Source organism: Mobula birostris, chromosome 30 (genome assembly GCF_030028105.1).
Source record: "Mobula birostris isolate sMobBir1 chromosome 30, sMobBir1.hap1, whole genome shotgun sequence".
Lineage (NCBI taxonomy): Eukaryota > Metazoa > Chordata > Chondrichthyes > Myliobatiformes > Myliobatidae > Mobula > Mobula birostris.
In genome coordinates, this window is record NC_092399.1 from 24507500 (window position 1) to 24579588 (window position 72089).

At 42.4% G+C, this 72089-nt stretch overlaps 1 protein-coding gene across 1 annotated transcript; it reads right to left on the bottom strand.

Annotated features, from left to right (window-relative positions):
• Positions 1 to 4789: 4789 nt before the first annotated feature.
• zc3h12aa (zinc finger CCCH-type containing 12Aa) lies at positions 4790 to 30748 on the bottom strand. The gene is made up of 6 exons (XM_072247301.1): positions 30641 to 30748; positions 21660 to 22261; positions 13600 to 13739; positions 11064 to 11298; positions 8396 to 8502; positions 4790 to 6888 (listed from the first exon to the last, which is right to left on the bottom strand). Exons 1-6 carry the CDS (start codon positions 30686 to 30688, stop codon positions 5873 to 5875), a joined length of 2148 nt encoding a protein of 715 aa, XP_072103402.1. The 5' UTR covers positions 30689 to 30748; the 3' UTR covers positions 4790 to 5872.
• Positions 30749 to 72089: the final 41341 nt, after the last annotated feature.

A 72089-nucleotide genomic window follows, 5' to 3' on the forward strand; every position in this document is an offset into this window, starting at 1 on the left:
CCAGACCATTGACATATAGCGTAAAAAAATTCAACATTGACCCCTGTGGAACACCACTAGTCACCCTCAGCCAACCAGAAGTGGCCTCTTTTATTCCCACTCTTTGCCTCCCGCCATCAGCCAATCCTTTATCAATGCTATTATCTTTCCTGTAATACCATGGGCTGTTATCTTGTTAAGCAGCCTCATATGCAGTACCTTGTCAAAGGTCCTTTGAAAATCCAAGTAAGTAACATTCACTGACTCTCCTTTGTCTATCCTGCTTGTTATTTCCTCAAAGAATTCCAATAGATTTGTCGGGCAAGATTTCCCCTTAAGGAAACCATGATGACTGGCTTATTTTATTATATGTCACCAAGTACCCCAAAACCTTATCCTTAATAATGGATTCCAACACCTTCCCTACAAATGAAGTCAGGCTAACTGGCCAATAATTTCCTTTCTTCTGTTTCCCTTTCTTCTTGAAGACAGGAATGGCACATGCAATTTTCTCGTCCTCCAGAACTTAGATTTCCAGTCTTCCAGCATCTAGGGATTCTTGAAGGATTATTACGATGATGCTTCCATAATGGCTTCAACTACATCTTTCAGCTCCCTGGGGTGCAGTCCACCTAGTCCACCTTCATACTTCTCAGCTTCACAAGCACCTTCTCCTTAGTAATAACAACTACACTCCTGCCTCCCACCACTCTCAAGTGTCTAGCATACTACCAGTGACTTCCACAGTGAAAACTGAAGCAATATACTTACTAAGTTTGCCTGTCATTTCTTTGTCCCCAATTACTAGCTCTTCAATGTCATTTTCCAGTGGTCCGATATCCACTCTCACTTCTCTTCTACTCTTTATATATCTGAAAAACTTTTGGTATCCTGTTTTATATTATTGGCTAACTTCCCTTCATATTTTATCTTTTCTCTCCTTGTGGCTTTTTAGTTGCCTTCTGACGGCTTCCCAATCATCTAGATTTCTACTTATCTTTGCTATATTATATGCCTTCTCATTTCTTTTTATGCTGTTTTTCACTTCCCTTGTCAGCCATGGCTGCTTCATCCTCCTTTTAGAATACTTATTCATCCTTGGGTGTATCCATTCTGCACCTTCCAAATGGCCCCTAAATGCTGTTCTGCCATCATTCCTGATGGATTCCCTTTCTAATCAACTTTGGCCAGCTTCTCTCTCATGTCTCTGTAATTCCCTTTACTCCACTGCACTCCTGATATATCTGACTTTACCTTCCCCCTCTCAAACTGCAGGGTGAATTTGATTATATCATCATCACTGGCTCCCAAGTTTTCATTTATCTTATGCTCCCTAATCAAATTTGGCTCATTTCACAATGCTCAATCCAGGATTACCTGCTCTAAAAAGCCATCTCATAGGCATTCTACAAATTCCACCTCTTGGGATCCAGCACCAACTTTATTTTTTCTAGTCCACCGGCTCATTGGAATCCCCCATGACAATTGCAACATTGCCCTTATCCCATCTTGTGGGTCGTAATTTGTATCTCACAACCTGGCTACTGTTCAGGGTCCTGTATATAACTCCCATCAGGGTCTTTTCACCCTCGCAGTTTCTTAACTCTATCCGTAAGGATTCTACATTTTCTGATCCTATGTTACCTCTTTCTAAGGAATTGATTTCTTTTTTTTTACCAACAGAGCTACCCCACCCCACCTGCCTAACTGCTTGTCCTTTCGATACAATGTGTATTCTTGGATATTATGTTCCTAACTATGATCTTCATTCAAATACAACTCAGTGATGCCCACAAAGTTATACCTGCCAATCTCTAATGCACTACAAGATCACCTACCTTATTCCATATACTACGTGCATTCAAATATAACACCATCAGTCTTGTATTCATCCCATTTTCGAATTTGCCTGCATGTTACACTTCAACTCATTCAACTGACTGCAAATATGCTCTATCATCTGCCTTTCCTTCTTCCCAGTATACCAACTGCCATATCACTCTTATTCTCATCCCCCTCAACGTAGTTTAAACACTCCCCAACAGCTCTAGCAAACCTACCCACAAGGATATTGGTCTCCCTTGGGTTCAGGTGTCACCTGTCCTTTTTGTACAGGTCAGACCTTTTCCAATCTCTGACATGGATGGCCCCAGCCCCAGCCGCAAAAGATGCAGGGTTTGGCATCCCATAAAATCCCAGCGCTACAGAAACGCCAGTAGAAGCTGCAGAGACGTCATCTTTCGAAGAGGGGCTATCATAGATAAGCGGCGGGCTTCAGTATGCAAGTGATACATCCCCAGAAAAGATCCCAATGATCCAGAAATCTGAAACCCTGCCCCCTGCACCAATTCCTCTGCCATGTATTCATCTGTGAAGTCATTCTATTCTTACCCTCACTGGCACGTGGTACAGGCTACCCTGGAGGCCCTACTTTTCAACTTTCAAATTAACCCCCCTATATTTTCTCTTCAGGACCTCCTCTAGGTTTTGCTATCTATGCCATTGCTACCAATATGTACCATGACTCTTGGCTGCTCACTCTTCCCCTTTAGAATGCTGTGGACCTGATGCAAGACATCTCTGATCCTAGCTGCTGGGAACCATCTGGGTGTCTCTTTCATGCCCACAGAATCTCCTACCTGCTCCTCTTACTATGGAATCTCCTATCACTACAGTACTACTTTCCCTCCCACTCCCTTTCGATTCAGACTCAGTGCCAGAAACTTGTTGAGGGGAACAGCCACACGGGTGCTGTGCACTGACTGCCTGTTCCCGTTCCTTCTCCTGACAGTCACCCAGCTCCCTGACTCCTGCAGCTTAGGGGTGACTACCTCCCTGTGGCTCCTATCTCCTCCTCATTCTTCCATCTGAGCCAAAGGTCATCAATAGACAGTTCCAGTTTCTTAACACAGCCCATTACTAGCTGCAGCTCGGTGCACTTTGTGCAAATGCAAAAGGCACATATATATAGCTAGGGTGCACAGTACTGTATACATCAATGTGGTGTGGAGAGAGAGTTTGTATATCAGATTTAGAATCAGGTTTATTATGTGTTGTGAAATTTGTTAACGTAGCAGCAGTTCAATGCAATACATAATATAGGAGGAGGAGGAAATAAATAAATAACAGTATACCTATATTGAATAGATTAAAATCATGCAAAAGAACAGAAATAATATATATTAAAAAAGTGAGGTAGTTTTCATGGATTCAATGTCCATTTAGGAATTGGATGGCAGAAGGGAAGAAGCTGTTCCTGAATTGCTGAGTGTGTGCCTTCAAGCTTCTGTACCTCCTACCTGATGGTACCAATGAGAGAAGGGGATGCTGTGGGTGCTGGAGGATCTTAATAACTGGTGCTGCCTTTCTGAGACACAGCTCCTTGAAGATGTTCTGGGTACCTTGTAGTCTAGTACCCAAGATGGAGCTGACTAAATTTACAACCTTTTGCAGCTTCTTTTGGTCCTGTGCAGTAGCCCTCTTCCCCCATATCAGGCAGTGATACAGCCTGTCAGAATGCTCTCCACAGTACATCTATAGAGGTTTTTGAGTGTATTTGTTGACATACCAAATTTATTCAAACTCCTAATGAAGTGTAGTCACTGTCTTGCTTTCTTTATAACTGCATCAATATGTTGGGACTAGGTAAGGCCTTCAGAGATCTTGACACCCAGGAACTTGAAACTGCTCACTCTCTCCACTTCTGATCCCTCTATGAGGATTGGTATGTGTTCCTTTGTCTTACCTTTCCTCAAGTCCACAATCATCTCTTTTGTCTTACTGACATTGAGTGCCAGGTTGTTGCTGCAGCACCATTCCACTAGTTGGCATATCTCACTCCTGTACACCCTCTGGTCACCACCTGAGATTCTCCCACCAATGGTTGTTTCATTAGCAAATTTATAGATGGTGTTTGAGCTATGCCTAGCCACTCAGTCATGGGTGTAGAGAGAGTAGAGCAGTGAGCTAAGCACACACCCGAGGTGCACCAGCGTTGATCATCAGTGAGGAGGAGGTATTATCACCAATCCGCAGAGATTGTGGCTTTCTAGTTGGGAAGTCCAGGATCCAATTGCAGAAGGAGGTACAGAGGCTCAGGTTCTGTAACTTCTCAATTAGGATTGTGGGAATGACGGTGTTGAATGCTGAGCTATAGTCAATGAACCAGCATCCTGACATAGCTGTTTGTATTGTCTGGGTTGGAGCAAAATACGTTGGGAATGGAGAGGGTGGAGTGTCACGGGAGTGGGTCATGTGACAGTAAAAGATTGCCAGGGTAGGGAAAGGGGGTTGTGCAGGTTCACCTAGCCATGAGACACCAGGAAAGGTAATTTGATTCCAAACAATTAGTTTATTGATCACTACAGAATGTCTCTCAGATGTTTCCCACTCCCTTCCCTTTTTCCTCCAACCACGATTAGGAAATGCTCAGGTCCAGGAGCAGAAAATTCACTAACTGCCATCTCAAGTGCTACCAGAAAAAATTACAATGATCAGCAATGTGATTGCAGCAGACATACAGCAAAGAAATTTACATAGTTTGTCATTAGATCTCATAATATCATCATCTCATGAAAGGTAAATTGGGGAGATTTTGTTGGTTTGCTATATGCATGTAGGTAAAACCTATCTACACCTCATTGTTCTCTCTACAATTAAAGCCTAATAATCTTGAAACATCATTCATCAGCTAGCATTGTTCAATTTAGGACTAGGCAATTTTGGCACGAACCCTTCATGCATCTTGACTTCAAAAACACACTCATGAAAAGAGCAAATCGCTTATGTAAAAAAGACAAATTACGATGTCTTATATTACAATTTCTTTAATGTAAGCAGTTTGCTTAACTAGAACAAAACCATTACATATGATTTTGTAGTTCTGAATTCTTTAGATAACAATTTAACCAAATCAATATCCCTTACAACAGTCAGACTGGCACATGGTGCCAACACAGCCAATTTTAATTGCTATTCAGCATTGACTGCAGCGTTGACTTCAAGAACAACTCTTCATTCACTTGATAAGGTTAATTGGGAATCAGTAAAGATACAATATGTACCAACACATTCAGCTCACAGGTCAATAGTTACACATTGCCAACTTAAGCTGCAACTTTACAGTGTATCACTAAGACCTGCAAGTCAATTCTTTTTCAAACATTGGTTACAAACAATTCACATTGTGTGTAGAAACATTACAAGTTCTGTCTGGACTCAAATGGAATCAACAACATTCTTGAGTTTCCAGAAGTAAATAAGTACACAAAAAAGTGAAAGGTGTGAATTACATAAAGGAGAAGTTAACACTGACCTGAAATGGATGGGTTACAGTATGTACAGTATAAACAAATTACAGTATTTATCACATTGCATACACAATTATAGCACATTTCTGTTTTCACCACAGTATATACCAATCACACCATGTAATAATGTATATTTTAAGTACATCCTGTAAAGGACAAACTTAATATGTACAGAGTAGATTAAAGCACATATGGATTAAGGCATGTGCCATAACAATTTACAGAGCAGAATTATAGTATACACAGTATATACAAATTACAACATAAATCATTGGTCTTAAATCTACAAACCACCAATCTGACAAAACCTTTTAAATCCTCCATCTGATCTACTTCACCAAATTATAAAACTCAAGGATGTTTCAGAAAATAATGCAACTTTTTAACCATCCATAATGTATGAAAATGAATTGCAAGGTTTGAAAGATAGACAACACTCCAGAAAATAAAAAAGCATTCAGAATGAACTCTTCTCCTGGAATGTTGTAATAATTTTAATTGATTTCAGGAGTGTATTGATTATTACTTATAGCCAGCTACTTGAGCTGATTCATTTGTTTTGATATCTTTGTTGATGCCTCATACTACATATTAGGGTTTCGGTTTTTATATGCCAGGATATTGGCAGCCAACTCTTGGGGATCCAGAAGCTGTGGATATTGCTTCATAACAGCATCTACCAGGTGGTGCTGGAAGATGGCGCACAGTTTCATGCGCACAGTCTTCCGCTCCTCTCCACAGTGGTCGTGAGACGGCCACTGGCTGCTTTTCCAGTAGGATTCCAGAGGCTGTTGGTCACACCTTTTCACTGACCAACCATGAGGGTCAGGAAGACTCTGCGACCGACTGTTGCTTGAAGTGAGGTGCGAGTCGGGCCAGCAACCGTGAGACCTCTGGGAACTCAGCGAGCTGAACTCATTGGACAGACTGAAATGTGGCTGGATTGCCATTCTGTGCATAGGGACGCAGCACCTTGAACCAGTGGATGGATTTTGTGGCGGGTAACTACAGTGACCTAATGATGGCATTGACTCATGGGAATGGTAGCTATATTGGTGATGGTCTAAGCTGGGTGTGTGTAAATAATACGCTTCATTGCTCATGGCATAGAGTTCATTGTGACTATGAGATCTGGAAGGCCACATATCAGAAAATTCTTTCTCAAAAGAAACAAAGCCTTCATCGTAACTTTGATGCAAGCTCGAACATGTTGAATTAGACATGCTGTTGTCAAAGGCCATACGCTGAAACCACTCCGCATTCAAGTTAATGGACTTCTCACTTGACATTGAGGGCCCTTTTAACATTCCACTGCTCTCTGCGGAGATCTCATTCTGCTTCGGATATGGCTTATCTGAGCCATGCTTATGCAAAGACCCGTTCTCACCCGGGTTAAACGCTACCGGGCCAGTGTCAGAATATGGCAACCGTTTTTGCACGCTGGCCTTTTTCTCTTCCTTGTTCACACTTGCAGAGTTGAGGTTTTTTGTTGGTGAAGATCGGGCAGTGGCACGAAGCTCATCGGCCACTGAACGCTGAGGCTGGTTAATTCGCTCAGGATGATAGAATTTACATTTCATTCCGTAAGTGCACTTTTTACCTGTAACGAAAGAAACGAAGGTTATCATTCAGAGCAAATCCCAAGCTTTGAATTTCATTCTTTAATTATTTCTATCTCTCGGTCACTCTTTCCTTCACATCTTATCTTTTGACCAAACTGACCAAACCACTATTACAGCTTCCACTAATTGATGATGCAAAATTTTGTTTGATTTCTGACAAGAGTATTAAAGCCCTATTTAATATGTTAGAGATGGGACACAAATGCAAGTTATTGTTATTGAATCGTTTGACCCTCAGAGTGAATATTGATACCAAAGTAAAATGTTATGGCATATTTATTTTCAGGAGCACAAGGGATTCTGCAGATGCTGGAAGTCTGGAGGAACACACACAAAATGCTGGAGGAACTCAGCAGGTCAGGCAGCATCGATGGAAAGGAATAAACAGATGATATTTTGGGCTGAGACCCTAAGGAATTGACAGATTTTGTGTATGTTACTGTTTATTTTGGGTTTTTGTTCCCTCCTTTCTTGCAGTTTTGCAGATGCCAAGTACTTCATATTAGTAAATCAACATACAATCTTTAAGCAGCAACTTGTGATGGCATTTAAATAGACCAAGACAACCTTAGTCCTCATATTTCAGGATATGCACCTGAAAGTCTGAGATTTTGTTTAACTGAGAAAGGGTAGCACTAATCTTTACAGATTATCCAGTTTGCAGTATTGTCACTAAACAGCACCTACATTAAAACCCAGCTGATATTTTTCTTTAATGTTGGGGGACAGAGGACAAATTCTGGACAATTCAACCAAACGTGCGAAATCTAGCTCACAACAGTTGGCTGAAGGACTTTAGATTCTCAAACTGTACACTCTGTTGGAAAATAAGTAATAGAGTGTGGAAGTTAGACAAACATTGTTGAATAACCATCTGAGAGGAGTAATGGCATGACTAAAGGTTGTTGCTACTCTATCCCTGATTCTCCGATGTAAGATCCGAGGCTTCTGTTAGTCAGAGTTAACCATGGATACTTCGTCCTAGCTGTCTAGATACACAAGTCTGGGCAACACGATATCCCTGATTCCAGGGGCTATTCAAAGGTGCAGCTGCCCAAGATAATAGGCACACTCTTGCAATTAAACCACACTATTGCTACTATAAGCAATCTGGGCATAGGTAGGCAAAATTAATTGTGCACAACTCTGCGGTGGAAGTTTAACAAGTTCATATCATACAGTGCACAGGTAGCACAAAGTCCAACTAAACTGAAGTAAGCTGAATCTGAAACAATGTTTACCACCAATGAGAGGTTGACTTCTGCATGTTTCGTTAGAATGTTAGGTTGGCTGATCAAATTATTGACAGTCCCCTCTCAGATGCTAGACCTAGCTGGATTAGCTTGTAGCTACAGAATCTCTACAGAGTTGAATTAGACCTAAGTGGCATTTCTTGATGCAATCCGAATCAGGAATAAAGCCCACTCCTCCCTCAGGAATCAAATTACTTCAGGAAAAGTCCACAGCACGCCACAGGGTACTCACCATAGGGGCAATGTTGCCGCTTATGCTCTGGAATTACGGGTTTTATTCGGAGAAAGTTATCAAGACTGGGTCCGTGACGCCCAAGAGGATCATCAGGAGGCATAAACCTGTGTAACAGGGAAAAAAAACATCATCAGAAAGGAACTACTTCAGGCAATTGGTCCAAAATCATTAGGTGGTATGAACGCACTGAGAAAGAAAAGCCTTGCAGGACAAGGTCAAAAACTGATGAACAAATATCACTCAGTAGCAAAGGGACACCATTGTGTTTTCATGTAGCTGAAAGGGATGCAGAGTCAAAAGAGCCTTTAACAATATCTAAAGCAAGTTTATGAGTTCAGCCCTTAATGGTAAGAGACAGTTTCTCTCTGCTCACCTCGAGATTCTTGAATTAAATAAACTAGATAGTTTGTATCTACTTCTTAAACAAACTGGAGTCCTTTTAATATAGTAGTATTAGTGCGATCATTTGAGTCAAGTACAATGTTCTCCTAAGGGGTTATATAGAAAACCTACAGCACAATACAGGCCCTTCGGCCCACAATACTGTGCCGAACATGTACATTTTAGAAATTACTTAGGGTTACCCATAGCCCTCAATTTTTCTAAACTCCAAGTACCTATCCAAGAGCCTCTTAAAAGATCCTATCATATCCGCCTCCACCACTGTCGCCAGCAGCCCATTCCACGCTCTCACCGCTCTCTCCTTAAAAAACTTACCCCTGACGTCTCCTCTGTACCTGCTTCCAAGCACCCTAAAACTCTGCCCTCTCGCGTTAGCCATTTCAGCCCTGGGAAAAGGCCTCTGACTATCCACATGATCAGTGCCTCTCATCATCTTATACACCTCTGTCAGGTCACCTCTCATCCTCCGGACCCCAAGATCCTTCTAATCCTCCACACTGCCAAGTGTCTTACCATTTATACCATACTCTGCTATCATATTTGAATCCAAATATACCAAAATGAATCACCTCACACTTATCCGGGTTGTATATTGGTGGATCCTCGAATGGCTGTAGAGGCCAATCCAGGATCCATACATTCTGGTGCATTGTGGGCAAGAGTAAGCAGTGGCTGTGGTCAGTGGTTGGGCCTTTTGGTTGTTCAGCCTCTGCTTTCACATCTCCCACTGGTTCTCTGTGACACAGTGGAGGTGTGCTGCAGAGAACAACATAATTGCTCACTATCTGTTAAGCTGAGAACCCTACTTATTTTGTGGTATCATGTGACACCAAAATGCCTCAGCAATGTCAAAATGCATGCTCTTTTGGGTGAAGACAAAAAACTGATCATTATGCAGAAGCAATACTGAACCTACAGCACATCATATTATCAAGGGCTGCTGGAACTAAAGTACATTCTGCTTTTCAGTTAATTATTTATCACCATTATTAATTCAAGCAAAAAAAAACACATTCAAAAAGGACTGGAATATTTATCAAACTGGTCACTAGGGAATGTCTTTAATAATTGTCTTGTTCAGTTTTCATTATTGACCTGTACAGTTGTATAACCTATGGTACTGGTATTTACTCACTGGATGTTTTCTCCATTAACTGCAGATCACACCCTATTCTGTATATTTTACAAGACTGCCTTCCTTCAGTGATGAGTTCAGTGCCATTTTTTAAGAGCTTGTTAATTATTTAATTTCAATGACAGAAAGAAATGATTGATTTGACAAGCCAAACACTATTAGTTGTCATTCTTGGTTTACTGCAGCAGTTTCTGAGCTAGCAGTTCAGTTTGCTTTAGTATGTGAAGACTGTACGTAACTTAGGACAGGTTCAATGCAAATAAAGAGTCAAATTCACAGTCGTAGTCATACATTAAGCTCCATTAGTTAACTTCAGTAGAAAACTCAGACAAGCTCAAACAGAATAGAATGCATTTGAAACTGCTCCAATCAACGGATTGCCTGTCCACTGCCCAATTCACCATGCATTCAACTTTCCTTTCAGCAACCAACTTATTTCCTGATGCGAACAATTAAAATCAATTGTTTCTTGCAAACATTATTGGTATTCAAAATGACATTCTTCATTTTCAGCCTTCTGTAAATTGAAGGTTAGCTACTGAGGGAGACAAATTGCTTCCAAACAACAAACTCCACTTGACAGGTTTTAATGGGAACCTGAGGGGGAGACGTGAATAGAGAAATTTCATGGGCCAAGAGCACTCGTCCAAATAGGCCAGCATGGGCGAATTGGGCCGAAGGGCCTGTTTCCACTGTCATTATTCTATGACTCCCCTTGCTGTTTTAGAGTGCATTCAACTCCTATAGGTTCCGCTTACGCTTTAAGGCACAGAGAACTGCCTTCTATAGTGCATTGTCATCTGAAATGAGATTCATTTACCTTGTTTTCAAAACGCGGTTTAAAATAGTTCTCATTTTGAAACCTGACACCATTGAGAGTATAGTAGCAAGTCTCACCTTTGCTGATTATAATGTGTTGTCAGATTAGCGATTGCTTGGCACGTAGTGAAATTGTTTTCTAGCTACCTTATGTTCACATCGATTCTACCTACCCAATTCTAATCCTACTAGAGTTCTGGAGTGAGATGCATGATGTAAATTCCAGTTCTATTTTTGCACCCCCCCCCCCCCCCCAACCCCGCTGATCTAATTGTTGTGCTTGGTGGTCTCTGTTAAAGTTCTACTTACTTGTCATTCACAAATGAATACATCAACAAACGTTCTTCAATGAACTTCTTCCACTCAGGTTTTTCATTCTGCAGATCTCGATACGTGTCGTTTGAAACAATGATGCCATTTGTTTCATACGCCAGCTTGACTATGAAGCGGTCATCATAGCAGACGATCCTTTTCCCACCGACACGCCGTGAAGGTGTGAAAACCAGTATTTTTTTCTTTTCAAGCTCCCGGAGGTAATGCTGGTCTAAAAGGAATAACAGAGAGAGATCAGCTCTGAAGAATGCGTCAGAGTACTGAGACACATCTGTATCACAGAGTTAGAGATTATAGTCGTGAAGTATTTCAGAAAACCATCACATTAATCTCTAATTTTAAGGCTCCTTTCAAATTCTTTTTGTTCTTCCGCAGTGGGAGGGGAGATGAATAGCTTGCTTCAGACTGTAACATCGAAACAGCAAGCTATTTGTCTTCCCTTTTGCTGTGGAAGGACTGGTACCTCTCTATCACACCACGGCTGGCTGGTGGCGCAGTGAGATCAGCGCCGGACTCAGGAGCGAAGGTTCCCGAGTTCAAATCCAGGCCGGGCCACCCCCACCCCCCCAGCACACTTTCCATCCTTGCCGGGTTGAGTGTCGAGCTAGCCACTCGGCCTCGTAAAAAAAAATACAAGAGTCAAGTCAGGAACGTTCATAACGTGACCGGGTTAACCCTGACACAAGAATGGCTGAATGTCTGGTATGACACGCTTAAAACACACACACACACACACACACTATAGTTTTTGCTGGACTGCAGATCATGGTCTCTCTTTGGAGACTTGCTAGGTGGGTGGTGGGTGCTGGAATAAATAGGAGGGGAAAGGGGGAGGGTTGATGGTTCTGCTGCTGGGGGGGGCTTTGGGGTTTTTCTTCTGTTTCGTGGATGTCTACAGAGGATAAGAGTTTCAGATTGTACACTGTATACATTCTCTGATATTAAATGGAACTATTGAAAATACAAGTCCAAAATACTGCAGGCAGGTAGCTTGAGGGGTTTATTGTCAGCTCATTTATAGTGAGAATAAACATTTAAGAAACAATATACTTATGGATCTCCTTTTGGGCAATACATCTGCCTATCATACAAGCAGCTGAACTTATGAGGGATTGAGATGAAGTCCACTTAATGTTATAAATGTTGCCTGCTAACCTAACACTACCTATATTGTAGTAACACAATCTTAGTAATTTCCTTTGAGTTTCACTCATTCTCCAGCTGTAGATTAAATTTTCAGTCAGCAATGGAAGAAAACAGTAACTTACTAAGCTATGTTGTGGTTTGACATTGAAAACTGCTTTAAGTTTACTTTTTTTAAAAAAAGAATTTTGTCAAAGACTTTGTCCAATGTACCCACTAATCAGAAGGGCAAAGAAATTGGATGCCGATTTCACTCAAGATAATAGTTTTGCTTTTCTTTCCTGCACTTTATGGTGCATCGGGCAGCAACCTTGCTGTTTCTTTGGCATTTCTGTTTGTTTGCTTTTTTTTTATTTACGAAGCCCAGTTGTTACCTTGACGCTCAACCCAGTATGGATTGAAAGTGTACAAGGAGTTGGCCGGATTTGAACCTGGAACCACCAAGTCCGGTGTGGACGCCACTACACCACCAGCCAGCTTAAGGCATGGTTAGGGTGGTATATTTAAGTAACAGGACTGTTGACCAGCAGTGGAAGCTAAAAGAACATGGGAATACAAAGAGGGCTTGGATTGTATAATGGTTGAAATGGTTGGCAGAACTTTGAAGGCAGTGGGAATTTGGACCACTGTGGTCTAGTGATGGATTGGAAAGAAAAGTAAACCATAGATTAAATTGCATGTGAACAAACACAGGCTTGGCCGTCAAGTACCAGAAAATGCATAGTAGAAAGGGGGACCTCAAACAGGTATTGGATTCCATTTTCATATTTACAAAGAACTTTACTTCAGATGTGGGTCCTAGACAATTACACAGGATTCCTTCCTGATTACGCACATCAGTGTGGAAAATGTATGCCTAAACCATTCACTATAGCAGAAACTTAGATCAAAAAAGTTTGCATTTATGCACATATATCAGGTCTAACCTCAGGACATCACAATACCATTAACACCAATGTACCTGAAATGTAGTCACATACGTAATGCAGAAAATATGGTAGTCCATGTCCCTACAGTAAGCTGCCATTAATAACAATGAGGTGTCTAGAACACCCATAACCAACATTGTGAAATAACTAAGCTCTGTTAATCCACTATATTTTTATAAACATAGCCTAGCAAAGGGTTATACAAACATGACTTCTTTACATGTTACCGTGTGCACAGTGATAGAGAGCAGAAAACTTCCCTAATTTTATCTTCCATCTATGAAGCTGTAGATCAAGGACACAAAATAGATAGGAGCTAGTTTCCTGGTAAATTGCTCCCTTCTTTTGATGTGGTAGAAAAGATTCCTCGCAACATTATTAACCCATCATTTGGAGATTCTATTGCAATGGAATTGGAATACAATCGGAATACTGCATACCTGTGATCGGCACATCTGGTCTTGATTGCTCCTTCCTCCAAGACGGGACAAAGACAGTAATATCTGTGTGATCTCTTTCAAGGAACCAATTGACTGCCAGTTGAATTCCAAGGCAAGAAAAGACTTCTTTATTCCCATGACTGCAATAAAAAAAATCATCCAGAATAAGACTATTTGCCTTACAAGTCTAGAAGTTCTGACAGCTTTTGTAGTCTTCAAGGATATGACACTAGTCCACAATTAATATGACATTTACCTGGTATAAAATAGCGAGGGCTCAGGGATTAGAAGATAGCAACTGACAAAATCTAGTCAACTGGGGCAGTAGCAGTAAGATTGGGGTTTGATTATGACCACTGTCTGCAAGGTCTTTGTACGTTATCCCCATGGGTTTCTTCAGGGTTCATTTGCTTCCTTTTACATTACAAAAGATGGAGGATCAAGGTTAGTGAGTTGTGAGCAAGCTATGTTGTTGCTGGAAGCTTGGCAACACTTGCGCACTATCCGCAAAATCCTCGGAATTAATTTGATGCACGACACATTCCACTGAGAGTTTTGATGTACATGTGACAAATAAAGCTAATTTTTGTCTTTAACTCTTTTTGAATAGATTGCTGGAAGTTAATGGCTTTACTGTTGTTTCAGCTGTATTGATATCCATGAGCCAAATTATTAATAATTTAAATCTAGTCCCATCATGAAAGATCAGAATCAAGAAAGAAGTTCAACATAAATAATCACAAATAACTGAAGAAAAAAAAAATAATGAAAGTTCTAAGCTCTCAGTTTCAGTTGATTTTTTTTGTAACTTAGTTAATTTTATATGCTGGGCAATAGCTTTTCTTGGATCGCCTGGAGCTGTAATCTTGTCAGCTTCCTAGTCCTTCCAAGATGTAAGAACTTTGTGTTTCATTTAATATTGTAATGTACCATGCTCTTGTTGGAATATACTTAAGGTCTCCTGATGGAGGTTTAGTAAGTTTACTCCTGAGAGTTAGGAGAAAGCAATAAGCAATAGCTTGCGTTTTGGATTTCCCCATGCCTCATTCTAATACTTAGTGTGAGATGTACAGCTGGTAGTGGCAGAGTCCACACCAGGTAGCGACAGATGAGCTACTGAATCCATCAGCACTTTGCACTAATGCACCCTCTGCTGTGTTACAGAGTCATACAGATGGAGTGATGAATAACCTCTGCAGTGATGGACTTTGGAAACTAAGTGGGGGATACTTCAGGCTGCAAACTTCAGTAACTTCAGGCATATGGGAGTGAACAAGTTTTAAATTCCAAAGAAAAATTAGACTCGTCATACAAATGGATGACTCAGTTGGTTTCTTGGAAATACACGTATGCTCACTGCGATGTATCTCAACATCAATTATTTCCAGAACAGTATGTGTTCGAGGGAATCAAATCGTGCTGGCATCAAATCATGAGGGCATCAAGTTTGACCAAGACCATCTTTTCATAAATCCATGCTTGTCTGAATGACTTGATTTTCAATCATTGGATATAGACCATGCAAACTTCCCTCTGAGTATTGCCCAGTAATTAGGTCATAATACTATGCACCAATAAATCCCTGCCATTTATGTATCAATCTGATGTATAGGAATTAACCTTCATGGACTATGATACATAATCCTCAGGTATAAAGTATTAGGTGTTTTTTTTTATTCTAAGTTTGGTCACAACTTTTTCTGGCCTAGAAGTCAAGTAATTTTATACTTTTGATCCCACCAGCAATGTAGCTGGAATTGGACTTGCGTTAACCAAATGTTGCTCACTTGAAAGAAATATTTATTTAGGTAACAGAAAATGCGCCATCATATGAACAGAGATTCCTTTGTGGGTTTATGTGACTGTGAAGGCATGTGCTTTTAGAAATAAATTTATGAATGTTATATTGTTTTAAACAGATTTTTAATCAAAGTTCAATTTTCAATTTTATTCGGCAAATACATTTACAGGTATTAGGAACCTGCTGTGGTGTGCGCTGTGGTTTGTGCAATAGTATGCAAAGTCACAAAGTTTCAAGCTTAATTTTTTTTCTCTCTGATTAGACGTGAACACATCAAGGTTCTGGTGTGGTTATGAGCTGGTGAACTCAGCTGATGCCAAAATATTTAGGTAGTCAATGGCAAGGTCCGAGATTCTTCTCTATTTGAACCTGAGGAAAATTATGCTAACCCATCCTCATTAAAAAAAAAATAGGCAAACCCTGATTAAATGCCATTGTCAGCATATGAGCAAGAACTTTTGTTTTGGAGCCAACCTGGAAGATACTCATCCTTTAACATTAAAGCAATGTGTAATTATAATAACACAGAGGTCCCACCCTGCCAACAAATTGAATCTGAAATACAGGAATTACTCAGTGTCTGATGCAGGTCCTCAACCTGAAAAGATAACTTTCTTTCTCCCATCATAGATGCTGCATGACCTGCTCAATCTTTCCAGTATCCTCTGTTTAATTGATGCAAACCAATTCAGTATGTGCAAATTTAAATTTTTCCATGAAGTCCTTCTCCAAGTGAGGAACAGAATGATGATGCAACCTCTCTTTGAAATATATGCCATTATTTATTGTACCATGATGCTCCTTCACTAAAGGAACAACTGTTGCTTTCATACCACACAGATTTTGACAGGGGAAAATAATGCATAATCAAATGATCAGAATATTGCAAATTGCGTGCAATGTGAATTACTGCAAAATTCAAGAACACAAGAAATTCTGCAGATGCTGGAAATCCAGAGTAACAAACCAACAATTTTGGAGGAACTCAGCAGGTCAGGCAGCATCTGAGAGGAATAAAAAGCAGACATTGTGGGCCAAGATTCAGCAGGACTCAAAGGGTCCTGATGAAAGCTCTAGTCCTGAAACATAGACCATTTATTCTTCTCCATAGATTCTGCCTGATCTGCAGAGTTCCTCCAGCATGTTTTGTGTGTTACTATAAAGTTCATGGTTTAACAATAGTGAAAACAGACAAGATTTCATCACTGCCAATTATGTCTACAGCCCTTTACAACAAATAATGTAGTTAGTGCTTTAATGTTAATTACATGGTGATGAATTATCACATAACTATTTTCTACAAATAGGATAATGAAAAATTGACATGTATTTAGTGATTGAGGAAAATAGACCAGCCGTTGCACTGAGGACTCTACTGGTCTTTAAGATTCCTTTACTTTTCCCGGGTGGATAGTTACATTCTACTTTATAGAAGCAACCTTCAAACTGCAGCATTCTGTTAGAACTGCACTGATGTGCCTGTTCAAACTTTGTGCCCAAGCCCCTGGTATGGGAGCTGAACCCATTGTTTTCTGGCATGCTGAGATAAGGGCATTATCGACAGCTGACAACATGACAGCCTGCACCACAGAACCACTTCCCTGAGGTTTTCTGTCACACAGAATACCCACAGCAGGAAGTTGAACGGACTCCATCACTGACATGTTTTCATGAAATTTAACTGTTCCATGACCTCTATCTATTAGCGGTGGCCTGAGTTTCCCGAGTGCAAGATACTTGTGTCCCATCTCAAAGCCAGCACTAATGCTTAGATTTACCCATGTATCACTGCCCATGTGCCAGCTTTTGGGATTGCTGTCAGTAACATCAATTGCCTGAAGGCCTTTGCTGCTACCCCTATGCTGTAATGGTAGGGTTGTCATGGAAACCAGCATGGCAACTTATCTTGCATGGACTTCCCAGCTGATAGGCCACAAAATTTGCCCAGAACCTGTGCATCACTCTCCACTGAGAGAACATCAAACATTGGCTCCAGCAAAAAAGGTATTCAGTTACCATTTTATTATTCTGCTCATTTTAATTAATTGAATTTTACAGTACGCCTATGCTTTAGGTTTATAATTGTCGGAGATGCAGGTCATAAATTACTTCTGATCTTCATTCTGTTGCAGCAAAGGCACTCACAAAGATTCAATGGCTCTGAACACAGTAACCAATCAGCCCAAAAGGCTTGGTCTCACTCATGGTCGAAGCCATTCTCTGAGGGTGTTCAGCTGCCCGGGCTTAAACAATCCATGCTCTGCTGGGCCATGTCAAAGTGCAGAGAGCCAGTACCTGGAGGGATGGTGCCAATGACATCTCTGGTAGCTCGATCTCAATATATTTAAACACAGCTTTTAAACCGGTGACTTAACAGGTTTCCTCAGAGGCAGTGTTTCATTTGGGATAGCCAGTGTCCCAGGTTCACTTCTGGACACCAGTTCTGTCCTTGTGAAGTGTGCACATTCGTCCTGTGGCCATGTGGGCTTTCTTCGGATGCCCCAGTGTCCATCCCATGTTAAAGATTCTGGGTTGGCAGATTAACTGGCCACTGTAAATTGTCCCAATTGTGTAGAAGAGTGGTAGAATCTGGGGAAGGGCTGAGTCTATGGGAACGAGGGAGAACAAAAACGGAATGTGTAGATTTATAGTAAATTGATGCTTAATTTCCCTAGTGCAGATTCAAGAGGCCCAAGGGCCTGTTTTAGTGCTGTATGACATTAATTCAATTACAGGAACATTATACTCAGAACTGAAACAAAACACACTAAACATTTTGTCTGCCCTGCAGGAAAGAAAGGTAATGATCTTTTGATTTTTGGCAGGATAGCAATAAGGAAACAGCTATGATTAAATTGGTTTCTAAATAAGCAGCTGCCACTATCACCAAGATCACCAATTTCCTTATTAAAAGGGAATATCCACTCAAATGAACATTATTTTCATCTGGGACAGAACCCTTTTCAGCTGACTCAAATAATTACTAACCTATAAAAGGCAAGGATTATTTTTCTCTCCTTCCCCACCCTTGCCCCCTCCAGCTTCCTTAGCCACTATCTTGAGGAATTTGCCTTGGATTCATCTAAAGTACCAACGGTCATACTAAATTGCTGTCCAATTGAACAGCTTGCACAATGTGAACCTTTACCCTCCTAACAGGGCAAAGCGATCCTAAGTATTGACAGAACAGGGCAGAATGTGGACCCATTTTAATGTGGAGTCAAGGGTGAGCAATAGCAGACTGTAGGCAGATTATGGTTATAGCTCAAAGGGACCATAAGGTCAGAAATTGTTGTTGTTTCCTCCAGTGCTAAGAGTTCAGATGTGCTCATCCAGATATATACTATTTTGGTGTGTTGGGTTTCCCCTTCATAACTTCACATCTGTCTATTTCTCCCTTTGTACGTGCTCCTGCATCCTGGGTAATCCACTTTCCTTCAAACCAAGAGCAATTTTCTTCCATCCATGACTGTTGACTTTCAAATTTAGCCAACTGAGAATCTGAAAGTCCCCCTCCACTTTCCTTCCTACCTTGAAACCTTTTGCTTCAACGTTTGGTCAGCTACCCTACCATCTCCAGGTGTCTCACTTCAACAGAACTCGTGAGCCACTGCCACAGGCCCATTACTGCTGACTTGGTTTGTCAGATAATATCAATGGATTTGTGCCCCACCAATGACAAAAATCCAACATAGAAAAAAAAAAGGTTCGAGACTAAAGATTGGCTGTGGGATATTTTTGCTCATGGCCTTGGGGACTTTATGCCAGATATAAGAAAATACTGACTTTCACTGCTGATTCTTATCCAGTCATAAGATCACATTAGCTTGCCAATTGCCCCTGGTAGTCCGAGGCACTGACATTTACAGTGGTCTTGGGCAGCACAGCAATTAATCTAAGTGAATAACTGAACCAACAATCTACAGACTGGAATTAAATTTCCCAGCCTTGAAACTTAAATTCAATTGATCGTCTGGAATCATAATCAAAAGGAACATGAATCAGTGATTATAGAGCAGTGTTACCCAACCTTGTTTATGGCAGAGACCCTTACCATTAACCAAGCCGTTTGTGGGCTCCTGGTTGCGAACCCATTATAGAGCTGTTCAGCATGACAGCAGCCTCTTCAGCCCAATTTGCACATTCTTTCCAAAGTATCTGGCCAAGACAGTCCCATTAGCCTATGTTTGGCCCACAGCCTTCTTAACTTCTAACCATGTAGATGTCCAAATAGCTCTTAAACATTGTAATCGGACCTGCCTCTACCAGCTTGCTCCATATACCCACCACCCTCTGTGTGAAGAAGTTGCCCCTCAGTTCCTTTATCACCCCAGCTCCATGTCCTCAGCATTCCCATGAAAAAAGCCCCAGCCTCTCCTTGTTACCAGGACGGGAGACTTGATTAACATCCTCATGAATCTTTCAGCATCCTTATTTCAGCCTCTACTTGTTACTCAAGTCTTGCAGTCCTAGTAACATCCTCCATTACCTTATTTCTTTGGGGAAGATATCTGTAATCCTCATCCATTCTGGTTTGTATGTGACTCATGCTCTGCACCCACCTGACTGACCCTTAAATTACCCAGCTAACCACATTGTTCATGAAACTTTGCCAATGAAGATCACATCTGTAAAAAAAAATTAATAGGTGAATAAAATAGAAGTCAAGCTGGCATGCAAAAGAGTCACCAACATGGGGCTGGGCCATTATTAGTTGGATTGAGAAGATCAAAGCTCTAAACTGTGATAGTCACTTCTTCAGAGGTCACGTAACCTTCACCAGAAAGAAAATCAGGTAGCCACTAGGAGTGCTTAATTAAAAAAAAGAATCAGTTGATCCTTTCACAAATAATGGCAAAAGACTTGGTACAAGCTCTGGCAGGATCCAGCAGGATTATAATAAACATGAAATGGTTGGATGTGTCTCCCTACAACTAATGAGTTTATTGAGCTCGATAAAACTTTCTACTTACATGCTGGATTTTCTGCAGTAAATCGACTTGCACAGTTCTGCTGGATGGGGAAGTGGGAACTTGGCTCAGTGTTAAGAATAATGATAAGTACTCTAGTCATCTGAAAGACTTTGTCACCATGCCACATCATGCCAATGGACGTTGTTCCAGAAAGTGGAATCTGCAGATTTTGGAGGAATATTTTAGGGTGTTTGGGATCTGCTACTAAGCACTTACTCATGTACCATCCTTAAAGAAACGCTCTTATAGCCCACATTCCTTCCGCCCAGCCACACCACTTCTCCACCCCTAAACTGTGACTATCATAGGCTTCAATGAATTGTTAGTCATTCTCCCTGGAACTGCTCCAGTTGCAGATTATCTTTTGTGGTATCTGGTGACAAAAAACAATATGTTCTGTTTTGCTGACCATGCCAGACCTGGCAGAAAATTCCCCTTAGAAGGAAATGCAGAATTATTTGCATACAATTCATTAAAGTTTTATGGATGAAAGTGCATGTCATTTATGATGGATTAAAGGTATAAGAAGCAGGAAGAATAAACTTCCTGTAATCTCAGCGAGTTACAGGAATTTATTGTTTTGTAATGTTCACAAATGATAGCGCTCATATTAGATTATGAGCTCTAAACGTATAGTAAACTTATAGCCCTAAACTTATAGCTGACACCTATAATCGTCTTGGCACTTAGATAATGAAGTATTTGGGGTTCAACAAGGGTTTCAGTTCTGGTGTCAGCTCATATGATTATCAAATAAGGGAAAGACAAGAGACTGCAGATGTTGGAATCTGGACTGACGCACACAAGATGCTGGAGGAACAGCAGATCATTCAACAGCTGTGGATGGAAATGAGGCAGTTGGTGTTTTGGGTCGAGAGTCTTCATTTTGACTTGAAGCATCAACTGTCCATTTTGCTCCCTAGATGTTGTCTGGCACACTGAGTTCCTACGACATCTCGAGTGTCCTTCCCAACTAGGGAGTACTTACGGAGGGCTTTCCACTCTGCTTCTGAACATTCTGGAATTTTCTTTCCTTACTCTTCATGACTGCTGCTGTTTATTCCCCCCCAACTAGCTTCGGCCCCACTAACTTGTCAACTCACTGTTAGAGAAATAGTTCAACAACAAAAAAAAAAACGCCTTTTCTTCCATCGCATTTCAGCAAACTGGAATGGAAACCTGTAGAAGGAAAAATTCTGCAGCAATACCGGTAGGAGGCTGGGAATTGTCTACAGCACGTTCCCACATGCTTTAAGCGCAAGTACTCAAAAAAAAAAGCATCTTACCTCATAGCAACATTGCTGCCATCTATGACAATTGTCCGCAAGTTGGCTTTCTGCTCTTGGACCTCTTCCCTTGCTGGCCCACCAGCAGGTACCTTGATCGTAGGGCCGCCACGAGACACCAGGAGAGACGCTGGATCCTCCTCTGGTGTACTATCCTTCTCCACGGGCCCTTCTGCTTTCACTAGCTCCCCAAGTATGGTGTTGGTATCAGCATTGCTGTCCACTTTCTGGAACACCGCATGGATCTGTTCTGAGGTGTAACCCAGTTTACGAAAAAATTCCATTTTCAACTGCAATTCAGTAGAGTCTGCGTCACTCTGTGTGGACCTCCCACACTCTTTGCTGGTGCCATTCTCTGCCTGTAATTCATTGGCTATTTGGGATTCCTTTGAACTGTTACTTCTCCAATCATTGGTTGAATAGACTTCATTGGAATTCGGTTTTGACTTGGTATGACAGGCCTTTGTACCATGAGGAGGATCAGCTTGGATCGCTCTGCTACAGGAGGGGAAGTCCAAGGATGAATTATGGCTGCACTGGGCATGCTCTGCCAAGCTCATTTTCTCCTGTGGGTAAAATCCACCTTCCTTCAAAGCTAAATCCTGGAAAGAAAGACAGAGATACATATTTGTATTGTTGAATGCAGAAAACTGAAGTGGTCGTGGCAGTCAGCCGTCCTGACCAAAACGTAATGCTTGCATTTGCCCAGTTGCAGAAAGGGCCACTGGGTTCAACTTACTAATTTGTGCTGAAAAAACTTAGTCAGATAAAAACTTAGGATGGGAAATGACTCAAAACTCCTGCAATTTCTTATCAAGTTAAACTTTCACCTGCTCTGTTAATATGAAACTAAGGTTCAGTACAAATAGAATAACCACAGATATGGCAAGTTAAAAAAATATATGGGCAAAAAGAAAAAGAATAGTCATCTTTGCCTCATTTTGTGCCCCGACCGCTTATGAAAAGCTAATGGCTACTGAGAAAGTTAGCCCCCATTCTGCTCAAATCCATTGATGTTTAAGCAAACTTGCCCGCTTTACTCATTCGAAGCTATTCTGATTATCGGAATATGTATTTTTATGAATTACCAAATAGCTCGGCTGTACAACAAATCGCTTTGCATTGTGCCTTGGATTCACAGCAATCAGAGGGCACATGGACTGCCTCCAGGACCTCTCTCCACTGCTCCAGAGTGCCCTACAGCTTACGAGTTAATGTGGTCCATGTTAGTAAACCAGCTCTTCTCACGGCATCTCAATGCAACCCTGTATTCGCAGCGCCATTGACATTAGTCAGGAAAAGGAACTAGCTTTGTGACGCATGGCACATCTGCCAATAATGTTGCACTGTTTTACATAGCAGATAACATCGAAGTCTCATTTTCTCTAATTGCATATACCTGGTTATAAGTTGTCATGTCTGTGGGATATCAGCTTGCACAAGCTGGCTACCACATTTCCTGCATTACCGCAGTCACAGCATCAAGTAAGTGTTTCATTGGCTGAAAAGCAGTTTGGAATGTCCTGTAGCTGTGAGAGGTTTGGTATAAATGCAAGGTTTTCCGTCTTTATTTTGCTCAGCAAACAGATTAGGCATTTCTGGAGACTAAAAACAATCAGATTTGCTTCCAAAACTTGTCGGAAAGGGCACCCAAGCCCTTTACAGTTAAAATACATTGCATGAGGGCTACAGATGAAAATTCAGCAGCCTGCTTAGATCATACGACCATAAGATACTGGAGCAAAATTAGGCCATTCGGCCCATCTAGTCTGTTCTGCCATTACATCATGGCTGATCCATTTCCCTCTCAACCCCATTCTCCTATCTTCTCCCCGCAACCCTGACTAATCAACAACCTATCAACATCTGTCTCAAATACACCCAATGACCTGGCCTCCACAGCTGCCTGTGGCAACAAATTCCACAGAATCGCTGCCCTCCAGCTAAAGAAATTCCTCTTCAGTTCCATTCTAAACGGCTGTCTCCTTATTCAAAGGCTGCAATCTCTGTGCCTAGACTCCTCCACCATTGGAAACATCCTCTCCACATTCACTTGATAGGTTTCAATCAGATTTCCCCCCCCCGCCCCACACTTTCTTCTAAATTCCAGTGAGTAAAGGCCCAGAGTCATCAAATGCTCCTCATATGATAAGCCTTTAAATCTCAGAATCATTCTTCTGAACCCTCTCCAGTGTCAGCACATCCTTTCTTAAACAAGAAGCCCAAGTCTGTTCACAATATGCCAAGTGAGGCCCAGAGTCATCAAATGCTCCTCATATGATAAGCCTTTAAATCTCAGAATCATTCTTCTGAACCCTCTCCAGTGTCAGCACATCCTTTCTTAAACAAGAAGCCCAAGTCTGTTCACAATATGCCAAGTGAGGCCTCACGAAATGCTTATAAAGCCTCAGCATTACATGCTTGCTTTTTATTCTAGCCTTCTCACAATTAGTGCTAAGGCTGCATTTGCCTTTCTCATCACTGACTCAACCTGCAAATTAACCTTTAGGAAGTCCTCGTGCAGGATTCCCAAGAGACCATTGGGCTCCGAAGGTCTCTCTGAGCACCTTAATTTGTAATTGCAGTTTTAACAAGTGTTATTTATGCCTGGTGCTTTGTTTAATCTTGTTAAATTGATTTTGACTGGCATGGGTTTTCTGCATTCAGTGATTATTTAAAGTGGATTCCTTATTAGTGCTTATCATGGGGTCGTTGTTTTGAGAATAACTCACCTCATGCTGTCACTCGGTCAAGCCACCAATATTCTGTTTAAATTCCAATGTATAAACCCTTATTTCTGTCTCAACATGGGTATCTGTTGCTCCACCACACCTGGGTTCAGCTGTGCCAACGTATACCGTGACAATTTATTTTCTCTTCCAAAGTGCATGAGCATACACTTCCTGACATTGTATTCCATCTGCAGCTTCTTTGCTGGTTCTCCTAATCTGTCCAAATCCTTCTACAGACTCCCTCCTTAATCAACACTACCTGCCCTTCCACATATCTTCGTATCAGCAACAAACGCAGACACAAAACCTTCAACTCTGTTCATCCAAATCAATGACATACAACGCAAATGAAGCGGTCCCAAAACAAACCCCTGTGGAATACTAGTCGTCACTGGCAGCCAATCAGAAGAGGCTCCCTCTATTTCCACTGTGTGTCCAGCCAATCAGCCAATGCTCTATCCATGTTAGTATCTTTCCTGTAACACCATGGGCTCTTATCTTGAGAAACAGCCTCATGTGAGTCAAGGACAAGTTTAGGACTGATGCCAAATTTATTTTTACTTATCTCATAAGCATTTCCAAAAAAAGATTCATTGCCAGGAACAAGGAAACCCAATGATTTGTTCAACACCCATTATATCTCAACATATGTTTGCATAATGCAATATATTAATCATACCACACTTGGTTCCAAAGTTGAATTACAGTAATTAGCTCAATCGACTTTCATATTTGCTAGATTAGCTTCCTGCCCTAATCTTATATTAAAGTATTATGCTCTGTCAAACTATTTACTTCATCTTAAATTATGCTCTAATATAACAGGATACAAGTTAAACAACACACAAAATGCTAGAGGAACTCAGCAAGCCAGGCAGCTTCTATGGAAGAGTACAGTTGACATTTCAGGCTGAGACCCTTCATCAGGACTGAAAAAAAAAAAAAATGAGGAGCAGTAAGAACGTGGGGGGAGGGGGAAAGGAAGAACAAGGTGATAGGTGAAACCAGGAGAGGGGTGGGAGTGGTGAAGTAAAGAGCGGGAAGTTGATTGGTAAAAGAGCTACAGAGCTGGAGAAGGGGGAATCTGCTAGGAGAGGACAGAAGGCCATGGAAGAAAGGAGAGGAACACCGGAGGGAGGTGACTGGCAGGTAAGGAGATAAGGTAAGAGAGGTAAATGGGAAATGGTAAGGGGGGACATTACTGGAAGTTCCAGAAATCGATGTTCATGCCATTAGGTTGGAGGCTACCTAGGCAGAATACAAGGTGTAGCTCCTCCAACCTGAGTGTGGACTCATCGCAACAGTAGAGGCAGCCACGGACAGACATGTTAGAATGGGAATGGGAAGTGGAATTAAAATGGACAACCACTGGGAGATCCAGCTTTTGCTGGCACTCAGTAGGTGCTCGGTGAGGCAATCTCACCATACAGGAGGCCACATCGGTAGCGCCAGATACAGTAGACGACCCTAACAGACTCACAGGTGAAGCGTCGCCTCACCTAGAAGGTCTGCTTTAGGCCTCTGATTTTACATATTTAGAATGGATTTGTGAATCTTGCTATACATTTTCAACTGCAGCTGCTTGATGAATGCCTCTTTGGGAAATTGGGAAATTGTGACCTTGAACTTCTTTTTAGAAGGAGCACCACAGTCCTGATTGGCCAGTGTAGTTAACTTGCCTATTTCTCCAAGCTACACAATGTAAACTATCTTCGCCCACTATTGCTTGTCTATGATAATAAAGTCACTATATGGTATAAAATGCCTCAAAGCACTTTCAGTACTTTAAAAAGTGCAGTGACTGACAGGCAAACAAAATTTCCTGCTCCACCAGCAGGATAATGAACAACACCTTGATGTTTCTTTTACATCCAAATGATTTTATAGCGCAATTACAGCCCAAATGACTGTACCTCTGTAACCCAGTAAAAACTGTTTATCTTAGAGATCTGAGGTTGATTGCATTTAAGAACTCTGTGACCTTCTTACTGAAGACAAGGAAATGGCAAAAGCAAAATCTCTATTTATATGCAAACAATAAATTCTCAGGTTACTCATTTTAGTGGAATCAATTTCCTGTTTTCTGGGACAATTAGCTTTTAAAACTTCCTTCATGCTGCTGGGTCTTAACCATGAAACTCTCTGCCTTGCAGCGCATTGGGATTTCCAGGACTGTAAAGGTTTAAGACAGTGGTTTACCACTTTATTCTGATGGAAAGTAGGGATTGTCAATAATGTCAGTGATGTCCATATATGGAAAAACTACATTACAGCACTCCTGAATTGCCCTTCTGGGCAGTTGTGTCACAAGGTATACTTGTCAGAGAATTTCTTTCACTTTACACTGAGCCAAGAGGAACTCAAAGTACATGCTGGCCCGACAAGTGATCTCTGTATTCTGTGTAGCAATTTAAAAGTTACATTCCCTGGAGATATTTTCTCTTAAAATTCAGCGTTTCCCCAAGAGAAAATAAACTGAAAACCATTCACACTCTCACAAATTTGCCTTCAAATCAAAATCTCTACTGAGAGAAATCAAATACTCAACTCTCAATCATGTAAAACAGGGTGATATAACGCTGCAGAGGAGTTTCACTCTATTTCCTCCCCCCCTCCCAAACTAGATGAGAGTTCTCAAATCCAGGAATGATGGATAATCCTCACTGACTTCCAATCCAGAAAAGAATGATTGGAATTTAACTGCCTATCCTCATTCAAACCATTCTTGATCTTGTCTCTCCATTCCTTTGCAACTTCCTCTTGCCCTGATGCTCTGTTCCTCCAACTCTGCTGTCCTACCCATTGTACTAACTTTACTCCACTGGTGAACATGTGCTCAGTCATCTGGATTTAAATCTTAATATTCTTGCCCTATTTATTTTTCCAACATAGTGTCCTTTAGACCCTCTGAAAATCCACCTTTGGAACTCAATACTTCCATATGCCCTTCAGCTTGTGTTTGTGCTCTACTACTTTAAAAGTGCCATAGAAATGAAACTCATGGTTGCTGTTTTCCAATATAAAGGATGACAAAGAGAGGAAATGTGCCAGCTTCAATGATTCCTTAAGTCTCAAATAAATACAAGTCCTACTGCAGAGCTTTGGTTCAACTGAAGTCATTTGAATACACATAACAAGAACCCAAGGAAGACAGACTGTGAACAATGTTTCTGAAAGGAGGAAGTACCCAGGCTCAATAATTAACACAACAGGACACAATTGTTTAAAACAGTAAACAGTGCCATTTATGGGCAAAGCATTTCCCCTTCCTTCTGTTAGATTAGTGATTGAATTTGGCTTAAAAATTTAGGTGTTAGAACTTCCCATCTAGGGCTTCCTAGAGAAATAAATAATTAGCGTGCATTTTCCTTTTCACAGTTTTGATTTTTTTTTACTGGATTTAAATACGTTGTCCCTAAAGATTCAGTTAAATGTCTAAGTGGCCAAAAATGAACCAGTCACAACAAGAAGGCGATCTATGACCTGGTAAAGTTACTGATCCACTTTTCCCGAGTTTGCATTGATAGACAAAACAATGAATTTGCTTGAGTGATAAACAACTCTTAGAGCAGGGTAACTGCATGTGAGCTTGTGCGGTACAGGGAATTCAAAGGCATGACTTTTTTTGCATCATTATGCAATTCTGTCTAATTGATCTTCCTCAAAATGAAACAATGACCATTTCTGGGTTACTTAGTGCCACTCTAGAAATTGGTAATGGACGCCTCATGTCCTGAGTCATTCTCGCAACATTCATGCCAGTGCTACAAAGGATGATATCAGTCCCTGTGCAACACTCCTTTTGGGCAGGGGAATCTGGACCAAGTTTTCCTGGGGAACCTGTGATTGGACATTCCTGGGACAAGGAAATCTTAGTTGCATAGCACCAAACTGGCATGCAAGTTTAATACTCAGTAACATCTTCTTTAAATTTACTCAATATTCCCTGACCTGCAGGAGCACCTCCACCTGACTGAGGTTCTTTAGGATTTCCTGCACCATATTATCCTCATTGATTTCCTGGCCTCTTTGCCTTCCCTCCTCATCCCCATTACAACCTCACCCACCTTTTCATCTCCTCACAAACACATCCAAGCAGGAGCCCCACTGCAATTTATCATTAAGGTTCTAGGTTCCTGAGCCTCCTCCCATCCAGGTTCAAGGCAACAATTTTTTTTTTAAACCCAGTTAGGCTGTATTGCTAACATTACGGACTTAACGCATTTGTACTGATCATACAAAATCACTTTCTCACTAGGCTGTAAAGGCTTATTTTCTGTTCCCACTCACTCTCCTTGCCGCAAACTCAATCAAGCCTACACCTACCTCCCACTGAGAAAGATGAACATTGTTAAATGCAATGGCTGTTTTATTGCAAGTGAGGCCAGAAAAGATGCCCATTCTAGCCCACAGTATCAGTTTCATTCGAATTAGAAGATACCGGAGTTCACCTTACTTTCTAGATCCAGGGTAACACTTTCTCCTTGATATCTGAATACTGTCTAATTTATATTTTAGTGTAACTGAATATGGAGAGGTTAAATGTCTTCGATTTGCACTGAGAATGAAAGAAATTCTCACCACTCCATTTCCCTCCAATCAATGAATCGAAGTAGTGTGAAGAGGGAATGAGGTAGGGGGAGTGAGGAGGTGGGTGAGTAGTGAAGTGAGGAAGCTGCTTGATTATGGGCCTTTCCTGATTAGAAAGCAACAAGATAATACTGATTGTTTTGTGTGTGCATCCCTTCACCCCCCCCATCTCCTTACCCACCCATCGCCTCCCACTGGTGCTACCCCCCCCACCTCCCTCATTCTTCCATGGCTTTCCGTCCTCTTCTACTAGGCTCCCCCTTCTCCAGCCCTGTATCTCTCTCACCAACTTCCCAGCTCTTTACTTCATCCCTCCCCTATCAGGTTTTACCTCGTGTTTCTCCCTCCCCCCCCCCCCCACCTTTTAAATCTACTCCACAGCTTTTTTTCCCTCCAGCCCTGCTGAAGGGTCTTGGCCCGAAACGTCGACTCTGCTCTTTTCCGTAGACGCTGCCTGGCCTGCTGAGTTCCTTCAGCATTTTGTGTGTGCTGCTTGGATAGAAGGAAGGGACGATGGATTATTCGGTGATTGGCTCAAATTTACTAAATTTTTTCCTGACTTGATTCATTCTTTTTTAAATCCCTGGAAGAAAAATTGACGAGTGGAACTCCACTACATACTTTAAAAAAAAACTCTTCTATCAATAGCACGAGAAATAAACTACTGTTGAACTGTTCAATAATCAGCCATTTTATTGAATTAGAGAGAGCAGGAACAGCACACTCACCCAACCTGACCACATTGGCGTTTACGGTCGGCACAAAACTCCTCTCGGCTTATTCCACCTAACCCCGACCCTTCTTCTCCCTTCTCCCTCAGGACTTATCTTAGTTGCTGCACAGTGCACCTCTGCTGACTCGTGAAACCGAGTTCCACATGCCGCTCGCTAGCTAATGATCTGATTAACATAACTAATACCAGAAACTAAGCATTGAACATCTGACCCCGCTGGGATTTCAGTGGCTGATAAAAATAACAGTCAGACTCAGAACCACACAAACATTAGTTCTTGAGCGTTTGGGGAGGTGGGTGGGTAATTTCCTTGATTTTCTCACTTGAACCCTTATTATACACTTTCATGATTAATATGTTCCAAACTCTCGTTTCTATTTCATTTTCAAAGATCACAAAGATAAACCCACTGCGTCATGTTTGAAGCCCCCCTTTCACCACGAAACGCACGACACACACGATTTATTTCGCAATATTCTAATAACTAACCCAAATTCGGCGAATAGAGTGGGTCTCACCCAAAAACATTCAGCCTGAATGTGTGTCTGGCGAAACCCGCGTCTCGGTAGACGTTCCACAGACTCTCTTTGACAGGAGCTTGTCACGATTTTACTGATTAAAAAAAAATCTTCAACGCCCAATAAACACGTTTCTCTATACCTGAAGTAGAATTGGCGCCCAAATCTTAAACCCTCAGTAAACCAGCCCTCACTCCCTGCTGGGGACTTAGATACGATCCGAAATCGCACCGAGGTTAGGTCTCTTAACGCCGGGGAAAGATCGCGCCTCATTTGAGTGGGACTTTGAGCAAACTCCAACTCACACGCAATGTTATTTCTTAAGGAGCAGTCCTTAGGGTGATATAATCACTCTAGTGTAGGTTTTGTTACCAAGTCCTAGCGAGAAAACTTAAGTCACACGCTTACCAAGCTCTGCCTGCCGAGCTCCCCATGTAAACGTTCTGGAAGGCGCATTCCAGTCTCACCTAAATCTGCCTGTTTGTCAAGCTGCAGCTAGGCACTGACAGGTTTTATATATATACATACACACACACATATCTCCCGTCCCTCCCATCCTGTGATGTCATGACAGTGTTATGTTGCCAGGAGACTGCATAAATTTCTACATTGAGGAACAAACAGTTCCCCGCCTCGAGTTGAACTTCCGCTTTCTCACCAGACCAAACAGTTGAAAGAAATCCGGAAGTCTGCGCTTCAGATCAGCTCCGACTCCCGTTTTGTGCATTTGTTAAACCTGGTGCATATTCTGAAGAGTTTCCTTGCGTTTAGCAACATTTCAGGAATTACCACTGATTTCCAGGAATGGAACAGCGTAAAGCAATTATTTTTTGCGTAACCTCTGGATCTCAAGTTTATCAATCTTTGCCGCAAAAAAATGTAGCAGCACAGAAGGGCCGCTGGAAGAGTTCAGCGGGCCCGGGAACATCATTTCCCTCTGTAGGTGGTAACAGACCAGCTGAGTTCCTCCAGCGCCCCTTTGTACTGCTCCAAGTTCCAGCATCTGCAATCCGCAGAAATGCAGGCTGGTGTTCCAGTATTGTGCCAGTGCTGCCCTCCTATCCTCTGGAGCAGATTTATCCCACCACACAATCCTGTGGAAGGGCCAGGCAGTTTTTCGAGATTGTTGTCATTCAATACACGAGTGCAAAGGAGAACAAAATAATTGTTCGTTTACATCCAATGCAGCATATGTATTAAAAACCTCAATAAAATAACTTAAATGCTCTGGTCAATATCAAACTTTCATTCAATATTTTGGTGAGATGATAAGGGGGCATAATTTTAAGATGACTGGAGGAAAGTACTGTATAGAGAGGATATTAGAAGTAAGGTATTTGACATAGAGAATGCTGAAAAGAGGATGCTGTCCAAGTTGCTTGCCATCTTGGACAATGTCTCCCATCCACTACATAATGTACTGGATGGGCACAGGAGTACATTCAGCCAGCGACTCATTCCACGGAGATGCAACACAGAGCATCATAGGAAGTCATTCCTGCCTGTGGCCATCAAACTTTACAACTCCTCCCTTGGAGGGTCAGACACCCTGAGCCAATAGGCTGGTCCTGGACTTATTTCCTGGCATAATTTACATATTATTATTTAACTATTTATGGTTTTATTACTATTTATTATTTATGGTGCAACTGTAACAAAAACCAATTTCCCCCGGGATCAATAAAGTATGACTGTGACTATGATAGGGAGAGGTGGGTGTGTGAAAATCACTGCCATGGGTAGTGGTAGAAGCAGACATATTCAGGACATTTAAGAAACTCTTAGGCACATGGATGTTAGCAAAATGGAGGGTTATGTAGGGGGGAAGGGTTCGATTGACCCTAGGGTAGGTTATTAGGCCAGCATCATATCATGGGCCAAAAGGCCTGTACTGTGCTGTGTGTTCTATTTTACATGAACAGGTTGCTATTTGTGGGAACTTGTGCATAATTACCTTGCTGCATTTATCCCATTGCATCAGTGACAAGAGTCTAGTTTCTTCGGTGGTAAGATGCACTGGGACGTCCAGAAAGAGATGGGGAAGTACCATATATATGGAATATAATTATAAGAAATATTGAAAATGGAAAGACCTGTTTTTAAAATTAATTTATGAGATGTGGGTATCACTGGTAAGCCTGTTGGTCATCCCTGGTGCACTTGAGAAGGTGTTGGTAGGGTATCATCTTGAACCATTTCAGATTCTCCTGTAAAGGTGCTCCCACACTGTTATTGGGAAGGGTTTAGGTTTTGAACCCAGGAAGGATGAAGGAACACAGGAGAATCTGCTGTTATTGGAGACCTTGAGCAACACATGCAAATTGCTGAAGGAACTCAGCAGGCCAGGAAGCATTTAAGGAGGGAATAAGCAACTAACACTTTGGCCTGAAACGTCGACTGTTTATTCCCTTCCAAAGATGAAGAAGTGATGATGTGTCAGATTAAGGAGAATGGAATTAATAGTGACCTTTCTGAGGGAATTGGATAAATAGATGATGACGGAAGACTGGGTAAATTGGTAAATTAGTTTATTGTCAAATGCACCAAGGTGCAGTGAAAAATTTGTCTTGTCTGCTGCCCATACAGATCAATTCATTACACAGGACATTGAGGTTGAGCAAGGTTAAACAATAACAGAGTGCAGAATAAAGTGTTGCATTGCAAGTAGACAGTAAAGTGCAAGGTCATAACAAGGTAGATTGTGAGGCCAAGAGCCCATCTTATCATACTGGATAATGTTATCACAGCAGGAATGAAGCTATCCTTGAGCCTGGTGGTACATGCTTTCAGGCTTTTCCATCTACTGCCCCGTGGAAGGGAGGAAAAAAGAATGTGCAGGGCTGTTGAGATCTTAATATGTTGGCTACCCCTCTGAGGCAATGTAAAGTGTAGATGGAGTCCATTGAAGGGAGATTGGTTTCTGTATCCACAATTTATAGTTTCTTGTGGTCACAGGCAGAGCACTTGCCATACCAAAACCTCATACATCGGATAGGATACTTTCAGTAGAGCATTAATTAAAAAAAAATGGTGAGGTCAAAAGAATAGACCAAATTGCTTTAGTCTCCTGAGGAAGTCGAGCTACTGCTGAGCTTTTTTGGCCACAGCATCAATTCTTGAACACAAACCAGAACAGCCTATTGGTGATATTCACTCCCAGGAATGTGATACTCTCAACCCCCCAGACCTCAGCTTCATTAATCAGGGATATGTGCACAGCTGCACTCCCCCCACTTTCTGAAGTCAATGACCATCTCTTTTGTTTCACTGACATTGAGGGAAAGGTTGGCTGTGGACAATAAGGAAGGGTACGGAATTTGTGAGTTGCTCTGGAAGAAAGCAAGCACCGATATGATCAGTTAAAAACAAAACATCTTTCCTATAAACATTCCCTGATTCTACAAATCTAAGATTCTGTGATTTCTGAGCCAGGCTGTTTGCCAGCTTATGTCCTTTGGAGAGGAAGATCAGACAATGAATTATCCAGAAATGTTTCCAACTAGAGTTAAAAACTTACGGTTCTTTAAGTGGCAAATTGCATTAGCTGAAATATAAAAATTAGGAAATAAATTTGCATAGAACATAGAATATAGAATATTACAGCATAGTAATATTCCTTTGGCCTGCAATGTTATGCTGACCTTTTAATCTACTCTAAGATCAATCTTACTCTTCCCTTCTACATAGCCCTTCATTAAAGTTACACTTGCAGAAATTTCAGTAGGCTGACTTCCTAATATCGGCCGAAGTTGCCTACTTTGTGATCATCTCGCAATAGGACTGTGACGGGACTTAGCCTAATAATGACAAGGAAGGAAGCAAACTGGTATATTACTGCAAAATAAAACCTTGAACTGCTGCAGGCTGCAATTTTGGAACATGACTAAGGTGAGGTTAAAAATAATTCATCCTGGAGTCCTGCCAGTCATTTGTCCCTCACCCAATATCCAGAAATGATGATTTGATTTCTGTCTCATTTCTGCCTCTTAAAACCTGCTGACTGTAAATTGATGTTGGATTCTTCGAATGTGGTAGCAATTATAGTATATGGGCATGTGGCTGCAATATGTCATGGGAACCTCAAGGCTACAAAGGAACTTTAGAAACATGACACTTTTTCCTTCTCATTAAGCTACTTTTATTGAGCCTCCCCATATAGCACCAGCACTTGTGCTCCAATATTGTAGGCAATATGCAAATAGACAAAGTCAGGAGAATTTCTTCATTGCAGTCTTGAATAGATTTTTGGGGATACTTGAGGAAGATGAGAATAGGATAGGACTGTAGGTCAGAGTTGCTGTTCCTTGAGGTCTGGAGAAATTTGGAGAAAGAAAAATTAACTTTTATTGAATATAATGCATTTAAATGCATAATGGTGCTGATGCTTTGCAGTAGTTCAACTAAGCAAAAAATATTTTATCGATGATTTTCTTTGTACTCAGTGTCTAAGGCTTCTCGTTTAAGAGTCCAGCAATAATCAGGCAGCACTGCTGGATTCCAGTTGCCCTGATACTATTTCTCCATGACTGCAATGTTCTGGTGAAACCTTTCACCATGTTCATCTCTTACATTGGCAAGATTTTCAGGGAAGAAGTCTAAATAGGAATGCAGGAAATGAATCTTCAGCGACGTGTTGCACTTTATGGTTTTGTATGCCTGAAGCATGTTGTTAACCAGCTGCACATAGCTTGTTGCTCTGTATTTGCCAAGAAAATTTTCAACAACATCCTTGAAAGCTTTCCATGTGATTTTCTCCAGCCCCATTAGAAATTCTCCGAATTGCCATTGTCATTGATGACCTGTTTGATTTGTGGACCAACGAAAATGCCTTCCTTCATCTTGGCATCAGTTATTCTGGGAAACATCTGTCTCAAACATCGAAGTCCTTCACAGAAATTTATAGCCTTTCCAAAACCTGTCCTGGCATGCAGCATTCACCCTGTCTAAGCACAAGCGTGCCTGGGCAAGATAGAAAACCTCTCAGCTTACACTGTGAGCAATATTTTAATTGACTTGAATTATAAATTGAAATAACAAATATTGGCTATTTCAAAAAAAAATGTTAGGTGCATGATCGGGAAGTATCATGGTGACTTTATGATCACCAACCCAAAATCCATAAGATACACCCAGAAGTATTCAGGAAGCAAAATCATTGTTGGCCAGTGTCATTGGAAAATATAACCAAAATTTGTAGGTGTTTAATCAAAAATTTTTCATTTGGATGCATACTAGTACAAAGGATAACCATTTAAAGATTGTTCACTTACTCCTCTGGATGTTTCATTATAGTTCATATAGATGAATGGTTGAGAGAATTTTGACTGGTTGTATCACAGCCTGGTATTGTGGCTCCAATGCATGGGATTGCAGATGGTTCTACACTCAACCAGCTCGATCACAGGCATAAGCCTCCCCACCATCGAGAGTATCTTGAAGAGGCTGTGCCTTAAGAAGGTGATATCAGGGCTAAGGATCCTTACTATCCAGACATGCCTTCTTCTCATTGTAACCATCGGGGAGAAGGTACAGGAGTCTGAAAGCCCACACTCAATGATTCAGGAACAATTTCTTCTCTCTGGCAGCAGAACTCTGAATGAACTCATGGACATAACTTTGTTATACTATCGATCGATCTATTTATTTATTTATTAATATATTAATTTTGTGTCTTTGTATATTACTGCTGCTGCAAAACCTATAAGGAGTCTGTACGTTCTTCCCACAACTGTGTTGGCTGCCTCCATGTGCTCTGGTTTCCTCCCACAGCCAAAAAGACATACTGGTTGGTAGGTTAATTGGTCATTGTAAATTGTCCCGTGATTAGGCTAGGGTTAAATGGGGGGTTGCTGGGCAGCGTGGGTCAGGGTCAGGGTATCACAATCAATCAAATACAATAAATTTCATGTCATGTAGGCCAATGATAATAAATCTGGTCTGATATGAATCTGATAATTACCAGAGATGCTAAACATTTCAAAAATTTGGCCTGTTGCTGTGAAAGGAAATTTAAATGTTTGATTTAGTTTACGTTGTTGATCTGTAACAATCCAGGTTATTAAATTCAGAGGACTATACAATTAGAACCACATTGAATGTGGATAGCTTGTTACACTCTCTTGTTGGATACAGTCATTATCTACCACTCCTGAAATGTTTCTTTCAGCTTATCACCCTGAGTTATGATCTAAGTAGATGGAGAGTTTCCCAGAGCACGGTGTTTATAAAGGCCTGAGAAACTACTGAAGTGTCCACAAGACCGAAGGGCCTAACCAGGTATTCATAGTGCCACATCAGTGTATTGAACGCAGCTTCCCACTCATCACTCTCTTCTAAGCGGAACAGATTGTATGCACTCTGTAGGTCTAGCTTTGTAAATACTCTTGCCCGTTGGTGAATCTCAAAGGCCATATTCATCAGTGGAAGGGAGTTAATGATTCTTGGCTATTATGCAGTTTTACCCCCTATAATCAATGCATGGCTGTAGGCTCCCATCTTTTTTTTTGTACATGGAAGAAGCCTGTTGCAGCTGGTCAGGTGGACGGTCGAATGAAACTGATGGCAAGAGCCTCCTTTATATATTCTTCCATTCTCTCTGGGTCTGAGACCACGTGGAAGACAAGTACTAGGCAGTAGGTCTAAAGCACAGTCGTAGGGCCAGTGTGGAGGAAGAGTCGAGGGCTTTCTCTTGCTGAAGACCCCTTCCAAGCCCTTGTAAATGAAAGGAACATCGACCGGTCTGGGGGTTGCAAGTTCCTCAGAATATTCCTTCAAGAGCGACTCCTGAGGTTTCTGAGGTGGCAGGCATGATTCAACAGACCTCCGAGTCTCCTCCCTAGGTTTGTGAGACTCCTTTGTTGAAATGGTGACTGAATCAGAGTTGAAATCCTCATCTGTATCCTCAGACGAAGGCAACAAAGTGTTACAGATGGTCCTTGCACCCCCAGGAACAGGTTCCAAGGGTCTACCTTTAGTCAGGACCTGGTGGTTAAATCCCTTGGGTTTAGCGGCAAGAGTTCTCGACTGCTTGAGCACCTTCTTGTTCTTCACCTGAACTAGAGGTTTCTTCTTTCTAATTCCAGGGTTGAGACTCACACAGTCCTGTTGACCGGGACCAACCTGTCTGTCTCTGAGGGCAGGATTAGTTCTCCAGAAGGCTTCATATTATTTTGCACTGAATTCTGTCCCCACGTTGTTTGTTGGGCTCCAGAGAGTCTGGCGATGGGATCCCCCATGATGCAAACAAAACCTCTTACAATGACTGGACTAAGGAATGATTCTCCCTTCCTTCCAGTTCACGGAAGGGTTATGCTGGATCAGCCAAGGGTGACCGAGGATCAAGGGCATGAATGGTGAGTCAATGATGTAGAAATAATGTTCTCCACATGATCCTCAACCCACATCTGCATGACCAACGTCTGTTGCTAGACCTGCCCAGAACCTAGAGAACAGTCAACCAAGACAGTTGCAGGCATGGACTGGCTCAGCTCTTGCAGTGGTATTTTGAGCCACCGGGCTGTGGCAAGAACCCTCCTGGTCACCATCGAACCTCTTTGGGGTTGAAAGATCTACTGGCTCCGCAGAGCGACCGATAGCCTCACCCGAGCGATTCTGGCTTCCTCCCTGCAATAGTTGGCACAAGGTGACCCGGAGGTCATGTATCTACAGGCTCCATCTAGAAATCTTTACGCTGTGGATGGCCACAGTGGACGAAAGACTCTGATACTGCACTGGGTCCATGTTGACTTAGTCCTACTGTGACAAAGGTTCTTGACAAGGATGGTTAGGACCCAAATGCTGGAGTATCTGGGTCTGGAATTGAGACATGGAATTAAGTGGGAACGAGAACGGAGCACAATCCAGAATGCTAGACAACTTCTCAAACTGAGTTTACGATTGAGCACTAAGGCTCTGTTCAGATGCTCTTTAAACACTGAATTCTTGGTGCCAAAACATGATTGCCAATTACTGGGACAGTCCTGAACCCTTAAAGGGGCCACGCCAGCTGTCCAACCTCCAGAGAGTTAGACCATCCAATCCTCAGAAGTAAACATGGTTGGGTGCGTCTCATAACAGTGGCAAGGTGAGGGACCCAAGTGAAAGGAATGTATAGTTAGGTGATGTTGGGCAAATGGAAGAGGTGGAGGAGGCAAAGGAACTGGGTGATTGGGATGGGCTTAGGGATGAAGGAAGAACTGTGTAGGTTACTAGGAGAAAGACAAGGGAGAGAGGGGGAGCAGTTTACCAGATGCTGGAGAATTGGGTTGTTGATTGCTGGGTGGAATATGAAGTGCTGTTTACTGGGTGTGCATTTAGCCTCACCCTGACAGTGGAGGAGACCGACAGTCTGGGAACAGGAATAAGACTCTACTCACGGCTGTGTCTGCATCCCAAAATATCTTTGTCACTCATCTGTGGAACAATGGGGACTGAAAGTTTGGTTGAGTACAGTTAATCTGTGTACACCTTCAAAACATAAATGCCACCATTCATTACTATGCCAGCAATTACTGTATAAATAGGTCAAATGAATTGGTTGATATTTTTTTCCTACGTGACAACACACAGATATCTAAAATCAGACAGAGGAAGATATTGCAAATTTATTTTCTACTCTTGCTATGACCAGCTGCAGTAAGTCAAGCTGGATCAAGGATTTAGGACCAAGTGTCTACCTTTTTCGGCCTATACGTTTAGGAATTTGCTGTGATGTGTTGGTCAGGGCTCAGCATGCAACAGAGAAACAAAAACATTGAACAATGATAAAGAATAAAAGTTTACATACAAAATAAAGTTAGAGGTTAAAGTATGGATATGGAGTAAAATGTACATAAATATGTACCGACCGGCATGTATTTCTAATATAAACAACATTATAAAGTTGATTTAAAGAGTTTACAGTGCAGTGACAGGAGAAAAATATTGTCCTTCTGTGATACAAATACAATAAAACTCTCTTAATCCATCACCCTTGAAACTTTGTTGATACTGGACTGGCATTTTTTTTCCAGACTATTAGATATAATGCAAATTAATATTCCAACACATTTAATTCACTGTTGCTCAGATGTTATGCAAATAGTATAATAAAAAGTTTCCAGTGAATCTGGAGGGATTATTAGTGAATGCAGGAACCATGGTCTCACTGTGTTAAAGGGATTATGGGAATCAGCAGACTTTGGAACCATCGGAATTGCTGAATAATCAGGCTGTGGATTATTGAAATGATTTCTGGCAAGAGCACAGAGTTATCGCAAAAGGTCAAGTTATTCAGAATTGGAAAAGGGCTGGAAGAGGACCAGCAAGGAAGGCTTTTAAATGCCCAGCTTGGGAGGCTGAGCAATTCAATTAGCACTCTTACGGTTGCAACATTTGATGGCCAAAATTTCACGTTCCATTTGTGTCATCGGCAAATGTCTTCAGTCATCATATTTGCTACTCATTGCCCGTAGACCAACCCTCAGTCTTCCCCCAGGTGGCAAATTGAGCTGAATTTCCAGATGACAACATAACACGACAGCAGAACAATCTGTGGCCCAGAATTTCAATCACGTCACTTTTCTCTCCCTGCCCCACCACATTATGCTCCCCAAGGTGAAATGCGATTCCAATGGCTTTTGGATCGCTCTTGAATCACTCTGGAATGTCAACTGGGCACTTCCAGTAACAAAACACCCTTACGCCGGTGATGTATTATATATGTCGATAGCACAGGTTACGATGTTGTGACCAATGTAGCACTGATCTCTAAGCTTCAGGTTCTGATTTCTTAATTCTCACACCTCAGTTGTTAGGACCTTGCACTCCTCAGTTTTGTACGTTAGCCCTCAGTCTGTTCATCCAAATGCAGATTACCAATCACCCACCATACTGACAGGAATCAATTACCATTTCATGAATACCCCTGCCCAACCCTCCACAATTAACTGCACCTTCATCTCTCGGTGGCTGCTGACAACTCAGTGCTTCCCTACTCTCCCTCACTTCACCAATTGGTAATCTACGATTGGCAAAAATCCACCCACTGACTGCCATTCCCACCTACACACAAGCTGAAAGCTCTAGTGCCTCTTTTGGTGGCTAAATCTCATCCTAACCCCATGTCATACCATAGACATTCCTCTCCTTCTCCTGGCTCTCTTACCTAGATCTGAACTTGACCCTGGCCCTGCTCATTTTCCTTTGAGTGTCCTGTATAGAGTACAACACTAAAGTTAACGTTTGTGCCAGCCTGTCTTATTATTGCCGAGCACGTTAGGTGGAACCAACTCTTTACTTGTCATTACTGCAATCAAATTGGCATATTTAGCATATGTTGCAGTTGTACAAGACATTGGTTATTTCACAGCTGCACAAACATTGCAGAAGCTGCATTTAGAAGGTTGTGTTCATTTCTGATCACCAGGCTATAAGAAAGATATATTCAAGCTGGAAAGAGTGCAGTATAGATTCAGAAGAAAGTTTTCAGGATTCAAAGTTCAAAGTACATTTATTATGAAAGTATGTATACATTATACAACCTCGAGATTTGTCTCCTTACAGGCAACCACAAAACAAGAACCCCAAAAGAACCCTTATGAAAAATCCAACTAACACCTTATATACAGAGAGAGGATAAAACCAAACTGTGCAAAGAATAAAAGCAAGCAAACAGCATACAGTGTGAAAGTAAGTTCATAGAGGTGAAGCCTGGAGCAGCAGGCAGAGCAGGCCCAGAGACTCAGCCTTAGGTTCATCACAAAGCGGAGCAGAATGTCGCATAGCGGGAGAGGGGGGGGGGGAAGAGATAGAGATAGAGAGAGAGAGAAAGAAAAAAAAAGAAAAAAAGGGAAAATGAATTAGCTCAGGTGGGCACCTTGGCCAGCATAGCTTGTTTCTATGCTTAAGCCACACAGCAATCAATTAACACAACCAGGTGGTGTTAATGAACTTCCAGGGTTGTGTGCTATTTAAGCAAGCATTCTGACTTGGAGGACCAGTGACCCACATTTTGAAAGACTATCACCAGAGATCCACAGATTAAAACAAAAGCCATGGTGATGGTCCATGGAATTCTGATTGGGGTGATTTTGTTCAAATTTTCACTAAGTTAATGAGAACTGGTTGGGTGAAAAACTACTTCTGTTGGGTCTTGTGATGTTCCTGCACATGGATGACCCAAGGACACACGGCACCATGAAGACAACGCTTCTTTGATATAGTTGCTGTAACACCGGACTTGAGAAATGTGAAGACGGAATGGTATGTTACTCAACCAGGAAAGCAGGTCCATAGAGAAAGAACCAGTTCCTAACTATATAGGTCAAACTTATACTACTGCTTAGTTGTCTGTTACGGAAGGTAATCATGGATTCAGGCACAATGGACCGGATTCTTCAATTGGGGAGAATAAAAAATGGGGACTAATGTAAGGTGAGTGTAAGGGTGTGGCTGACATCACTGCTGACTCGATGGGCCAAAAGGCTCACTTCCATGCTCGATGTCACCAAGACTTTCTGACTTTAGGACTGGAGGACAGTAGTTGGATGTTGCGTGACAAAGCCTGTGTCATGGTCCGGTCCGTGGACTCCAGGTCTTCTGGCTATCCCTTGTTTCATTTGAGCTTAATCATAGGCACCTGATGTTTGTCTTGAGGCTGGGAATATAAGTGGCCCTGGGTTTGGGTGTGGTTGCTGGTTTGTCTTGTCAGTATCCTGCCCTTGCTTCTGTGGGGTAAGTCAGGCTATCTTTGCTGTTACCCTGAGGCTGAACTGTTCCTTCCCCTTCTGTCTGGAGCCTTGCCTGCAATCATGTCAAGTTCTACCACTGGAATGAGACTGGAGCCTTGCTGTATCAAGATAAGGAACTGTCTATTGTTGAGTTGGAACTGTCTCTGTGTCCACTCCTTTGCTAGGTAGGTCTGGCCATTTGCCACTACCTAGTGTTGGGAACTGTCTCTGTGTCCATGCCTTCATTAAGTAGGTCTGGCTGTTTGCTGCTACCTAGTGTTGAGAACTGTCTTGTTGTGTTCAGCATTCTGTGTAGAGACCTGGCCCCAAGTCCTGTTCCCAAGGAGGGGTCCTGGCTCTGTGTTCAAGTCCCGGCCCTAAGTCCTGTTCCCAAGGATGGGTCCTGGCTCTGTGTTCCATTGTCCCTGTGTTCCTGTCTCTCAAGTCCAAGGCTCTGTGTTCCCATGCTCTAGACCAAGGCTCCGTGCTCCTGTCCTCCCCAAGACCAAGGCTCTGTGTTCTGCGTCCCTGTGGTCCCAAGTCCGAGGTTCCTGTCGTCCCCAGTCCAAGGCTCGGCTGTTCCTGAGTACCAAGTCAGGGCTTCGTGTTCTTGTCCGGTCCATGTGCCTTGTCCTGTGCTGGAGTTCCCTCGTCTTGCCCAGGAGTCTCTCGTTCTGTCCTGTAGCCTCACCTAGTCTTGTCTCCCAAGACCATATCATGTCTTCGCCTAGTTCTGGAGTCCGAGCCCGACTCTAGACCCAGGTTCTGGGTCCTTGTCCAGTCTCTGGCTCGGAGTCTGAACCCAAGCCTTGTCATGTCCTCGCCTCAAAGAACCCAAGCCTCGACATGTCCTTGTCTCGAGGAACCCAAGCCATGTCCAGTCCTGTAGCCACATCATGTCTTTGCCTAGTTCCGGAGTCTGAGCCTGAGTTAAGATCCAGGTTCTGGGTCCTTGTCCAGTCTCCAGCTCAGAGTCCAAGCCCAGGCTCCTAGTTCCCAGTTCCTTGTCCTGGTCCTGTTTGCCTAGCCAATGTCCTAGCCCAAGTCTGTGTTCTTGTCCCTGCCCTCCAGTCAAGTCCTGTTCCTAGTACTTCAGTGTCTGTGTCTTGTATTTGGGTCTGCTCCCAGCACCCGCTTCCCTGCTCCCATGACAGCCTGGCTCAGACCACACTCAGAGCAGTGTGAATGTTTTGGGCATCTTACATCAGAGAAGGAAATACTGGCTGTGGAAGAACAGTGGCTCATGTTTTGAAAGAATGTCAGCAGTGATCCAGATGTTAAAGCAAAAAGATTACCGAAACCATGGTGATGGCCCATGGAATTCAGATTGGGATGACTGCATTGAAAATTTCAATATGTTAATGAGAATCGCTTGGATGGGCAAATATTTCTGATGGCTTGGGAAAAGTGGAACAGAAGCCAAACTTTCAGGATAGAGGCTAATAAAAAATTGTAGATGCAGAAATTTGGAACGTGTTTTATATCTGAAACTGATGGCAGTTTGATAACAGTGTATTAAGGGAGATAGAGAAAAGGAGCTGGGTAACAGATTAGACAAGTTCTTGCATGACTATCTAAACAGCTAAAGAGAGCCAAACTTTCAATGATCCTGGTTGCCCAAGAATGTTGGATTTAAACAGGAGCATAAACACTCTGATAGAAAACCACAGAAATATCAGAGGACATTGAGCAGTTGATAGTGCTGTCTTGATAGACATGTGACTTTCTTTATTTCCCAGAATCTGATACACAGCTGCACCCTTCTGTACTGGATATGCAAAGTACAAGTTGCATGAGCAGCCCTAGATACAGCCTCAGAACTCTTTACAGGTGTAAACCAGAGTCAACTGTCAACGACTATCTGAGAGGAAAATCTAGTGAATCTCAGCTCTGGGCAGTACAGGCTTTCCCTATTTCGCAGGACTGACCTTTATCAAAGAAATGATATTTTAAAAAATTGTGGCAGGTATCAGTCAAGCTCCATGTTCTTTAAAAAGAAACAAGTGTTCTTTTGGAACAAGTTCACAATGAAGGCATTTGGGCTGTGATGACAGAGTAATGTATCTGCTGTTTGGAGGTTAATCTTACTTCAGGTGGATATTAGTGTGTGTTCAACAAACATTTTATGTTGTGCTAATACTGTGTAAGTCAATATCCACGATAATCCCCACATAAGATCCTTCAAGTAATTTAGGAGTCAACTTAAGTTGTTATTTTACACAATGTTTAGTACATAACAGGATTAACTGAGGGTGGACCTGTTATCCATTGCAGAATAGATTTCATTGATTGAAATAATTGGGAATGTGCCAAGCTGTCATTCTGTTAACTTTGACAGGCAGCCTTAAAAGCTTACACCCATTATTTTTCAAGTGTTTTATCTTTCTGTCTTAGCCAAAATCTGCAAATTTTACCACTGAACTTGTATAAACAGCAACAGATGCATATTAAAAAGCCCCTTGATCACTTTTTGCTTGTATTCATTCTATGTAGGTACCACTGGGGAAGAAAAGAACAGCATTTCTATCCCTAATAGTTCTTAAGGAGATTTAGAAGGTACTTGGAAATGTTACAATTTTTTAGTGGAAGTGCTTACATGATTCGTTTCTTTGTGTCATGTTGTATGGCATTTGTGATCAGGGTCTTTCCAAGACCATGATTGTTCTTGCCAATTTTTTTTTTCCTGCAGAAGTGGTTTGCCATTGCCATCTTCTGGGCAGTGTCTTTACCAGATGGGTGAGGCCAGCTATTTTCAATACTCTTCAGAGATTGTCTACCTGGCAACAGTGGTCGCATAGCCAGAAATTCTGATATGCACCAGTTGCACATACAACCATCCACCCAACCCACAGTTCCCGCGGCTTCACGTGACCCTAATCAGTAGGCAGGGGAGAGGGGTGAAAGTAGGTGCCTTGTCCAAGGGTGTCCTTTATGCTAGCAGGAGAAGGAGCGTCTTACAGCTGCTTTTGTAGAGACGTATCCCCACCCCCCGGGTACTTAGATTGTGCTGTTAGTTGGCAGGTTTCAGGAACTTCAGCTCTAGATTGTCTTGTTTACAGTGGAACTTGCAGGGTGTGGCATATTCCTAGAGAGGAACTATTTTCAATAAGAAATAGTTAAAATGACATAGGTTTAAAACAAATGAAACTTAAAATGCTGGAATCTGAAATAATTACAGAAGATACAGGAAGAACCCAGCCAGTCAAGCAGCATCTGCAGAAAGAGAAACCGATTACTGTTTTGGGGTCACGGACCCTTGTTCTGAACTGGAGAAAGACTGGAGTGTTCACGATTTGCACAACAGAGCTGAGAGCAGTAGTGACGTGTAAGACATGTCAAAAACCTTGGTGTGATATCTGATTCCACCTTTAAGTTTGACAAGCAAGTTAATGCAGTAGTAAAAGCCAGTTTTTTCCAGCTTCGTACTATTGCCAAAATCAAGTCGTTTCTCTCTCTCAAAAATCTTGAGAAAGTCATCCACGCCCTTGTATTCTCCCGCTAGAACTACGCCAACTTCCTGTATACTGGGATTAGTCAGTTGTCCCTGTCCCGCCTGCAACTGGTCCAGAACGTCACAGCCAGGCTCCTGACAGGTGTCCAGAAGAGGGACCATATTACTTCTATCCTGGCTTCTCTCCACTGGCTACCAGTATGGTTTAGAATTGATTTTAAGGTTCTCCTGTTTGTTTATAAAGCACTAAATGGGCTGGTCCCCTCCTATATCGCAGACCTGATAACCCCTTATTCTACTTCCAGGTCCCTCAGGTTGGCTGACTTGGGTCTCCTGGCTGTCCCGCGATCTAAAATTAAGTTCAGGGGTGACCGCCCCTTTGCTGTTGTAGCCCCTAGACTGTGGAACAGCATTCCCCTCCCTCTCAGATCTGCCCCCGCCATTGACTCTTATAAGTCCAGGCTCAAAACTTACCTTTATTCACTAGCGTTTGCATCTTCCTGATGTGGCTGAATTTTGGCTTGTGCTTAGGCTCGTGTTGTTTATTTTGTGCCTGTAAGCTGTGTGCCTTGTTGTTTATATCTGTGTTTTTTGTATTTGTGATTTTAGCTACCTGTTATGGTTTGCACATCACATTGGTCAACATGGGTTGTTTTTAAATGTACTTTATAAATAAATTTGACTTGACGTAATATGGAGATTAATAAAAACAGATCAGGTGATAAGGAACATGAGCACCGATCGATTGTTAGGAAGACATTTTTATAGAAATGAGGCAATAAAGGGACACAAGCAGGAAGCTGGGATAGGATAGGGCAGTAGTTACCTGAAGGTGTAAAAATAACACAGGAGACTGCAGGTACTGGAATCTCAGCAGGTTAGACTGCATCTATGGAGGGAAATGGACAGTACATGCATCGGGTGAAGACCGTTCATCTGGATTTGGTTACTGAGTTACCCCAGCATCATCTTTGCTGCTGGGATACTTAAGAGTTCATTCCTAGGACCTACGAGAGCCCAGATAGAAGGTAAGCTGTTCTTCTAGTAAACTGAACTAAATTACCCCACTGACAGTCAGCAAAGTTGGACTTTCTCCTGTACTTTAAAACTTCTATGGTTTTCAAGGATTATACAATGGAGTGAGTGTCATGCTACAGCCACACAAGGCCAGGTACAATCAGTACCCTGTTTCTTTCTGAGCTGCCATCAACACTCTTCTTATTTTGCCTGTTTTGCCAGCAATGAAGGTTTCCCATCTCTGGCGGCTTTCACGGTTTCCTTCATTGTGTTACTAGCTTCCACTTGGTTTACCGTCACTCACGCAAGTTCCCGGTGAAGACTTGGAATACCGCCACACACAGATGCAGAAGGATTCTTCATTGCTGTGTCCGTAACAGTTTTGTTTGGCCAGTCAGGGTTGAACCCGCGAACCTGGAGGATAGGTGGATGACTCTTAATCTGGCTTCCACCCTTTGACCTGTTTGGCGTGGGTGACCCTACCAAGAGACAAACATAAAGCCCTGACTCCAGCCAGCATAGCTCTCCAGGTCACTAAGGCACCAAACTCTAAACCACAGCAATGTTGTGGTCCTCTTGTTGAGGTCATCAACATGTTTTTCCATTATAAGGAGAAGTACAACATATTACCACTTTGACAACAGATAACTCATTACATGTTAACTCTGTCCTGAAAGGCCATGTTGACAATACCATTTGATGCAATGACTGCCATTATTAAGCTATCCTTCTCCCATTTTCAATCACATTGTATTAATCATCTAGGTCTGAAAATGACAGTATGCAGAAATGTAGTTCTGGCTGTCAATAATGGTGCTAGTTTTAAATTCTTGGACAGTATTTCAATGTCTCTAGTCAGGGATTTCAGTCAGGCCAAGCTTGGTATTTATATTTATTATTTTTTGTGTGTTTTTTAAAATTTTGCATCAGATCCAGAGTAATAATCGCTTTGTTCTCCTTCACACTTGTGTACTGAAGATTGTCAATAAGCAGTCTTGAATTTGACCTTTCCAAATCCTCTTTATTAACTTAAAATATATGAATAGAGGAGCGGAGTTGACAACATTACTGAACGTGTTCGATTTAAGATATTGGCCTAGCCTTGTTTTGTTCTGTTTGCTTTTTTGGGTTTAGTATTTAGTTCTTAAATTTTTTTGGGGGATTTTTCCTTGTGTTTTTTTTTCTATGATTAATTACATCAAGTTTGGAAGTCTATTATACCTGTGTTATCTGAAATCTTTTCTGTATATGTTTATTAACAATAAGATTATTCCAATCTTTGTATCAACATTGTTATTTTGTTTATAATTTTGGAAAAATTTACTAAAAAGATTTAAAAATAAAGAAAAGAAAAGCAATCTTGAATCTTGAATTGCTAACATCTAAAAGGTTATACCAAAAATGTTAGTCAAACTTGGAGAACAAATGCTGGCAGGAAATAGCCAAGCTAATTAATTATCCCTTTCCTGTACGTTCTAGATCTCTCGGTCACGTCCATTCTCCTCCAGGCTGAAAATAGTGGCCCGTTATGAATCTCACCACAATCACAAAAATAGGCCATGTAACTCTGTACTCAGATGAAGGAAAAACTAAAGTTCCTGCCTCCTGTTTTAATACAAAGTTTTACTGAGTCCGGGGCAATTCAATAAATAAACAAATATCCCCATGTGCCAAGACGTAAAAGTTCCATGTCAGTATTTCAAAGAAATTTAGGAGACTTCTGTGCTCTCAGGAGTAATTTGTAGTGCTTCATTAACTTGTCTATTGACACTCTTGTTTGAGGAATTTACTATACACAAAGAGGAAATAATATTTCCGAGACGTCAAGAATGTTTGATTGGCTAATAAGTACCTCAAGATGCTCCAAGATTGGGTAAAGTTTTATATAAATATTATGACTTTCTTTTCTCTTGCTAATTGCATGACAACCTGCCTTATCACATTTGCCTTATCAAATCGAGTTTCCTTTTCTCTCAGTATCTATCCAGTTGTCAGACCATCAGATCTTCAGAGGATTAAAGTGTACTGTGCAGAACGGAAAAAAGAAAACATCTGATTGGCAGGTATATGTTGACCACATTCATGTAAGGTTGATCAATCAAAACCCAAGTTGTTGTGTGACATACTTCTGACACCTTGGTTCATAATTTTCCTTGTGTAAGTTTATACAAGGATGCAATATTTGTTAATTTCCACACATTTCACCATTCAGTACATCTTTTGATTGGTTGGTGTGATTTCCTCTACTGTTGAGAAACCTTGCCGACTGCTCAACCTGCAAATCTGTTTGTAACTCCATGAAAGCAAAGCAATCAATGCCTACAGGCAGCAAAGGCTGCACAACACTCAGACAACGGCTAGGAAGTGGCAAGTAACTTTTATTTCGTACATCAAGGCAATCATCACCTTTGATAGAGTGTCACTACAGTGCTAGATAAGGTAGATCAAAAGATATTGGAGATGAATTAGGCCATTCAGCCCATCAATTCTGCTCTACCATTCCATCATGGCTGATCTATTGTCCCTCAGCCACTGTCCTGCCTTCTCCCTGTAACTTTTGACACCCTGACTAATCAAGAACCTATTGACCTCTGCTTTAAATACAGATTATGAAGACACACAGTCCTCTTTTATTGTCATTTAGTAATGCATGCATTAAGAAGTGATACAATATTTCCTCCGGTGTGATATCACAAAACACAGGACAGACCAAGACTGGAAAGACTAACAAAACCACATAATTATAACATCGTTACAACAATGCAACAATACCATAACCAGATGAAGAAGTCCATGAGCACAGTAAAAGTTCAAAGTCTCTCAAATGTCCCACATCTCACGCAGATGGGAGAAGGAAGAAAAACTCTCCCTGCCATGCCCGACCACAGTCCGAAAACTTTGAGCCTCCAATCAGCTCTCCGACACTGAGTACCGAGCACCATCTCTATCCGACCGACTCGACCTCAATCTCGGTCGCCAACTGCAGGCAAAGCCAGGGATTTTGAGGCCTTCCTCCGGAAGATTCACGATCGAGCAGTAACGACAGCAGCGAACGGGCGTTTCAGAAATTTCTCCAGATGTTCCTCTGTGCTTTCACGTCTGTCTCCATCAAATCAGAATTGTCCACGGCCCCTATTTAACGGATACAATATCATTTTTCACCAGAGGGCTGCGCACACGTGGCGCGCTGCACTCTCTCCTCCTGCTGAAATATACCCAACAACTTAAAGGTCAACTCCAATGCCAGCACATCTTTTCTTGGGTAAGGGGATGAAAACTGCTTGCAATACTCCAAATGCAGTCTGACCAATATGTTACAGAGCATCACACTCCTGCTTTTATATTCTTGTCCTCTCAAAAAGAATCCCAACATTGCATTTGTCTTCCTTACCACCTATTCAACCTGCAAATTAACCTTTAGGGAATCCTGCATGAGGTCTCCCAAGTCCCTTTGCACTTCTGATTTTTGAATTTAAAAAGAAATAGTCTAAGCCCTTAATCCTTCTACCAAAGTGCATGACCATACACTTCCCTACACTATATTCCACCTGGTATCTCTTTGCCCATTTTCCGAATCTTTCTGAGTCTTTCTGCTGACTCCCTACTTCCTAAACATTACCTGCCCCCCCCCCCCAGCTAACTTCATATTGTCTGTAAACTTGGCCACAAGGCTATCAATTCCATTATCCAAATGATGGACATGTATGTAACATGAAAAGAATCAGTCCAACACTGCCCCTGTGGGACACCACCAGTCACCGGCAGCCAATCAAACAAGGCCCCGTTTATTCCTACTCTTTGCCTCCTTCCTGTCAGACAATTTTCTAACCATGTTAGTATCTTTCTTGTGGTACTATGGGGCCTTATCTTGTTTAGTGGTCTCAGGTGCGGCACTTTGTCAAAGGCCTTCTAAAAATCCAAGCGAGCAGCATCCACTGACCCTCATTTTTCAATCCTACTTGTTATTTCCACAAAGAATTTCAACATGTTTGCTAGGCAAGATTTCCCCTTGAAGAAACCGTACTGACTTTGACCTCTTTTATCATGTGCCTCCAAGTATTGCAAAATCCCATCCTTAATAACGGACTCCAACATCTTCCCAACCACAGAAGTCAGGCTAACTGGCGTATTATTTCCTTTCTTCTGCCTCCCTCCCTTCTTAAAGAGTGGAGTGACATTTGCAATATTCCATTCCTCCAGAACCATTCCAGAATCTAGTGACTTTTGAAAGACCATTGTCAATGACTCCACAGTCACTTCAGCTACCTCTTTCAGCACACTGGGGTGCAATCCATCTGGTCCAGGTGTCTTACCTACCTTCAGACCTTTCAGCTTTCCAAGCATCTCCTCCTGAGTAGTAATGACTACATTCACTTCTGCCCCAACACTCTTGAACTGCTATCGTCTTCCACAGTGAAGACTGATGCAAGATACTTATTAAGTTAATCTTCCATTTCTTTGTCCCCTATTACTACCTCTCCAGCATCATTTTTCAATGGTCCACTCTGCTTCACTTTTACTCTTTATATATCTGAAAAAAAATTTGGCTAACTTGCCTTCATATTTCATCATTTTTCTCTCTCCTTATGGCTTTTTTAATTGCCTTCTGTTAGTTTGTAAAAGCTTCCCAATCTTCTAAATTCCCATTATTTTTTCCTCTACATGTCCTGTCTTTTGCCTTTTATGCTGTCTTTGACTTTCCTTGTCAGCCATGTTACTTCATCCTCCCTTTAGGATCCTTCTCCCTCTTTGGGATGTATCTATCCTGCTTTTGAACTGCTTCCAGAAACTCCAGCCACTGCTGTTCTGTGGTCATCCCCACTAGTATCCCCCTTCCAGTCAACTTCCGTCAGCTCCTCTCATACCTCTGTAATCCCCTTTACTCCCCTGTAACACGGATATATCTGACTTTAGCTTCTACCTCTCAAACTGCAGGGCGAATTCTATCATATTAACACAACAACAATGCAGAATTAAATGTAAAGTATTCCAAAAAATGGCAGTGCAGAAAACCGATGAGGTGAAAGCTCACAATGAGGTGGATCGTGAGACCGAGAATTCATCATCTTATTGAAAAAGTCTTTTTTTTTTTTAAGATTATGAGAACACTCAGTCCTCTTTTATTGTCATTTAGAAATGCATACGTGCATTAAGAAATGACACAATGTTTCTCTGGAGTGATATCACAGAAACCAGGACAAACCAAAGGCTAACACTGACAGGACCACATAATTATAGCATATAGTTACAGCAGTGCAAAACAATACCATAATTTGATGAAGAACGAACCATGAGCATGGTAAAAATAGTGTCAAAGTCCCCGAGGTGACTGACTCCCGAGTCCCCGATAGCAGGTGGCAAAAGGGAGAAACTCCCTGCTATAAACCTCCAGGCAACGTCAACTTGCCGATACCTTGGAAGCAGCCGACCACAGCCGACACTGAGCCCGTCCGTCCGAAAACTTCGAGCCTCCGATACAGCCTCCCAAGCGCCATCCTCTGCCGAGCGCCTTCAACCTCGCCCTGGCTGCTGAAACACACAAACCCGAGGATTTCAGGGCCTTCTGCTCCGGAGATTCCGGTTACCACACAGTGGTAGCGAAGCGTGCATTTCAGAAGTTTTTCAGATGTTCCTCCGTACTCGCACGTCCATCTCCCTCAAATCAGAATTGTGCACGGTCCCCTATGTGACAGATTATAGATATCATTCACTCATCGGTGAGGCTGCGCACACTGCCCTTGCGCCGCCATCTTCTCCTCCTGAAAATGGGACAGCTGTCCTGGATCCTGGTGGTTGGCGGTTGGTGCTTTCAGGCATTTGTATCTTCTGCCCAATGGGAGAGGAGTGACGAGACAATATCTGGGCTGAATGTGGTCTTTGATTATGCTGGCTGTTCTACTGAGGCAGTGAGAAAGAGAGACAGAGTCCATGAAGGAGAGACCAGTTTCGGTGAGGTATAGAGCTGCACCCACGCCTCTCTGGAGTTTCACATGTGGAGCAATTGCCATATCAAGCCATTAGTCATCACACCGAATGGTTTCTATGGTGCATTGATTAAAAAAGATAAGGATTAACAGGGACAGGCCAATTTAGTCTCCTGAGGAAGTAGAGACATTGGCGATTGGTCATTCAGTAAATGCATCATGCAGGAAGTCACTACAGACCAGAAATTCAGGAGTCCAGTCATGTAAATACTGTGACACTAAGCACACATCGGAAGCACAATGATTCATTACAGCCTTGCCATGTAGTATAAGGCACGTCAGGAGTGTATTAGTGTACAGAGGAGCAGCTTGAAGCGTTGCTGCCTCACAGCGTCAGAGAGCCCGGCCAACCCTGACCTTTGTGGAGTTCACACAGTTTCTTGGATTTCCTCTGGGGGCCAAGAGTGGGTGGGAGGGTAGGTTAATCAGCTGCTGTAAATCGCACCGCCAGTGTGGAGGCTGACGAGAACAGAAAATGGGATTAAGGTTTAAATGGGCAGCTGATGGTCAGTGCAGGCTTGGAGGGCTATTGGGCCTGTTTCTGTCCTGTAAGTCTATGACTCTATAGCTCCCCTCTTGGCTGGATGACTGCAACTCAAGTGACAAACAATCTGCTGGAGGAAGCCAGTGGGTCAAGCAGCACCTGTGGGGGAAGAGTAATTGTTGAAGTTTTAGGCTGAAGCCCTGCATCAGGTCTCAAATAGATTGACTCCATTCAAAGGCAGGTCATTCTACTAGATTGGCACCCAATGTACCACCCTTGCTATTCACAGCACTGTCACCAGCAGTACACTGTGACTGGATTGTGTTGAAATGCCCCATATTAACTTACATTAAAGTTCCCTGACTTCATCGAATCATCATCCCTGAGGCCTGACATGTTCATTCTGTCAGAAGCCTCGAAGCTGGTGGTCGTGATAGAGCTGACAGTGCCTTGAGAAGACTGGATTGAGTGTAAGAAAGTCAAATACCAGGAGCTGGTAGATCCGTGCCAGAGACAGGGGTAGAGGGCACGATGCGAGTCTATAGAGGTGGGGTGTAGAGGTTTTGCTGACTGCCCCCCTTAGCATTATGGGGGCCGCAAATAAAAGAGCCATCAGGACCGTCACAGAGGCTGCTGAAAGAGCCTCCTGAGAGAGCCTCCAGGTGGCTGTGGATCAGGAGGTGTGACCCATGGACCAATGCTGCTGGGACACAAGCCAAGGCCTGATCAACCCTGGCTGGATCACCAGAGGAAGTATCTCTGATGTTGAAAGACCCAAAACACCTGATGACCCCAAGTTACATTACTGATGACCTGTCCCAGTGCATCCTGGTATGTACCTCAGCATCAACGTTGCCTACTCTAACATTGCCTCCAAAGCCTGTAACCTCTGCCATTAAGAATAGCAATGGGAAACAGGCCATTGAAAAACTCCATATCAGCAGGTTCCTTTCTACATCACACACCCTTCTGAGTTGAAAAAAACAACAAGTGGTTGCTTAGTTTTAACAACTCTTTTACTGGAGAAGCAAAATCACGAATGCTTATTCTGTGTTTGCGATTTGTAACTCTGTGGATTATTTTATAGAAGGAAGCATCAGTGAACGTGCATCTCCTGCCACCTGGAGGCAACATTAAGCAACTGCAGGTTGTTTTGATTTCTTTATTTTACTGACTTACGTAGTGGTCTATTGTGCAAAATGTTCCGCATACTGACTAACTTAGCTTAATGTCTGTTAGCATGGAAAATAAAACAAGAACTAATTCAAAGTGCATTAAAGTAAATTCAATCAGATCCACTATTTGGATGGTAGATGGACAAAATATTTTTTTCCAGAGAAAAGCACGCACTGGAATTTCCATGTGCAAGATTGAGCAAGTTTAGTATTCCAGTGCAAAAGCAGAAATTGCAAATATTGCAGCAACTGTTTATCAGCATTGTTACTGCTGTGTTGCACACTGAGAACTTATCAGGGCATCTTCTCAAACAACCCGTTCCAGAATGGATTCAGCAGAGCGAATTCTCATCCTTTAGAATACTGTAATGGATTGAGGTGGGAGTTAGTATTTTCAGTTCTAATTTTAATTCTTTAAGCTTATTTAGAATTACTTAAATATTTTTACACATTTTACTTATTTTTACACACTCAGTGGCCACTCTGTGAAGTACATCTACACACCTGCACGTGTAATGCAAATATCTAATCAGCCAATCACGTGGTAGCAAATTAATGCATTAAGTAAGACCAAGTATCACAGAAGGGATGAAATGTGACCTAAGTGACTTTGGCCATGGAATGATTGTTGGTGCCAGATGGGGTGGTTTGCGTATCTCAGAAGCCGCTAATCTGAGATTTTCATGCAAAGCAGTCTCTCGAGTTTACAGAGAATGGCTTAAACAGAAATCCAGTGAGCAGCAGTTCCGTGGCCTTGTTGATGGGGGTCAGTCATAGGAGAAAGGCTAAACTGGTTCCAGGGGACAGAAAGTCAACTGTAGCTCAAATAATGAGTCATGCGCAGAACAGCATATCTGAACACACAACACATTGAATCTTGAAGTGGATCAGCAAGTGCAGCAACAGACCATGAACGCACACTCAGTGGCCACTTTATGAGGTTCAGAGGGTATCTAATAAAGTGGCCACCGAGTGTATTTTAAAATAATGTTTCAATATTTTAAGTAGCTTATGTTATGTTACTTCTGTTTAAACATTCCCGTGGGTTAACAACAAAGAATCGCATTCTGGAAGAATTAAGGAACTTTTATTTGCAGTAATAAACAAACATGCTGATACACGCTGGCAAACTCCACGCATGCTCAGTGCTCTCCAATCAGGAACTGGCGCATCATTGCACGTGATAGCAGCACAGCTTGGTGTTCTACAGTTCTGAAAAGTTTTTGAGTATTCCAGAAACACTTAGGATCAGTCATGGGATTCTGATGACTTTGATAGTTGGCTGGGTTAGTGGGTGTGGCCTGAACCTCTACTGAACGTTCTTCTGCAGTGTTGGAGCTGGGGCTTGTTTTGAATACTGTGTGTAATGATGTTCATGAGCAGAAGTCCCTGACTTGGCACATTCTTCGTAGCTGAGGTTGGAGCAGATTTTATCCAGCAACTTTTCATTAATGAATACAAAATGGATGTCTATGCTAAGTCCAGTGACCAGGCACCTCACAACCAATGGCAAATCCTAAGGCATACTATCACAACCCATTGAGTTGTCTCTCTACCATCCTTCCACCTAATCTGGCCTCTCTTCACAGGTCCCTATTGGCTTGCTCAGTGATCCATTACCCTGTGTGTGCAGGAACAGCAGCAACAAACAATGAATGTGTGGGGAACTTGGAAAACATCAACATGCTTATGGAAACAAAAACAACAGGAATTCTGCAGATGCTGGAAATTCAAGCAACACACATCAAAGTTGCTGGTGAACGCAGCAGGCTAGGCAGCATCTCTAGGAAGAGGTGCAGTTGACGTTTCAGGCCGAGACCCTTCGTCAGGACTAACTGAAGGAAGAGTGAGTTATCACATGCTTATGGTCCAGTTTGAGTCACAATCTGTCTGGAATCCTGGGTTATTATTCCTTTTTCATTACATGTTTTACTTTTTTTGAGTTTTAGATTTATAGAGTTTTTTTTTGAAGAAGTTACCAGGAAAGTTAATGAATGCAAGGCATTGGATATTGTTTACATGGACATTAACAAGGTTCTCATGGGAGGCTGGTCAAGAAGGTTTGCTCACTTGGCATTCAAGATGAGGTAGTGAAGTGGATTAAACATTGGCTTCGTGGACAATGCTGTAGATGGTTGCCTCTCTGCTGGAGGCCTATGGCTAGTGGTATGCTGCAGGGATTGATTGTTGCGTGTCATCTATATCAATGACCTGGATGACAGTGTGGTAAACTCAATCAGCACACTTTTGGAAGACACCAAGATTGGGGGTGTGGTGGACAGCAAGGAAGAATATCAAAACTTGCAGCGGGATCTGGACCAGCTGAAAAAAACGGGCTGAAAAATGGCAGATGGAATTTAATGCAGCCAAGTGCATTTAGGGAGGACCAACCAGGGTAGGTTTTATGTAATGACTAACAGGGCACCGAGGAGTGTGGTAAAACAGAGGGATCTGAAAATACAAATACATAATTCCTCGAAAGTGGTGTCATAGGTAGATAAGGATAAAGCTTTTGGCACATTGGCCATCATAAATCAAGGTATTTAGTGCAGGAGTTGAGATGTTATGTTGAAATTGTATAAGACATTGGTTAGGCCTAATATAGAGTATTATATTAAGTCTTGGATAGATGTAAATAAGATTGAAAGAGTGCAGAAAAAATTTACAAGGATGCTGATGGGACTTGAGGGTCTGAGTTATAGGGAAAGGTTAAATAAGTGTCAGTATCAGTTTTTTAAAAATGTTTTTAATATAGGTTTTTAGCAAGAATAAATTTGTACTTCTATTAGCAGAGTTAATTCAAATTTTTCGCGATATGTGGTGTCAGACTCCACCTAGTGGTGGCAAAGCAGTATAACAGTTACATAATGGTTTATCATCTTTTCATTTTTCATTTTCAAGTTTTAAACATATCTGTCTTTTAATTAGTCCTTGCCAATCTCAGGAATATGGCCTTTACTCAGTATAAAAGTGTCAGCCTCTACAAAATCACCATCTTGTCTTTGTTTTTTCCTGAAGTTCTTTCCTTTAGTTTCATGAGCTCTGCACCTGTTTTTTATTGCTTAAACTTTAATTAAATGATCATGAAGCATCAAGTTTTCACTCATTCTTGGGCTCCTGAAAAAATCTGCAGATCAGATCAACATAAGGTGGGACTTTATTCCCTAGAATGTAGAAGATTGAGGGATATACAAAATTCTGAGGGACATAGGGTAAATGCAAGCAGGCTTTTTCCATTGAGGTTGGATGAGATTAAAACTAGAGGTTAAGGGTGAAAGGTGAAATGTTTAAGGGGAACAGGAGGGGGAGCTTCTTCATTCTGAGAATGGTGAGAGTGTGGGAGGAGCAGCCAGTGCAAGTGGTGGGTGTATGGTTGATTACATGAGTTAAGGGAAATTTGGATAGGTACATGGATGGGAGGGGTATGGAGAGGTATAGTCTGGACGCAGGTTAATGGTACTAGGCAGATTAATGGATCAGCACAAGCTAGATGGGCCGAAGGGCTTATTTCTGTGCTGTTGTTCTCAATGACTCCATAATTCATTTTAATTAACTTTCATTGAAACCTCAATGATACGATCACAGAAGGGTTTAAGAGTTGATCTCCTGTATTAACGCGTTGGTAAGAGTGTATTAAGTTCAGTGCATTCCTGGTTAGGATTTTAGGTGTTTGCATTTTCAGGTGGTCATTCCTTAACACTGTAACTGAAGAGGTGCATTTTGAGTGTCTGGAGCTTGTTCTCACAATTCCTCTGACAAACCATAACTTCTGAAAATTCTGAAGTTACGTGCCTCCATTGTAAAAGCTGTGCTGGGCATTTGGTCCGTGATGGCAGATGAGAAAAGCTTGCTTAGCTCAACTGCTGGTTTTATTGTGACAAACACGAGAGCAGGCCAGGCGCTATGACCTGAGCAGAGAACTCACTCAGTCACATACAGATGAGGAAGTGATGATCACACACCTCGGTTACAGTCAGAGCGACCCACAAACATACATGCAAATAACTGTATGACCCAAGCCAACATGCATTCATAAATGAATTTGAACATCCTGCCATAATCCAATGAAAGCATTTTAAAACAAGAACAATAAATAGCACTGGCCACCAGAAATGCTGAGTGGGCTGTTGACCACAGCCTCCCCCAGAGTACATTGCCCCCACCTGAGGGGTCAGCCATCCCAGCAGCCCAGAATCCACAACAATGTCCAAAAGTCCCAGTGGTAGTTGACAGCACAGCCTGGGGCACTGTGGGATGTCTGTAGCCGCACCCCCCCCCCCCGCCCCGGTGTGAGGCACTGTTTGGTGAAACAAGAAGCAGGGCCCCTGGAGTGTTATTCTGAAAGGTTAACTATTTACTCTCAATGTTAAATTTATGTCTGTAATTATAGCCATTAAAACTGCAGTTAAAAATTTATTATTGCCTTTGTGTTTAAAAAGTATATAAAAAATTCACTGCGTCCTTGGGTGATGTAAGTGCCAAAGTCAACGTACAGAAGATATGCTGTGTTGAATAAAGATCTTTACATCTCTCAGTTACAGTCTAAGCTATATTGACTGTTCTGTTGTATATCTTACTGTACATTATTACAAATTACTATAATTTGCACATTCAGATGGAGATGTAACATAAAGATTTTTACTCTCATGTATGTGAAGGATGTAAGAAATAAAGTCAATTCAATTCCATGTGTATTAGTCACGGTCAAAATTTCTGTCCTGGTAAAAAAAATTCTGACAATCTACACCTTCTATGCTTCTCATAATTTTATTCACTTTGATTAGGTTGCCCCTCAGCCTCCTAAGTAAGCTCCAGAGAAATTAGTCCAAGTTTGTCCATTCTCCCCTTGTAGCTAATACTCTCCAGTCTCAGCAACTTCCTGGTGAACCTGCTCTGCACCCTCTCCAAAGCCTTCATATCCTTCCTGTAGCGCAGTGACTCGAACACAGTCCACCAAAGGTGGCCTGACTAAAGCAGCGTGGCTCCCTACTCTTGCAATGCTCTGACCAATAAAGGCAAACATATCATATGCCGTCTTTAAGACCCCACCTACTCATTCTGGGCCTTTCAGTGAGTTATGTACTTGTACCCCAAAATCTCTCCGTACATCAATTCTCCTGCCAGTTACCATATGCTTTCTTCTCACATCTGACCCCCCCAAAGTGCAACGCCTGGTACCTGTCTGGATTAAGCTCGATCTGCCATTCTTCTGCCCGCGTTTACAACTGGTCTATATATCCTGCTGAATCACTTGACAATGTTCCTCACCCTCCACATACCTTACAATTTTAGTGCCATCTGCACACTTCCTAATCAGCCGAGTTACATTTTCATGGAAATTGTTTATATAGGTATCACGAACTACAGAGATCCCAGCACTGATCCTTGCACTACAGCACTTGTCACAGTCAGAATTAACAGCCCCATTCTCTGTATTCTATGACCATGTCAGTTCTGAATCCTCTTTACCAAGTTTCCATGGATCCCATGTGCCATAATCCTCTGGATCAGCCTACCATGAGGGACTTTGTTGAAAGCTTTACTAAAGTCGATGTAGATGATATTTGTCACCAATCATCTTCATAACATCTCAGAGAGCTCAATAAGAACACAAGAACATAATAAATAGGAGCAGGAGTAGGCCTTCTGGCTCATCGAGCCTGATCAGGCATTTAATACAATCAAGGCTGATCTGCCTTGCACTCAGCTCTACCTACCTACCTTTCCCCAAGACCCTTAATTCCCCTTCAATGCAAAAATCTATCTAACTTTGTCTTAATGAGCCTCTTCTGCGTCCCAGGGCGGAGAACTCCAGAGATTCACGACACTCTGGGAAAAGTAGGTTTTCATCGTTGTTGTTGCATATCTATTCCCCCAAATCTTGATGCTGGACCCTCAGTGCAGGCCTCATTTACCAGAGGAAACAACTTGCTTACTTACTGCCCATTACGCTACTGGCATTTAAGGCAGCAGTGATGGTCCTTCACCTCTGGCAGTGATCGGAATCAGAATCAGGTTTAACATCACCGGCAAATGCTGTGAAATTTGTTAACTTAGCAGCAGCGGTACAATGCAATACACGATAAAACAGGAAAAAAAAGTAAATCAAGTACATGTACACATGTTAAAATAGTTAAATTAAAAATAGTGCAAAAACAGAAATAATATCAAAAGAAGTGAGGCAGTGTTCATGGGTTCAATGTCTACTTAGGAAGTGGATGGCAGAAGTGATGGAGCTGTTCCTGAATCGCTGAGTGTTTGCCTTCAGGCTTCTGTACCTCCTACCTGATGGTAACAGTGAGAAGAGGGTATGTCCTCGATGTTGGGATCCTTAATAAAGGTCACCGCCTTTCTGAGGCACCGCTGCTTGAAGCTCAGGGTTTCTTTCATCATCTCAGTAGCTTCCTCTCAGTTTTCGCTGCTGTCACTCATGCAAGACTAGGTAGAGACTCAGGAATATCACCACACTCAGATGAAGCAGTATACGTCATTGCTGTTTCCATAACAAGTTTGTTTTACCGGTCAGCGTTAGCTCTGAGCTGGACCCCTCCCCCCCCCCCCCCCCCCGAACCTGGAGGACCATTGGGCCACTTGTAGTCTGGCTTCTTCCCTTTGCCCCATTTGCCAAGAGTGACCCTACGAAGACTCCAGCCAACACAGCTCTCTGGGCCATTAAGACATGCAAGCCCTCAAACCATGACAAGGTTGTGGTCCTCTTGAAGGAGTGGGAACAACATTCCTGCCTTTATTGTATCTATCCCTTTTACAATTTTATACGTTTCTTTGAAATCTCCTCCCACTCTTTTGAATTCCAGTGAGTACAATCCCAGGCAACTGAATCGCTCCTCATGGTCTAACAGACTCATCTCCAGAATCAACCTCGTGAACCTCCTCCGCATCTCCTCCAAGGCCAGTAAAGAGATCATGCAGTACTCCAGGTGTGGCTTCACCAATACTCCAGTACAGTTACGGTATAACCTCCCAGCACTTAAATCCAATTCCTCCAATGAAGGCCAACATACCATTTGCATCTTGATAACCTGTTGCACCCGCAAGCCACCTTTTGTGAATCGCACATAAATACTCCCAAGTTCCTCTGCTTAACAGCACGCTGCTGTCTTTCACCATTCAAATAATTTTTTCTTCCGAAGTGGATGACCTCGTATTTACCAGCATACTCCATCTACCAGCTCCTTGTCTACTGAGTCGACCTTCACTCTCCTCTGTCCATTGTACTTTCTGTGAAACTATTCAAATGAACCTCAGTAGCAGAAAAGTGGCAGAGCCGTTTAAGTATCTTGAAGTTCACTAGGCTGATATAAACAAAAAGGGACTATAAAGAGAACTACTCAAAAACTGAGAATGTTCTTTCAAATGAAACAGCCTCCTCTCAGTAAACTTCAATTACCCTTTCTTGTCCGTCTGTTCAATTAATTTTTATTATTCATTTAACTGCATTTTTTTCCCTTTTCCTTATTATCTTTGCTCACATCAGTCTGTGATATATTAAAGTATTGCTTTTATTCAGTTTGTTAATGGTACTCCATATTTTTCTGTTATAACTATTTTCACGGACCATTGGTCCAGTCATATCGTCATATATAATTTTCATTGTTTCCATTTTTATTCAATTCTTTATGTCTATTTAATTGACTTTCTCCGACTATCATTGAAAATTTTGCTAGCGTTTTACCTTAATGTCTTCTCTTGCTGTCGGGTGGGGTAACAATTTTTTGGTTTCAAAGCCGTCAGCGGAGAATGGGTTGACTTTCATTTCAAGCCTGTGCTATCACCCCAGGCCAAATCACAGATGGTTAGATGCAGACGTAGTTTTAATCATCCCTGATTTAACTCTGTGCCTCATCTGACAACACACGTTTGTTGTTTGCGACCTCCTTGGTCATTCTTACTGACAGCGTGTGTAATATTTCAAACTTGAGTGTGCTTATTATATTATGAACAAAAAGATTGTTTTGTATCCTTGTAATCCATGTTTGCAAGGAACTAGACTGAGTTACCCCATCAAACTGGCATATAGTTATTACTTTTCATGAATTCAGATGCCAGAAGTGGCACAGAGAGAGTGAATGTGAGAGTGAGAGATTTGAGACTGCAGTTTTGTTTGCTTGTAAGGTAGCATCCATCATTAAGGAACCCACCCTCTCCCTACCCTGCATCATCCAGGTCATGCTCTCTTCTCATTGCTACATTCAGGAAGGAGGTAGTATATTCGTCCATCGTCAACGTCGATGAGGACCTCAACACCATTATGATGGTGTTGAGACGAGTGCCTGATTTGGATTTAAGTGAGGGAGAGTTGCGCAGTGTCAGCCTCACTCTCTCTTCCCAGTTCCTATCTGGATCCAGTGGCAAGACAAGAGTCAAGACGGCTGGAGATGGGACTAGGCACAGTGGATGACCGGGACGTCTTCTGTGTCCTGTCCTGCTCTACACGTTCCACGATGCTTGCAGAGACCGCCTTCTTGACCGTTGGACCTTCCATTGGTCTCGTCTGCTCAATCCGCCGGAGTCTGTCTTCACATGCTGGGGTAGACAACTCCCTATCTCACCGAGGGTTTGAGACCCGTCGGCTACCCTCACCTGGTTTAGCCGGCTTGTCAAAGCCGTTGCCCGGGGTGTGGCCGCTGTCGCATGCAAACAGCTACGGGGAGCCACAGGTGAGAGCTGAGTGCCAGGTGGGGACCAAAGGTGGACTAACCGCCTGAAAAGGATGCGACATGTTCCCCCACCAGAGGTACTACCCCTCCCTGACACACCCCTACACCCTAACAGAAGCATGAAGGCTTAATCTCAGTGATTCAGGAACAGCTCTTCCCCTCTACCATCCGATTTCTGAATGGACTTTGAAACTATGAACGTTACATCCTGCCTTCTCCCCATATCCCTTCTTGCCCAGACCAATCAAGTATCTATCAAACTCTGCCTTAACTAGACATAAAGACTTGGCCTCCACAGCTGCCTGTGGCAAAGATTTCCACAGATTTACCACCCTCCTGGCTAAAGAACTTCCTTCTCACCTCCACTCTAGAAGGACACCCCTCTATTCTGAGGCTATGTCCTCTGGTGGTAGACTCTCCCACCATGGGAAACATCCTCTCCACATCCACTCTATCAAAGCCTTTCACCATTTGATAGGTTTCAATTAGGTCACCCCTCATTCTTCTGAATTCTTGTGAGTAAAGGTCCAGAGCCGTCAAAAGCTCTTCATACGACAAGCCATTCAATCCTGAAATCATTTTCAGGAACCTCCTTTGAACCCCCTCCAGTTTCAGCACATTTTTTCTAAGGTACAGGCCCCCAATCTGCTCACAATACTCCAAGTGAGGCCTCACCAGTGCTTCATAAAGTCTCAACATTACATCCTTGCTTTTATATTCTATTCCTCTTGAAATGAATGCTAACATTGCATTTGCTTTCCTCACTACAGACTCAACCTGCAAATTAACCTTTAGGGAATCTGACACAAGGATTCCCAAGTCCCTTTGCGCCTCAGTTTTTTTTTGCATTTTCTCTCCTTTTAGAGAATAGTCAACTCTTTCATTTCTTCTACCAAAGTGCATGAGCATATACTACCCGACATTGTATTCAATCTGCCATTTCTTTGCCCATTTACTAATCTATAGTTCTGCAGCCTCCTTACTTCCTCAAAACTACCTGTCCCTCCAGCTATCTTTGTATCGCCCGCAAACTGTGCAACGAAGAAATCAATTCTATCATTCAAATCGTTGACATATAATGTAATAAGAATTGGTCCTAACACAGACCTCTGTGTCACTGGCAGCCAACCAGAAAAGGCTCCCTTTATTCCCACTCTTCTCCTCTTACCAATCAGAGATTGCTTTATTCATGCTAGAATATTTCCTGTAATGCCATGGGCCTGTAGCTTGTTAATCAATCTCATATGTGCCACCCTGTCAAAGGCCTTCTGAAAATCCAAGTGTAGAATATCAACCGATTCCCCTCTGTCTCTCCAGCTTGTTATTTCTTTAAAAATTCCAACAGATTTGTCAGGCAAGATCTTGCTATGAAGAAACCATGCTGACTATGGCCTATTTTATCATGTGCCTCTAAGTACCCTGAAATCGCATCCTTAACAATTGACTCTAATATCTTCCCAGTCATTGAGGTCAGACTAACTGGCCTAATGTTTCCTTTCTTTTACCTCTCTCCCTTCTCAAAGAGTGGAGTGACATTTGCAATTTTCCAGTCTTCCTGAACCATTCCAGAATCTAATGATTCTTGGAAGATCATTTCTAATGCCTCCACAATCTCTTCAACCACCTCATTTGGAACCTTGGGGTATACACCATCTGGTCCAGGTGATTTATGACATTTAGACCTTTAGGTCTCCTAAGAACCTTCTCTCTGGTAATGGTAGCTTCATACAATTCATGACCCTTGACACCTGGAACTTCCACAGTAAAGAATGACGCACAATACTTATTCAGCTCATCCATCATTTCCTTGACCCCATTACAACCTCTACCACATAATTTTCCAGTGGTCCCATATCCATTTCCACCTCTCTTTCACACTTTATATATCTGAAGAAACTTTTAGTATCCTCTTCAATATTATTGGCTGGCTTAATTTTGTATTCCATCTTTACCTTCTTAATGACATTTTTAGTTGCCTTCTGTTGGTTTTTAACAGCTTCCTAATCCTCTAACTTCCCACTAATTTTTGCTTTATTATATGCCCTCTCTTAGTCTTTTATGTTGGCTTTGACTTCTCTTGTTAGCCATGGTCGTGTCATCTTGCCTTTAGAATCATTCTTCCTCTTTGGGATGTATATATCCTGTGCTTTCCGAATTGCTTCCGGAAATTCCAGCTATTGCTGCTCTGCCATCATCCCTGCCAGTGTTCTTTTCCAATCAATTCTGGTCAACTCCTGTCTCCTACCTCTGTAATTACCTTTAATCCACTGAAATACTGATACATCTGACTTCAGCTCTCCTTCTTAAATTTCAGGGTGAATTTGCTCGTCTTATGATCACTTTCCCCGAAGAGTTCATTTAGCTTAAGCTTTCTAATCAATTCTGGTTCATTCCACAACACCCATTTCAGATTCGCTGATCCCCTAGTGGGATCAACCATGATCTGCTGTAAAAAAACATCTCATGGGCATACTAGAAATTCCCTCTCTTGGAATCCAGCACCAACCTGATTTTCTCAATCTATCTGCATTTTGAAGTCCACCCATGACCATTGTAACATTGAACTTCTGAGCATGCTTTTTCTATTTCTAGTTGTAATTTTCAGACTGCATTCTTACTACTATTTGGGGGTCTGTATACATCTCTCATCAGGGTCTTTTTACCCTTGCAGTTCCTTAGCTCTATCTACAATGATTCAAAACCCTGTGTCACGTCTTTCAAATGATCTGATTTAATTTTTTACCAACAGAGCAATACTGCCCCCTCTGCCTTCCTGCAAGTTCTTTCGATACAATGTGTATCCTTGGATGTTAAACTCCCAGCTATAATCCTCTTTCCACCATGATTCAGTGATGCCCTACCAATCTGTAACTGTGCTACAAATTCATCTACCTTATTCCATATACTGCGCTCATTCAAATGTAATACCTTCACACCCTTTCCAATTTTACCCACCTTTTACATTTCAATTCATCCTGTTGACTGGAGTTCTGCCCTATCAATAGCCTCTCCTTCATTTCCTCTGTTTGTAAACCAGCTACCTCACCTTCAGCACTATCATCAGCCTTTTCTGCAAAACTTGCATTGAAATATATGCAACTCAGGAAACTGGTTGCACCTTTCTCAACCTTTTAATTCCTAACATTGTCTGAAGTCCTACGAACACCTGCTCCCACAACATCTCCACTAACTGCTCTGGCACGCTGGTTCCCATCCCCCTGCAACTCTAGTTTAAACCCTACTCTGCAGAATTAACAAACCTTCCTGCTAGGATACTAGTCCCCCTCCAGTTCACGTACAATCCATCCCTTCTGTGTAGGTCCCACCTTCCCTGGAAGAGAGCCCAATGATCCAAAAATCTTATGCCCTCCGTCCTACACCAACTCCTTAGCCACGTTTTAAACTTCCTGGTTCTGGCCTCGCTAGCACCTGCAGGGTAGCAATCCTGAAATCACAACCCTGGAGGTCCTACCCTTTAACTCGGCACCTAACTGCCTGAACTCCCTATGCAGAACCTCGTCACTCACCCTACCCACGTCATTAGTACCTACATGGACTATGACCTCTGACTGTTCACCCTCCCACGTAAGAATGCTGATGACTCGAGCCGAGATGTCCCAGACCATGGCACTCAGAGGTAACATACCATCCAGAAATCTCATTCTCGCCCACAGTACCTCCTGTCTTTTCCTCTTATTAACGAATCCCCTATCACCACGATATGTCTTTTCTCTACCCCTTCCCTTCTGAGTCACAGAGTCAGACTCAGTGCCAAAGATCTGAGCTCTGTGATTTTCCTCCCTTAGGTCGTTACCCCCCATCCCCAACAGTATCCAAAGTGATATACTTGTTGTTGAGGGGGATGGCCACAGAGGTACCCTGCACTGGCTCCTTAACCCCTTTCCCCTTTCTGACTGTCACCCAGCTTCCTGTGTCCTGCACCTTGGGTGTAACTACCTCTCTATATGTCCTATCTATCACCCCTTCAGCCTCCCAAATGATCCGGAGTTCATCCAGTTCCAGCTCTAACTTCTCAGCGCGAATTATTAGAAGCTGCAGCTGGATGCACTTCTCGCAGCCATAGTGGTCTGGGACACTGGAGTTCTCCTGGCCTTCCCACATCCCGCAAGAGGGGCATGCCATTATCCTGCCTAGCAACACTACTGTCCTAACTGAGCAGATATAAAGAAGTCAAGGAGAAAAAAAAACTTGAAGCTTTTCTTATATTTTGCTTTCTCTGACTGAAGTCTCTCTTCACCGAAGCCTCGACGAGCTGAAGTTTCAAGATCACCACTCAGATGATGTCCACTGCAATGATGGCCACCATGCTTGCCTCTGCCTTTCTTTAATTTGCTCTTGCTAATCAATCTCAAATGTGGATTGGTCGCCAGTCAAAGCTCTATTATGCTGCCCCATTGCTCTCTTTTTCTACTCAGGCGGTGGATGTTAGTGAAATCCCCTCCTCTCAAACTTCCAATGTCTGGATTAATCACTGGTCACTATATATACTTACTGGAATTCACAGTTTCTGTTATTATGCAGCATTGTGCTGCTGCCACACAACAACAAATTCCACGACACATGCCGTGATATTAAGCCTGATTCTGATTCTGAAATTGAGAAAAATCTGCAGATGGATCTGATGTAAAGGGTTCCAGGACTGAAACATTGACTGTTACCGTTTCTACGGATGCTGCCTGACCTGCTGGATGAAAATATTTCCTGTTTTCATCTTAAATTTGTTTACGCACCATTGATGTGTAAGTCAAAATATCAGTGCACCTTATTGTTCTAATCTCAACATACTTCCTCATTTCGGCCAATTGAAATCATGCCGGCTCAGCAATCCCTTTCCCCACTGTTTCACTGTAACCTATGCCCTCCAAGTTCTATCACTCAGAGGGGAAGAAGCTGTTCCTGAATCGCTGAGTGTGTGCCTTCAGGCTTCTGTACCTCCTACCTGATGGTAACAGTGAGAAAATGGCATGCCCTGGGTGCTGGAGGTCCTTAATAATGGACGCTGCCTTTCTGAGACACCGCTCCCTAAAGATGTTCTGGGTACTTTGTAGGCTAGTACCCAAGACAGAGCTGACTAAATTTATAACCTTCAGTCACTTTCAGTCCTGTGCAGTAGCCCCTCCATACCAGACAGTGATGCAGCCTGTCAGAATGCTCTCCACGGCGCAACTATAGAAGTTTTTGAGTGTATTAGTTGACATTCCAATTCTCTTCAAACTCCTAATAAAGTATAGCTGCTGTCTTGCCTTCTTTATAGCTACATTGATATGTTGAGACCTGGTTAGAACCTCAGAGATCAGAAAAACTGTTCACTTTCTCCACTTCTGATCTATGAGGATTGGTATGTGTTCCTTCGTCTTACCCTTCCTGAAGTCCACAATCAGCTCTTTCTTCTTACTGATGTTGAGTGCCAGATTGTTGCTCCAGCGCCACTACACTAGTTGGCATATCTCACTCCTGTACGCCCGCTCATCACCACCTGCGATTCTACCAACAATGGTTGTGTCGTCAGCAAATTTAAAGATGGTGTTTGAGTTATTCCTAGCTACACAGTCATGTGTAAATAGAGAGTAGAGCAGTGGGCTAAGCACACACCCCTGAGGTGCGCCAGTGTTGATCGTCAGTGAGGAGGATATGTTATCACCAATCTGCACAGATTGTGGTCTTCTGGTTAGGAAGTTGAGGATCCAATTGCAGAGGGAGGTACAGAGGCCCAGGTTCTGTAACTTCTCAATCAGGGTTGTGGGAATGATGGCATTAAATGCTGAGCTATAGTCGATGAACAACATCCTGACGTAACTGGCCACTCTAGGAACTCAGATGTATCTCCTCTCGCGGCTCCAGTTCTCTTCCAACCTCATGCCACAACCTTGATTTTAAGCTTTTGGCCTTTCTCAATTCAGCAGGCAAGTCACTGTGCACTAAACTGGCATTCCATTTGACAAAGGAAAATAATCAGAGAATTTTTGAATCACAGAGTAAAGGTCACAGGTTGCTGGGGTCCGGATTATATTTATGGCAGATGAATTTATGCTCTTAAAATGCTACTCCTTTGCAGGTGGTGCTATTCAACAGATGGGCCTCATAACAACATGCACAAAGTGCTGAAGGAGCTTGGCAGGTTCGCCTGGTCTGCTGAGTTCCTCCAGCATTTTGTGCGTGTTGCTCGGATTTCCAGCATCTGCAGATTTTAAAAACGCAAACACGAGGAATTCTGCAGATGCTGGAAATTCAAGCAACACACATCAAAGTTGCTGGTGAACGCAGCAGGCCAGGCAGCATCAATAGGAAGAGGTACAGTCGACGTTTCGGGCTGAGACCCTTCGTCATCTGCAGATTTTCTCTTGTTTGAGATGGGCCTCAGAGACTCCTTTTGTTAATTCTTAACAACAACCATAAAAGCTCTGTTGCCGAGACCTCTACCACTCACCTTAATATTGCACCTCTATAATTAAATTCAGTTGAATATTTGTAACAAGGAAATGTTTTAATTAATGATACAAGATATGAAATGGAAACATTTCCATTGGATGTCTTTAATCAGAGATCAAAGTGAGCAGCATGCAGGAGTCTTTCGTAAGACAAGGAAACAGTAAGATGTTGTGTACATACATCTATTGATGCTTCTGGACACATCTTCAGTGATGTTCCTGGAATCTTCCGGTGTTTCGGGTCTTTCAACATCATACAACCTCCTCCAGGTGACCCAGCCGGGGCTGATCAGACCCCAGCTTGTGTCCAGATGGCTAGCTACTTATGACTCCATGGCTCCCCTCTTTTGAGCCACAGCCATCTTGAGGCCCCCTCTGTCACATCGGTGGTACTGCGGATGGCTCTCCTCTTCCTCTCTCCCTCGATGCCCAAAATGCTGAAAGCTCTAACTAAAGAATGGGCTACGAATCCCCTACAACCAACCTCCACTGGGAGACACCTTGCTCTCTATCCAGCCTGCTGACAGTTGCTGACCAGTCCTGCGTACTTGGAGAGCTTCCTTTCAAAGGCCTCCTCTAAGCTATCTTCCCATGGGACTGTCAGCTCCAGCAGCACCACTTGCTTAGTAGACTCAGACACTAGGACAATGTCTGGTCGCAGGGTGGTGGCTGCAATATGGTTGGGGAAATTCAGCTGCCCTTCGAGGTCCACCAACAGCTGCCAGTCCCTTGCAGAGGTCAGAATGCCTGCAGATGTTCTTTTGGCAGGTATTGGCTGCTCCCCAGCTCTGACAAAGGCAATGGTCTGCTTGGAGGGTCGGGACCTCTTCGCCCACTCAACTCCTGCGCTGACGGCTTCAGCGATGGTCTTCAGGACCTGATCATGCCTCCACCTGTACCGTCGATAAAGACTACTGGTAGTTAAGAAATCATGATGAAGCAAGGCATTAAATTACAATATGCATGGTAATTAATGCTCTGCCTTGTTGGAGCCGAGGAAGGCAAGGGCAAAGATTCATCCGAATGATACAAGTAATGAGACTTTCTAGTTTTGAAGAAAGTCTCAGGTCTGTGCTCTTTTTTTTGAATGGAAGAGAAATTCTCAGGATAGAAGATTGTCTCTATTGGTAACTGAAATGGTAATAAGGCAAGGAAAGATCTGGACTTAACAATGAATCTATAAAGGAGAAGACATACTGATTTTACACTCAGAGCCTTATTACAACATTCCAGTTAGAGATTTCCCAGCTCTCGTTTAATTCTTGGTTACAACCGACGGCAAGTCAGAGTGCACACTGAGGAAAAGGAAGGAAACCAGACAAGTTACTCATAAAACTTTATACCCTAATCATTTTAATTTTCCTGTCTCAGAACAACTGATGAAGCCAGCCACAGGCACAGAAAAGCTTAATCTAGAACAGAGGTTCGCAACAGAGCAGGGCAGAAATGGGACTCGCTCTCAGGGCCTCATGACCAACCGCTTTTCGATATGCCAAGGATGTGGCCTGGAAGACTAGTTCAGGGTGCCAGACTTTTCTGGCTCTGGAGACGGGCTGATTCGAGGCTGTTGCCACCGAATGATGTGTCGTGGGAGTACACAGAATATCGAAAGCAGTGAGCTGGCTGCTGGCTGTGTGCCCAGAGATCCGCGTTCTTTGGGCACAGAGCTTGGAAAAAGCAACGCAACTGACTTTTAGCAACTTAAATCAGAAAGTTGTTTTGTTATGTCTCTCCTCTCACTGAGAAATGGGGACACCTCTTTTTCCCTTATTAGGGAGAGAGAGAGCCTGTGGTATGTCGGAATATTGGGTGAATGAGTAGTCTTTGGGGTACTGCAAATCGATGTCTTTATTGATGCTTTGCTGCATGCGTGAGTTCTCCATTGGGGCTGCTGATGCTTGTTTGCTGGTGGGGGAGGGGGTCGTTGCTTTGCTGCTGCTTATGCATGGGAGGGGCGAGCTGGGGAGAGTTTGGGGTTCTAATGTTCAACTGTCAATCATTCTTTGGGTCACTCCTCTGTTTTTGCGGATGGTTGCGAAGAAAAAGAATTTCAGGATGTATATTGTATACATTTCTCTGACATTAAATGTATCTATTGAAGCCTATTGAACCTAGGGTCCATGAATTTGGTCTATGGTATGAAAAAAGGTTGAGAATCCTTCATCTACCATCATTTACCACACTTAGCTACTAAGGCAATGACTATAATCTTTACAAAAGAGAAACCTGATCCACATTCAAAATCATGATTACAAGCTCACATATACATGTTGTTTAATTTACAAGCTTTGAATATGTTCAACAATAAATCCAAGACTATCTGAGCCACTATAGAAAATTTCAATAACACTGCCACTAAAACCATTCCAGGAGTACCAACAAGAAATAACATAACTCTAAAATGACATGCTGCGATTTGATTAAAGTCTTCAACATAATTGGAGATATGATAGATAATACAGTGAAAAGTTCAATCCATTGGTTGGGTAGTCTCGAAGTAGCAAGTACAGCTTAAAATTAGAGGCAGGCCTTTCAGAAGTGACATTGGCAATCACTTCCGTGCATTGAGGGTGAGAGATTTTGGAAATAACAGAGGTGGCCAACCTATGACGTATGTGCCCAAGATGGCACATGCAAAATTGTGTTTGCACATGGCATGCAGTGCTGCACCCACATCCATAATAAAAAGAAACATAATGATTATCTTTACTGCTAAATGAAACAGCAAATAATATTTTACAACATGAGAGCAGTGAGATGTTTTCACAGGGAATATCTCATCCTGACTTGGTGCCAGCTATATGGTTGTGAGAACATAGGACATTTGATGATATGTTTTGAAATCCACGCAGACTTGGTGCACACATCAATATTTAGATAATAAACAGTTACAGTAACACTACTGTTTAGA

Bases quoted from the DNA above. Each gene is read 5' to 3' on its own strand.
- zc3h12aa (XM_072247301.1), bottom strand. From the start codon at position 30,688: ATGCGCCTTCCAGAACGTTTACATGGGGAGCTCGGCAGGCAGAGCTTG. The intron at 22,262-30,640 runs GTAAGCGTGTGA...CTTTCTTTCCAG, and splicing joins AGCTCGGCAGGCAGAGCTTG to GATTTAGCTTTGAAGGAAGG. The intron at 13,740-21,659 runs GTAAGATGCTTT...TTTTTATTGCAG, and splicing joins GGCAGCAATGTTGCTATGAG to TCATGGGAATAAAGAAGTCT.